A 60,909-nucleotide genomic window follows, 5' to 3' on the forward strand; every position below is an offset into this window, starting at 1 on the left:
GCCCTTCCCTAAAGATCAATCAAGATCACAGCCACAGGCCCTGTCCCAACCTGGGCCCTCCATCCCTCTCCAGCACATACATCCACCCTGCTCATTCTGTGCTCTACCACACTTTTGGTTTCTTTGGTGAGGCACACTCCCCAGCTGGATCTGGTCCACCTGCTGTACCCTCTCCCAGCACCAGTGCCTCTCCCAGGCAGCATTTATCGCAGGGTAAGCTCAGCATTTATATATGATCATTCAATTCATAGCCACTCCCCACTAGCTGGTAAAGTCGATAAGGTGGGGACAATGCCTGCTATGACTAGCACTGAACCCCCAATTCCTAACACAATGCCTGCCACAGTTGGTGGCCAACATATGTTTTTGGATGAAAGAACACTGGCATATGCAAAGAGAAACAGAGATGGTGCATCAGCCGGAGTTCTTTTATATTAGGAGATTTATTTTAAGGGCTTGGTCACATAATTGTGGAGGCTGGCAAGTCCAAAATCTGTAAGGCAGGCTGGCAACTCAGGTAGGATTTCTATGCTACAATCTTCAGGCAGAATTCCTTATTTTCCAGAAAACTTCAGGTTTTTTTCACTCTTAAGTTCTTCTGCCAGGCACAGTAGCTCACACCTGTAATCCCAGCACTTTGGGAGGCTGAGGCAGGAGGATTGCTTGAGCCCAAGAGTTTGAGGCCTGCCTGGGCAATGTGGTAAGACCCCATGTCTACAAAAAAAAATGTTTTTAATAAAAATTAGCCGAGTGTGGTGGCACACACCTGTAGTCTCAGCTACTTGGGAGGCTGAGGCAGCAGGATCGCTTGAGCATGAGAGGTCGAGGCAGCAGTGAACTATGATGGTGACACTGCATTGCAGCCTGGGCAACAGACTGAGACCTTGCCTCAAAAAAATAAATAAATAAATAAACAAATTTAAAAATTAAAAAAATAAATTTTTAAAAAGTTGTTCAACTGAATGGATGAGGCCCACCCAAATAACTGAAGGTAATCTCCTTTAAAGTCAACATCTTGTAGCTATTCTATTAGACGTCTAATAGACGTGATTAATAGCTACAAGTATATAATAGCTTCACAGCACTATCTAGGCTAGATTTTGACCAAACACCTGGACACTATAGCCTCACAAAATTGACACATAAAGTGTAACCATCACTGACTGCATCAACCCAAGAGGCTAACAGTGAAATAAGACCATGACAAGCTAATTTTCACATGTTGAAGGAAAGCCCAACAGACACTCTATAAAGTTAGAGGGGTGACTGAAGAGACCTCAACTCTGGTTCTTGGGGGCTCTGGTCCCTGGGGCCAGAGTGACTGAGCCAGGATTACAGTCTGAAGCATTAGAGGAGGGGTGGGGGTAGGCCCCCCATTGTGAGGTCCAGGCAGAATGCTCAACGCACACCGATCCCAGCCCTGGCTGACCTTCTTCCCCTTCCTCATTCCCACATTCTACCAGGAGTCTGTCCTCTGGCCTGTACCTGGACTTCGCTATCCTCTCCCTGCCCCAAAAAGAGGTTTGAGGGAGAACAGCCACGAGGACACGGCCTCACTCAGTACTCAAGGTCAGTACCATAGAGTTATCTGTAGATAGCTCTAAGAGAAGGGGAGCATCATGAGGACTGAGTCCTGAGTTCTTAGAACCAGGTGAGGGATGCAGTCTTGGGCTCCTGAAGGACTAAAGTCAGGAAAATTCAAGGAGCTGGGGAATAGAGATCCAAGTGCGGAGAAGGCAACGACGGGAGATTTGGAATAGGGAACGCTGAGTCACCAGAAATGGAAACTCCAAGTTATAGAGAGCTCCTGGACCAGCAGTAAGATAGACTCTGAGCACCTGGGTCAGAAGAAATCATGGGCGAGTGTCCAGGCCTTCAAGACACAGCAACCAGGAGAAGGCTGAGAGGCCAAACCCAGGCATGTTCAAGATCACCAAGAAAGGGCATCCTGGCCAGGAAGGTGGAGTGGTGGGTTTTCATTCAACAAATATTCACCGTTTACCTACAAACGTTGTGCCAAGCCCTTTGCTGGACACTGGGGTTTCCAGGAACGTGTTACAATCCCTGACCTCACTGTAAAGCCAGTGGACAGTGTTAAGGAGCTAGCACGGAACTGGAACCAGGGGAAGTGCTATGACACAGGACACATCTGCTGGGGAAACCCAGCGGGCAGCAATTAACTTGCGGTGGGGAAGAGGAAGTTTCACGGAAGAGGCACCATGAGGGTGAAGTTGGCCAGACAGAGAAAAGGTCAGGACCTTCCAGGCCGAGGCGAGGCCTGTGTACAGGCCTGGTGGCATGGAGAGCTGAGTGTGTTAGAGCAGAGAGGGCAAGGAAGAGGGCACAGCCTCTGACCTCACAATACCCAGGGCCCACTGGGCCAGCCTGGCAGACTCTGCACCCTCCTTCAGCCCGGGCAAGGCCCGGGGCCCTGGGCAGCCTCCAGGTGCAGTGCCCTCCCGTGGGCCGCACCCTTCCCACTGCCCCAGGGCATGTCTCTACTCACCAATTATGAAGGGCTTCGGCATCAGATAGAGAGGCTGGTGCGGGAAAATGAGGAACTGAAGAAGTTGGTGCGGCTCATTCGGGAGAATCACGAGCTCAAGTCAGCGATCAAGACTCAGGCAGGCGGGCTCGGCATCAGCGGGTTCACGAGTGGGCTTGGTGAGGCAACAGCAGGCGTTCCCTCACGCCAGAACAACGGTAAGAGGCCCCGCTCCCAAGAGAGTGAGGAGGGAAGTGGGGACTGCACCAGAGAGGAGAGACTCAGTGTGCTGAGGTCTCAGGAGGTCATGGAGGGAGTGCCCTTCTCCTTGCCCTCTCTGCTCTAACACACTCAGCTCACCAGACAATGTGCTTCCTGTCCTGGAGGAGGCTGCATTCCCTCCTGTCCAGGGTGGACCTCTCCACAGGTGCTCAGAGCCCACCCACCCCTGCAGTGACCTGCCTCCATCACAGGCCCTGTACCTTGCCCTCCTTACCTGGCCCTCTCCTCTGTCCACCATCAGGTATGAAATCTTCCTCCTTCCCTGAAAGGACACCTCTGCTCTTTCTGGTCTCTGCTTATTTAAGCCTCTACAGCTTGGCAACGAACCCTGACACCACTGCTCTAGAACGGTCACAAGTGCCTTCCTAGGTGCTGCATCCTTCTCCACCTCTGCATGGCATCTGAGATCGATAGCCCTTCTCCATGACCCTCTTTCTGAGTTCCCAAGCCATCTTGTCCATCCCTCTGGCTCATCTTAATTGAGGCTGCTCCCAGGCTCTGGGTCCAGGCCCTGTCCCTCCACCCTCAGCCAGCCTACCCACAGCGCAGCTTCAACTCTCCACTAGAACTCAAGATCCCCTCCAGATCCTGCAGGCTCAATGAGTCACTGGAACTTAGCTCACTCCAAACTAGACATGTTTCTGACTGATAACTTGGGTCTTTCCAGCAGCTAAAGCCCTTCAGGCTTGTGCTCACTCCCCTCCTGTCTTAATTCCCTGCTCCCTACCCACTGGGTTCCCTGCCATACAACCTGAAATGTGGCATAGGGCTGGTCTTCAGTTCTCCCTTACTGATCACGAGCACATAGACACCTCTAGCTTTAAGTGTTATACCTCTAATGACACAGAGACAACAGAGAGGGTAAAAAAAATAATACACATGGGGCCAGGTGCGGTGGCTCACACCTATAATCCCAGCACTTTGGGAAGCTGAGGCAAGCAGATGACCTGAGGTCAGGAGTTTGAGATCAACCTGGCCAACATGGCGAAACCCCATCTGTACTAAAAACACAAAAATCTTCTGGACATGGTGGTTCACGCCTATAATCCCAGCTACTCGGGAGGCTGAGGCAGGAGAATCACTTGAACCTGAGAGGTGGAGTTTGCAGTGAGCCAAGATCACACCACTGCACTCCAGCCTGGTCAACAGAGCGAGACTCCATCTCAAAAACCAATAATAGGCTGAGTGCAGTGGCTCAGCGCATAATCCCAGCACTTTGGGAGGCCAAGGTGGGTGGATCACCTGAGGTCAGGAGTTTGAGACCAGCCTGGCCAACATAGTGAAACCCCATCTCTACTAAAAATACAAAAAGTTAGCCAGGCGTGGTGGCACATGCCTGTGGTCCCAGCCACTTGGGAGGCTGAGACAGGAGAATCCCTTGAACTGGGAGGCAGAGGTTGCAGTGAGCCGAGGTTGCGCCATTGCACTGCAGCCTGGGCAAAAACAGCGAAATTTTGAAAGAGAAAGAAGGAAAGAAAGAAAGAGAGAGAGAGGAAGGAAGGAAGGATGGAAGGGAGGGAAAGAAAAAGAAAGAAAGAAAGAAAGAAAGAAAGAAAGAAAGGGAAAGGAAGGATGGAAAAGAGAGGAGGAGGAGGAGGAGAAGAAGAACAAGAAGAAGAAGGAGGAGGAGGAGGAGAGGAATAAAGAAGGAAAAAGAAGAAGAAGAAGAAAAGAAAAGAAAAGAAGAAGGAAGGAAGGAAGGAAATCTTCCTGTTTAAGAAGCTAGACTCTGGCTTCGTACTCCCAGGCTAACCAAGCAAGCCCTCTCCTCCCAGCTTTCATTCTTAAGGGAATCTTTGGACCACTTCAGATCTTCCAACTCCCAAAAGGTCCAGCTTTGAGGGTTAGGAAAGACTTCCTGGAGGAGGTGAGCCCAGCCAACTGGTTGTGAAGGGGAAAGGAGCGTGCCACAAGTAGAAGTGACTCATACAAGTATCTGGCCCCAGGGATTGCAGGAATGAGAAACAGATGTGCAATTAAAGCCCTGACCCGTGTGTGTCTCACGTGGGTGAAGGTGTGTGAATGCGCTATGAGAGTATGTGGCACACACTATGCACCACACGTACTCTGCAGTGTGAGTATGGAGTGTGTGGTGTGGGTGTGTGAATGAGTGTGTATGAATGTGTGTAGGGAAATGTGCATGATGCTGACTCTGGGCATACTGCCTAGGAGTTAGCGTTTCTCACAAGGAGCGGTGCTGTCAAAAGAAAATTAAATGTAATTTTTAAATATTTAAATTTTTTTTTTTTTTGAGAGACAGAGTCTTGCTCTGTCACCCAGGCTGGAGTGCAGTGGCACAATATCAGCTCACTGCAACCTCTGCTTCCTGGGTTAAAGTGATTCTCCTGCCTCAGCCTCCTGAGTAGCTGGGATTACAGGTGCATGCCAGTACTCCTGGCTAATTTTTTTTTGGTGTATTTTTAGTAGAGATGGAGTTTCACCATGCTGGCCACACTGCTCTCAAACTTCTGACCTCGGGTAATCTGTCCGCCTCAGCCTCACAAAGTGCTGAGATTACAGAAGTGAGCCACCACGCCCAGCACAGGGAGCAGTACTGTAAAAAGAAAATTAAATGTAATTTTTAAATATTTAAAATTTTTTTAAAATAAAACATATATATATATTTTTTAAAAAAGGAAAGAAAATGTGGGCCAGGTGCAGTGGCTCACGCCTATAATCCCAGCACTTTGGGAGGCTAAGGTGGGCGGATCACCTGAGGTCAGGAGTTCAAGATCAGCCTGGCCAACATGGTGAAACCCCATCTCTACTAAAAATACAAAAATCAGCCGGGTGTGGTGGCAGGCGCCTGTAATCCCAGCTACTCGGGAGGCTGAGGCAGGAGAATGGCTTGCGCCCGCAAGGCAGAGGTTGCAGTGAGCCAAGATCATGCCCTTCACTCCAGCCTGGGCGACTGAGTGAGACTCTGTCTCAAAAAAAAAAAAGAAAAGAAAAAAGAAAAAATAGGTTGGGCGTGGTGGCTCACGCCTGTAATCCCAGCACTTTGGGAGGCCGAGGTGGGGGATCATAAGGTCAGGAGACTAAGACCATCCTAGCTAACACAGTGAAACTCCATCTCTACTAAAAATACAAAAACAAAATTAGCCGGGCGTGGTGGGGGCGCCTGTAGTCCCAGCTACTTGGGAGGCTGAGGCGGGAGAATGGCGTGAACCCGGGAGGCAAAGCTTGCAGTGAGCAGAGATGGCGCCAGTGCACTCCAGCCTGGGCTGGAGACTTTTGAGACTCTGTCTCAAAAAAAAAAAAAGAAAAAAGAAAGAAAGAAAAGAAATTAGCTGGGCGTGGTGGCAGGTGCCTGTAATCCCAGCTACTTGGGAGGCTGAGGCAGGAGAATCGCTTGAACTTGGGAGGCAGAGGTTGCAGTGAGCCTAGACAATGCCATTGCACTCCAGCCTGCGCAACAAGAGCAAGACTTCATCTCAAAAAAACAGTGCATGTGTGTGTGAGAGGATATGGTGTATCTGCTTTGACAGTGTGTGATTTGTGAGTGAATGTGTGCATATGGCTCTGTGTGTGTGTGAGTTGCTGTGTGTGTGTGTGAATGTATGTGAGAGTGTATGTGGTATGTATGTGTTATGTGGGTGTTTAAGTGTATTTTGGCGTATGTCTGATTGTGTGAGTGTATATGGTGTGTGTGTGGTGTGTTCATGTGTGACAGGGGCCAGGGAGAGGTGAAAAATGCAGCTAGAGGCGTCAGATCACCAAGGACTGCGGATGACATGCTGAGGGGCTTGGACTTGCTCCTGAAGGCGCTAAGAAGACACTGATGGGTTTTTTTGTTTGTTTGTTTGTGTGTTTTTTTGTTTGTTTGTTTTTGAGACAGAGTGTCAAAGTTTCACTCTTGTTGCCCAGGCTGGAGTGCAATGGCGCGATCTCGGCTCACCACAACCTCCACCTCCCGAGTTCAAGTGATTCTCCTGCCTGAGCCTCCTGAGTAGCTGGGACTACGGGCATGCACCAGCACGCCCGGCTAATTTTGTATTTTGTTAGTAGAGACGAGGTTTCTCCATGTTGGTCTCAAGTCGGCCTCAAACTCCCGACTTCAGGTGATCCGCCCACCTTGGCCTCCCAAAGTGCTGGGAATACAGGCATGAGCCACCACGCCCGCCTGACACTGGTGGTTTGTAACAGAGAATAATCATGTTTGTGCTTCAGAAACGTTACCCCAGATGCTATGGGGGAAATGGATTGGAGGGAGAGTAGATTGAGACAGGGAGATGGATTAGACTGAGGCTGTTGCAGTCATCCCGGTGGGAGATGACAGCATAAGCCACAGGTAGAGAGAAATCCATTCACGTTATTTAATAAGAAAACAGAAACCCTAACTGCTTGGATGTGAGGGATGACAAAGAGAGCATCCAGAGTGTATCTGTCGTCCCAGCCAAGGCAGATCTCTATAGTTGCCTCAGAGAATCTTTCTCTGGCCACTTCCCCAACCTGCCTGTTCTCTTGGCCATTCCTTGTGACTGGCCTCCTTCATAGAGTCGGGTTCTTATTCTTGATTTGCCCTCATGAACTCGGGCCTTCGATTCCTCTTTCTGGGCCTACCCTTCTCCCTTATGCTCTGTGCACAGCCCTACCTCTGAAATCCCTCTGGTCCAGAGACCTGGCCCAACCCCATTTAGGAGGAACACAGGAGGAAACAGCTTGGGAGGTATGAGCAGGGCTTGGTCCGGTGGGCTGTGGATGTTTATAAGCATGTGTACCAGGCTCCTCTCAGTGCAGGACAGAGCTCAGATGGGAAGAGAAGGGGTGCAGAAGGGCAGGGCCAGGGGACCAGCTCTCTCCAATCTACCACATCCTGGCACAAAACTAGTACAAGAATTTCAAATTTAAATCTGACCTTCCAGGTTGTTACAAAGGTTTATTTGTCAGGGTAAGAAAATAGAAAGTAGTTTAACAGTTAGCCTGAGTGGTAACTTTTAACTACTCTGACACTTGGTAAATGGGCTTTCATTTATACTCTTGCCCACAGCCCTGCAAATGTTAGAGGTGAGCCTGGGAGAAGGAAAGGCAGTTTTGGAGCAAGAAAATGAGTTGTATTTTGGACAAAATTATTTTAAAATGTCCACACAACATCCACGTGGAGTGTCCAGAAGCAGTAGCACTATGAGCCTGAAGCTCGGAGAAGTCAGGTCTAGAGAGAAAAGATTCAAGAGTTACTGATAATTCAAGCTGAGGTAGGGGGCGAGGCCATCTGGGAAGAGAGTGCACAGTAAGAGGCTGAAGGACAGATCCTGACTGAGGACAGGTAGAGGAGTTGACAAAGGAGCATGCAGAGAGGCAAGGGAAACTTCAAAAGCAGAATGTCACAAAAGCCAAGAGACAGCTTCAAAGGGGACAGTGTCAGCAAGGTAAAGGCTACCAAGAGGTCAAGCAAGAAAAGTACTAAAAATATCCATAGCATTTAGTGGACAATTCATGACATTGGCATTCGTGACCTTGGTTAGAGTGATTTCAACCATCACAGGTGGAATGGCCGACCAGGGTGAGGTGAAAAGTCAGTGAGAAAATGGAGAGAAAAGATGATGGAGATACTTAATTCAAGAAGTTTGGCCTTGGGGTGAGGGGAGTGGACAGGGAGAGGGCAGTAGCTGGGAGGGCATGGGGTCCAGAGCTTCTTTTCAATGTGGCAGAGACCTGAGTTTGTTTATATGTGGAAAGAAGAGGCCAGGAGAGACTGCTGGAAAATACGCAAGATAAAAGAGGTACATTATGGGGTGGGGAGTGCCCTTGACTGAAGGAAGAGAGTCTCTTCCACTGTCCTGGAAGGGAAGGAGGAAGGAGAGCATGAGTGTGAATGCCAGGTGGTGGGAAGCTAAAGGAACTCCAGACCCGTGGCTTCAATTTTCTCTGTTCAAATGTTCTTCTCTGAGAGCAAGGATGGAGCGGGGAAGGTCTGAAATAGAGTAAAAATGGGGGGCCGGGCACGGTGGCTCACATCTGTAGTCCCAACATTTTGGAAGGCCGAGCCGGGCAGATGACCTGAGGTCAGGAGTTCGAGACCATCCTGGCCAACACGGTGAAACCCCTTCTCTACTAAAAATAAAAATAAATAAAAATAAATAAAAATAGCCAGGCATGGTGGCAGGCACCTGTGGTCCCAGCTACTCAGGAGGCTGAGGCAGGAGAATGGCATGAACCCGGGAGGCAGAGCTTGCAGTGAGCCGAGATCACGCCACTGTACTCCAGCCTGGGTGACAGAGCGAGACTCCGTCTCAAAAAAAAAAAAAAAAAAAAAAAAAAAGGGAGGGGGAAGGAACTGAGAGGAGAACTTGGAGGGTCTGTCTGGATGTATAGTGGGCTGAATGGTGCAACCATCTTTGGGATTTGCAAAGGCAGCAGCCATCAATCTCCTGCCTTCTCCAGCAGCATTTGGCAGCCTGAGGGCAGGCATGGGGGAGGCAAGCAGGCAGTGCCGAGGATGGCTCAGCAAGAGTTCAGGCACATCAAAGCTGCTCTGGCTGAGAGGGCAGCCAAAACCAGGAGTGCTGTCAGATGGAGAGAAAATAAAGAGGCCAGTGGACTGAGATCTGGAGAGGCTCAGAGACCAGGTGGCCAGAGTGATCTCTGCCCAAGACAGAAGGTACAACTGTGTGGTCAGAGTGGGTAATCTGAAGAGGCAGGAAATCAGAAAATGTTGGCCGTTGGCCGAATTAACTTCACCGGGACAGAACAGGCGCCAAGAGCTTCAGACTTGGCCCCGTGCACAGGGCAGGTGGGAGGTGCGGCATTCAGACTGCGGGGCGTCCTGCTCCTGAGGGCTCAGGGGCTTGCAGGGAGATAGGGCTGTTGGAGTAGCTGGGGAGACAAGAAATGAGGGCCAAGATGGGGGCTCAAGACACTAAAACAGTAACTGCACTGAAAACTGGCTCCTGCCCCCACTGGGCAGACCTGGCTCCTCCACACAGAGGTCAGGTGACAGGTGGGACAGCCGTCAGCACGGAACAGGCAGTCAAGAAAGGAGGACTGAGGGCCTGCTCTAGCCACCAGCATCCTCCTCATCCCAGCCCTCACCACCCCTCCCTCACCCGAGCCCACACACCTACCTGAGGTCCTCTCCCCTCAGGGCCACCTCGTCCTGCTCTCCCACGGCCTCCCCCAGGGGCTGCAGCAGGTCTCCTCCGGCAGGGGGCAGTCTTCCCTCAGTTCCGGAGGGCCTTCCCGCACGAACGCCCGCCCCCATGTCACAGTTTCCCTCACACGAGAACCTGCCTTGAATTCAGGACCTGCAAACCCCACAGATGCATCCGGCCCCTCAGGACCCGTCAATACCCCACAAGACTCTACCCCACAAGAAACACGTTCCCGCTCAAGATCTGTCCCTCCCTACTCAGGACACATCCCTCCCCTCTAAGGACCCTCCCCGCTCAGGACCCACTTCCCTCAGGACCATCTCCCCTCAGGAGGCTGTTCTCTCAGGACACTCTTCCCTGAGGACCCTCTCCGCTGAAGAACCTCTCGCCTCAGGACCCTCTTCCCTTGGAAACTTCTCCCCTCAGGACCTTCCCTCTCAGGACTCTCTCCCCTCAGAACCCTTTCCCCCGAGGACTACCTTCCCTCAGGACCCTCTTCCCTGATAACCCTCTCCCCTCAGTGCCCTCTCCCCTCAGAACGCTCTTCTCTCAGGACCACCTTCCCACAGGACACTCTTCCCTCAGGACTCTCTTCTCTGAGGAACCCCTCACATCAGGACCCTCTCCCCTCAAAACTCTCTTCCCTCAGACCCCTCTTCCCTCAGACCCCTCTTCCCTCAGGACCCTCTCCCCTCAGGACCCTCTCCCCTCAGGACCCTCTCCCCTCAGGACCCTATCCCCTCAGGACACCCTTCCCTCAGGACCCTCTCCCCTCAGGACCCTCTCCCCTCAGGACCCCTCTTCCCTCAGGACCCTCTCCCCTCAGGACCCTCTCCCCTCAGGACACCCTTCCCTCAGGACCCTCTCCCCTCAGGACCCTCTTCCCTCAGGACCCTCTCCCCTCAGGACCCCCTTCCCTCAGGACCCTCTCCCCTCAGGACACCCTTCCCTCAGGACCCTCTCCCCTCAGGAACCCCTCACCTTAAGTACCTCTACCCTCAGTACTTTCCCCCTCAAGACCCTCTCCCCTCAGGAACTTCTTCCCTGACAACCCCCTTCCCTGAAAACCTTCCCCCATCAGGACTCTCTTCCCTCAAGATCTTCTCCCCTGAGGACCTGCTGCCCCCAGGACCCCCTCTCCTCAGGACCCTCTTCCCTCAGGAGCCTCTCCCCTCAGGACCCTCTCCCCTCAGGACCCTCTCCCCTCAGAACCCTTTCCCCTCAGAACCCTCTCCCCTCAGAACCCTCTTCCTTCAGGAGCCCCTCCCCTCAGAGCCCTCTCCCCTCAGGACCCTCTTCCTTCAGGACCCTCTTCCCTGAGTATACTCTCCCTTCAGGACCCTCCCACCTCAGGTCTCTCTCCCCTTAAGGACCTTCTCTCCTCAGGACCTATCGTCTACCATCAGAACCCTGTCCTCTCAGGACCCTCTTCCCTCGGGACCCTCTTTCTGAGGAACCTCTTCCATGAGGACCATTTCCCCTCAGGACCCTCCCACCTCAGGTCCCTCTCCCCTAAGGACCCTCTCCCCTCAGGACCTTCCCCCTTAGGACCCTCTCCTCTCAGAACGCTCTTCCCTCAGGATCACCTTCCCTCAGGACATTCTTCCCTTAGGACTCTCTCCCCTCAGGACCCTCTTCCTTCAGGAACCCCTTCCCTCAGGACCCTCTTCCTTCGGTATCCTCTCCCCTCAGGACCTTCCCTTTCAGGACCTTCTCCCCTCACAGCCCTCTTCCCACACGACCATCTTCCCTCAGGACCCTCTTTTCTCAGGACCCTCTTCCCTCATAACCCTCTTCCCTCAAGACTGCCTTCTCTCAGACCTCTCTTCCCTCAAGACCCTCTCCCCTCAGGACACCCTTCCCTCAGGACCATCTCCCCTCAAAACTCTCTTCCCTCAGACCCCTCTTCCCTCAGGACTCTCTCCCCTCAGGACACCCTTCCCTCAGGACCCTCTTCCTTCAGGACCTTCTTCCCTCATAACCCTCTTCCCTCAGGACTGCCTTTTCTCAGACCCCTCTTCCCCCAGGACCCTCTCTTCTCAAAACTCTCTTCCCTCAGAACACTTTGCCTAAGGACCCCCTTCCCTCAGGACCCTCTCCCCTCAGAATCCTCTCCCCTCCCCTCAGGACCACCTTCTCTCAGGACCCCCTTCTCTGAGGACCCTGTACCCTCAGGACTCTCTCCCCTCCGAACCGTCTCTTCATAGGACCATATCTCCTCAGGACCCTCTCCCCTTAGGACCCTCTTCCCTCAGGGCCTTCTCCCCTCAGGACCCTTTCCCCTCTGGACCCTCTCCCCTCATAACCCACTTTCTCCCCTGAGGATTCTCTCCCTCAGGACCCTCTTCCTTCAGTATCCTCTCCCCTCAGGACCTTTCCCATCAGGACCCTCTCCCCTTAGAACCCTCTCCCCTCAAGACCGCCTTCCCTCAGGACCCTCTCCCCTCAGGACTCTCTTCCTTCAGGACCCTCTTCCCTCAGGTCCCTCTCCCCTCAGGACTCTTCCCTCAGGACCCTCTGCCCCAAAGAACCTCACCCCCCAGTACCTTCCCCCTCAAGACCCTCTCCCCTCAGGAAGCTCTTCTCTCAGGTCCCTCTCCCCTCAGGACTCTTCCCTCAGGACCCTCTGCCCCAAAGAACCTCACCCCCCAGTACCTTCCCCCTCAAGACCCTCTCCCCTCAGGAAGCTCTTCTCTCAGGACCCTCTTCCCTGAAAACTCTCCCCCTTCAGAAACCTCTTCCCTCAGGATCTTCTTCCCTGAGGACCCTCTTCCCTCAGGACCCTCTTTCCTGAGGAACCTCTTCCCTGAGGAGCCTCTCCCCTCAAGACCCTCCCACTTTAGGTTTCTCTCCCCTAAGGACCCTCTCCTCTCACGACCCTCTCTCCTCAGGACCGTCTTCCCTCAGGACTATCTTCCCTGAGGAACCTCTCCCCTCAGGATCCTCTCCCCTCAGGACCCTCTTCCCTCAGAACCCTTTCCCTAAGGACCCTCTTCCCTGAGGACCCTCTTCTCTGAAAACCCTCCCTCGTCAGGACCCTCTTTTCTAAGGACCTTCTTCCCTGAGGACCCTCTCTCCTCAGGACCATATCGCCTCAGTACCCTCCTCTCTCGTGACTGTCTCCCCTCGTGGCCCTCTTCTCTAAGGACACTCTCTATGCAGGACCCTTTCCCCTCATGACCTACCCTATTCCCTCAGGACACACTTCCCTGAAAACCCTCTTCCCTGAAAACCCTCTTCCCTCAGGACCCTCTCCCCTCATGACCCTCTCCCCTCATGACCCTCTCACCTCATGACCCACTTTCTCCCCTGAGAATTCTCTCCCTCAGGACTCTCTTCCTTCAGTATCCTCTCTCCTCGGGACCTTCCCCATCAGTACCCTCTCCCCTTAGAACCCTCTCCCCTCAAGACCGCCTTCTCTCAGGACCCTCTCCTCTCAGGACTGTCTTCCCTCAGGACCTCCTTCCCTCAGATCCCTCTCCCCTCAGGACCCTCTGCCCTCAAAACTCTCTTCCCTCAGAACTTTTTTTCTAAGGACCCTCTTACCTCAGAACCCTCTCACCTCAGGACCCTCTGTCCAGAAGAACCTCACACCCCAGGACCTTCCCCCTCAAGATCCTCCCCCCTCAGGACCCTGTTTCCTGAGGAACTTCTTCCCTGAGGAGCCTTTCCCCTCAAGACCCTCCCACTTCAGGTCTCTCTCCCCTCAGGACCTTCTCCTCTCACGACCCTCTCTCCTCAGGACTGCCTTCCCTCAGGACTATCTTCCCTGAGGAAACTCTCCCCTCAGGACCCTCTTCCCTTAGAACCCTTTCCCTAAGGGCCCTCTTCCCTGAGGACCCGCTTCTCTGAAAACCCTCCCCCATCAGGACCCTCTTTTCTAAGCACCTTCTTCCCTGAGGACCCTCTCTCCTCAGGACCATATCGCCTCAGTACCTTCCTCTCTTGTGACCGTCCCCCGCCATGGCCCTCTTCTCTAAGGACACTCTCTATGCAGGACCCTTTCCCCTCATGACCTACCCTATTCCCTCAGGACCCTCTTCCCTGAAAACCCTCTTCCCTCAGGACCCTCTTCCCTGAGGAACCTCGTCCCTCAGGACCCTCCCACCTCAGGTCCCTCTCCCCTAAGGACCCTCTCTCCTCAGGACCCTCTTGCCTCAGGACTCCTTTCCCTCAGGACCCTCTCCCCCCAGGACCCTCTTCCCTCAGGACCCCTTTCTCTCAGGACCCTCTTTCCTCAGGACCTACCCTCTCCCCTCAGGACCCTCTCCCCTCAGGACCTACCCTCTCCCCTCAGGACCTCTTCCGTGAGGAACTTCTCCCCTCAGGACCATCCCACCTCAGGACCCTCTCTCCTGAGGACCCTCCCCCTTAGGACCCTCTTCCCTTAAGACTCTCTTCCCTCTGGACCCTCTCCCCTCATGACCCACTCTCTCCCCTGTAGAACCTCTCCCCTCAGGACCTTCGCCCTCAGGACCCTCTCTCTTCAAGACCCTCTTCCCTCAGAAAGCTCTTCTCTCAGAACCCTCTTCCCTGAGGACCCTGTTCCCTAAAAACCTTCCCCCCTCAGGACCCTCTTCCCTCAGGACCTTCTACCTTAAGGACCCTCTCCCCTCAGGACCCTCTACCCTAAGGACCCTCTCCCCTCAGAACCCTCTCCTCTCCCCTCAGGACCACCTTCCCTCAGGACCCTCTTCTCTGAGGACCCTGTACCCTTAGGAGCCTCTCCCCTCCGGACCCTCTCTTCACAGGACCATCCTACCTCTAGACCATCTCTCCCCAGGACCCTCTCCCCTTAGGACCCTCTCCCCTCAGGACTCTCTTCCCTCAGGACCCTCTACCCTCAGGGTGCTCTCCCCTCCAGGCCCTCTCCCTCAAGACCCTCTTCCCTCATAACCTTCCTCCCCCAGGACCGCCTTCTTTCAGACCCCTCTTCTTTCAGGACCCTCTCCCCAAAGGACCCCCTTCCCTCAGGACCCTCTTCCTTCAGGACCCTATTCCCTTAGGATCCTCTTCCCTCTGGATCCTCTTCCCTTAGGACCCTCTCCCCTTGAAACTCCCCTCAGGACCCCCCTTGGGATCCTCTCCCCTCAAGACCCCCTTCCCTCAGGACCCTCTCCCCTCAAAACTCTCTTCTCTCAGAACCCTTTCCCTAAGGTCCCTCTTCCCTCAGAACCCTCTCTCCTGAAGAACCTGTCCCCTCAGGACCTTCCCCTTCATGACCCTCTCCTCTCAAGACCCTCTCTCCTCAGGAAACTTTTCTCTCAGGACCCTTTTCCCTGAAGACCCTCTTCCCTGACGACCCTCTTCCCTGAAAACCATCCTTCCCTCAGGACCCTCTCCCCTCAAGACCTACCCTCTCCCCTCAGCACCCTCTTCCCTGAGGACCCTCTTCCCTCAGGACCCTCTTTCCTGAGGAATCTCTTCCCTGAGGAACCTTTCCTTTCAGGACCCTCCCACCTCAGGTCCCTCTCCCTAAGGACCCTCTCCCCTCAGCACCCTCTTCCTTCAAGATCCTCTTCCCTCAGGACCCTCCACCCTCAGCAGCCTCCCCCCTCAGGACTCTTTTTCTTGAGGACCCTCTCCTCTCAGGACCATCTCACCTCAGGACCCTCTCCCCCTAGGACCATCTCCCCTCAGGACCTACCTTCTCCCCTAAGGAATCTCTTCCCTCAGGACCCTCTTCTTTGAGGATTCTTTTCCCTGAGGACCCTCTCCTCTCAGGACCCTTTCCCCTCAGGGCCCTCTCCCCTTAGCACCCTCTCCCTTCAGGACTGTCTTCCCACAGGGCCTTCTTCCCTCATACTTTCTCCCCTCACAATCCTCCCCTTGGTTTAAGTGATCCTCCCATCTTAGCCTCTCAATGTGCTGGGATTCCAGTCGTGAGGCCAGGTGTCTAGCTTTTACTTTTCTTTTTAACTTCAATTGTTTGATGTAACAAACCTTGCCGAGAGACCTAAATAATTAAATAATCATATAAACGCAGTGACTCTGAAGTCCTCTTCAGTGTTCTCTTCAAGTTCTTTTCAAGGTACTTGTACTGGAGCCTAAGATTTTCAACTCACAAATCTAAATAAATTAAACACAAATTATCAAAAGGTTAAGAAATCACTTGTACATATTGCCTTGGAATATCATGCGATGGGACTGAAATCTCTTAAACACAAGCTAACAGTGGGTGTCTGTTAGCTGAGGACTCTCCCTCCACCCGTGGTATCTTGCAGTCATGAACCCAAAGGCACCCTGTTTCCTGACCAGGGACCTCGGTAAGGCAGCAGCTGAGATCTCATCAGTGATTCTGATGGGTCGTAGATTGAGGCCATCCCAGTGTGAGCAGGGCATATACTCCTCATGGTCTGTGCCTGCAGAGCCTGTAATGCCTCCCAGGTGTGCACTAGCTTGGCCCCTGAACCATAAATGTGCCTTTTCTGCCACAATAAATGCCTGTGACCCCAGTGAATCTTTTTTAAATGACAGCTTCACTGAGACGTAATTCATATAACCATACAATTCACCCATTTAAAGTGCATAATTCAGTGGTTTTTAGTATAGTCACAGGTATGTACAAACATTACCACAATCAATTTTAGAACACTTTCATCACCCCAAAAAGAAACCTCATCCCCTTTAGCTATCACACCCCTACCCTCTCACCACCCCCTCCCCAGCTCTAAGCAACCACTAATCTACTTTCTGTTTGTATGAATTTGCCCATTCCCAACATTCCATAAGCACGGAATCACGTCTTTTGTGACTAACTTCTTTCACTAAGCATAATGTTTTCAAGGTTCTTCCATGCGGTAGCTCCTGGCTACAGTTAGGGTTTTTTGTTTTGTTTCGCTTTTATGGCTGAATACTATTCCAGTGTATGGCTATACTACATTTTGTTTATTCATTCATTGGTTGGTGGCCATTTGGGTTATTTCCTCCTTTGGGCTATTATGAATAATGCCGCTATGAACATTCATGTACAGATTTTGTGCAGACATGTTTCTATCTCTCTTGGAGATATCTAGGAGTAGAATTACTGGGTCATATGGTAACTCTATGTTCAACTGTTTAAGGAACTGCCAGATTGTTTTTCAAAGCCGCCACACCATTTCACATTCCCACCAGAAACGTATGAGGGTTCCAATTTCTCCAAATCCTTGCCAATATGTGTTATCATCTGATGTTTTAAAATCATAAACATCCTAGTGGGTGTGAAGTGATATTCCAATGCAGTTTTGATTTGTATTTCCCTGATGACTAATGATGCTGAGCTTCTTTAGGTGTGCTTATTGGCCATTTGTATATCTTTTGAGAAATATCTATTTAGATCCAATGCCCATTTTTATTTTTTTAATTTCTTTTTTTTTTTTTTTCTTGAGACGCAGTCTCGCTCTGTTGCCCAGGCTAGAGAGTGCAGTGGCGCGATCTGGGCTCACTGCAAGCTCCACCTCCCAGGTTCATGCCATTCTCCTACCTCAGCCTCCCGAATAGCTGAGACTACAGACGCCCACCACCACGCCCGGCTAATTTCTTTTTTTCTTTTTTTTTTTTTTTTTGTATTTTTAGTAGAGACGGGGTTTCACTACGTTAGCCAGGATGGTCTCGATCTCCTGGCCCCATGATCCACCTGCCTCGGCCTCCCAAACTGCTGGGATTACAGGCGTGAGCCACCACACCCAGCCTATTTTTTAATTTCTATATAAAAATAGAGACAAGGTCTCACTATGTTGCCCAGGTTTGTCTTAAACTCCCGGACTCAAGTGATCCTGCCACCTCGGCCTCCCAAAGTGGTGGGATTTTAGGCATGAGCCATCCTCCCTAGCCCATTGCTCATTTTTAAATTGGGCTGTCTTCTTATTGTTGACTTGTAAGATTCTTTATATACACTGGATATAGTCCCTCCTCAAATATATCACTTGCAAATATTTTCTCCAATTGTTTGGGTTGTCTTTTCACTTTCTTAATAATGTCTTTTGAAACATAGAAGCTTTTGATTTTGATGAAGTCCAGTTTATCTATTGTTTCGCTTGTTGTTTGTGCCTTAGGTGTTATAGCTCAGAATCCACTGCCAAATCCAAGGTCATGCAGATTCACCCCAAGTTTTATTCTAAGAGTTCTATGGTTTTAGCTCTTCATTTAGGCCTTTACTCCATTCTGATTTAACTTTTGTATATGGTGTGAAGTAGGGGTCTAACATCATTCTTTTGTAACATGGATATCCAGTTATACCAGCACCATTTGTTAAAAAGATTATTTTCTCAGGCTGGGCACAGTAGCTCATGCCTGTAATCCCAGAAATTTGGGAGGCCAAGACAGGTGGATCACTTGAGGTCAGGAGTTTGAGACCAGCCTGGCCAACATGGTGAAATCCCATCTCTACTAAAAATACAAAAATTAACCGGGCGTGGTGGTGCACACCTATAATCCCAGCTACTCGGGAGGCTGAGGCAGGAGAATCACTTGAACCTGGGAGGCAGAGTTTGCAGTGAGCCAAGATGGTGGCACGGCACTCCAGCCTGGGTGACAGAGCGAGACTCTATCAAAAAAAAAAAAGATTATTTTATCAATTGAAACTGGACCCCTTAAACCTTACACAAAAATTAACTCAAGATGGATTAAATACTTAAATGTAAAACCCCAAACAATAAAAACTCTAGAAGAAAATCTAGGCAATACCATTCGAGACATAGGCACAGGCAAAAGATTTCATGACAGAAACTTCAAAAGCAATTGCAACAAAAGCAAAAATTGACACATGAGAGCTAACTAAACTAAAGAGCTTCTGCACAGCAAAAGAAACTATCATCAGAGCAAACAGACAACCTATAGAATGGGAGAAAATGTTTGCAACCTATCCATCTGACAAAGGTCTAATATCCAGAGTCTACAAGGAACTCAAACAAATTTACAAGAAAAAAAAACCCATTAAAAAGTGAGCAAAGGACATGAACAGGCGCTTCTCAAAAGAAGACATTTAAGCAGCCAACGAACATATGAAAAAAAGCTCATCATCACTGGTTGTTAGAGAAATGCAAATCAAAACCACAGTGAGATACCATCTCACACCAGTCACAATGGCAATTATTAAAAAGTCAAGAAACAACAGATGCTGACGAGGCTGTGGAGAAATAAGAATATTTTTACACTGTTGGTGGGAATGTAAACTAGTTCAACTATTGTGGAAGGGAGTGTGGCAATTCATCAAAGACCTAGAACCAGAAATACCATTTGACCCAGCAATCCCATTACTGGGTATATACCCAAAGGAATATAAATCATTCTATTATGAAGAATTCATGCACGTGTATATTCATTGCAGCACTATTCACAATAGCAGAGACATGCAATCAACCAAAATGCCCACCAATGATAGACTGGATAAAGAAAATGTGGTACATATATACCATGGAATATTATGCCATAAAAAGGGATCATGTCCTTTGCAGGGACATGGATGGAGCTAGAAGCCATTATCCTCAGCAAACTAACCCAGGAACAGGAAAGCCAAACACTGCATGTTCTCACTCACAAATGGGAGCTCAACAATGAGAACACATGGACACAGGGAGGAGAGCAACACACACTGTGGCCTGTCGGAGGGGTTGGGGGAGGGAGAGCATCAGGAAAAATAGCTAATGTATGCTGGGCTTAATACTTAGGTGATGTGTTGATAGGTACAGCAAACCACTGTGGCACACATTTACCTATGTAACAAACCTGCACATCCTACACATGTACCCCAGAACTAAAAAAAAAAAAAAAAAAAAAAAGATTTTCTCCCATTGAATTGTCTTTGCACACTTGCCAAAAATCAGTTGGTACAGGGCCAGGCGCGGTAGCTCACGCCTGTAATCCCAGCACTTTGGGAGGCTGAGTTGGGCAGATCATGTGAGGTCAGGAGTTCTGAGACCAGCCTGGGCAACATGTTGAAACCCCATCTCTACTAAAAATACAAAAATCTGACAAGTGTGGTGTGTGCCTGTAATCCCAGCTACTCGGGAGGCTGAGGCAGGAGAATCACTTGAACCTGGGAGGTGTAGGTTGCAGTGAGGCGAGAGCGCACCACTGCACTCCAGCCTGGGTGACAAGAGCAAAACTCTGTCTCAAAAATAATACAAATAAAAATAAAGAGTGTGTTGTTTCATTTCCACAGTTGTGAATTTTACAGATTTCCATCTGTTATTGATTTCTAGTCTCATTCTTATGGTCAGAGAAGATACTTTATATGATTTCAATATTTTAAAACTTAGAGACCTTTTTTTGTGATCCATCCTGGAGAATGTTTCATGTTCCCTTGAGAATAATGTATATTCTACTGTTGTTGGAGGGAAGTGTTTTGTATATGTCCATTAGAGCTAGTTGGTTTATAGAAAGGTTTGAGTTTTCTATATCCTTACTGATCTTCTGTCCGGTTCTGTCCACTACCGAAAGTGGGGTCTCCAACTATTATTGTAGAACGGTCTATTTCTGACTTTGATTCTGTCCATTTCTGCTTTATATATTTTCCGGATCTGTTATTAAGTGCATGAATGTTAATCATTGTTACATTTTATTGTACTGAAACTTTTATTAATATATAATGTTCTTCTTTGCCTTTTGTAACAATTTTTGATTTAAAGTCTATTTTGTCTGATATCAGTACAGCCACCCAGCTCTCTTTTGATTACTATTTGCATGGAATATCTTTTTTTACCCCTTCACTTTCAACCTATGTGTGTCTTTCGATCTAAAGTGAGTCTCTTTCAGGCAGCATATAATAGGAACATGGGAGTGTTTTTTGGTTGACTGTTTTATCCATTCTGCCAATCTCTTACCTTTTGACTGCCTATTTTACTCTATTTAAAGGAATTCCTGATAAGAAAGCACTATTTCTGCCACATTGCTGTGTATGTATGTATGTATGTATGTATGTATCTATTGAGACAGGGTCTCACTCTTTCACCCAGGCTGGAGTGCAGTGGCACGTCTCAGCTCACTGCAGCCTCCGCCTCCTGGGTTCAAGCAATTCTCCTGCTTCAGCCTCCTGAGTAGTTGGGATTACAGGCATCAGCCACCACACCCGGCTAATATTTCTATTTTTGGTAGAGACTGGATTTCACCATGTTGGCCAGGCTGGTCTTGAACTCCTGACACCAGGTGATCCACCTGCCTCAGCCTCCCAAAGTGCTGTGATTACAGGCATGAGCCACCATGCCTGGCCTGCTGTTTATTTTCTGCATGTCTTATGTCTTTTTTCCCCTCAGTGTATCTTTTGTTGTCTTCTGTGTTTAATTAATTTTTTCTAGTATACCATTTTGATTCCTTCTCCTACTTTTTTTTTCCTGTACATTTTAAAGTTATTTTCTTAGTGGTTACCCTGGGGGTCACAATAAACATCTTAAATTTATAACAGTCTAGTTCAAATTAATAGCAACTTAGCTTTAATAGTATGCAAAATATACATACAGTATATAAATAATATATAACTCTGTCCTCCCCCTTTATGTTATTATTGTCACAAGTTACCTCTTTATACAGTATGTGTACATTAGCATATATTTATAATCATTGTTTTATACATTTGTCTTTTAAGTCATATAGGAAAAATGGGAGATACAAACCAAAAATACAATAATACTGACTTTGACATCAGCATATGTAGTTACCTCCATTGGTGTTATTTTTTCATATGGCTTCTAGTTACTGTCTAGTTTCCTTTCATTTCAGCCTAAAGGACTCCCTTTAGCATTTCTTGTGGGCAGGTCTACTGGCAATAAATCCCCTCAGCTTTTGTTTATCTGGGAATGTCTTAATTCCTCATTCATCTTTGAAGGATAGTTTTATGGAATATAGAATTCTTCTTTGATCTTTTTACTTTCAGCAGCTTAAATATGTCAAACCACTACCTTCTGGCCTTCATAGTTTCTGATGAAAATTTTGCTGTTAATCTTATAGAGGATCCCTTGTACATGATGAGTCACTTCTCTCTTGCTGCTGTCAAGATTTTTTTTTCTTTCTTTCTTTTTTTTTTTTTAGAGAGATAGGGTCTCACTACGTTGCCCTGGCTGGTCTTGAACTCCTGGCCTCAAGCGATCCTCTGGCCTCAAAGATTCTGTCTTTCAACTGTCTGATTGTAATGTATCTCAGTGAAAATCTCTATGAGTTTATTCTACTTGGAGTTCACTGAGTTTCTTTGATATGTGGATCCATATCTTTCACTAAATTTAGAAAATTTTCAGACATTATTTCTTCAACTATTTTTTCTTTTTCTTTTCTTTTTTTTTTTTCTGAAGACAGGGTCTCACTCTGTCACCCATCATGTAGCAGCATGATCTTGGCTCACTGCAGCCTCCACCTCCCAGGCTCAAGCAATTCTCCCACCTCAGCTTCCTGAGTAGCTAGGACCACAGGCATGTGCCATCACGTCCGGCTAATTTTTTGTATTTTTTGGTAGAGACAGGTTTTGGCCATGTTGCCCAGACTGGTCTTGAACTCCTGGGCTCAAGCGATCTGCCCACCTTGGCCTTCCAAAGTGCTGGGATTACAGGTGTAAGCCACCATGCCTGGTCGATTTCTACAAATATATTTTTTTTCTGCTCCTTTCTCTTTATCCTCTCTCTTTCTCCTTCCAGGACTTCTATTAGAGTATGTTGCTATGCTTGATGGTGTCCCAGAGGTCTCTTAGGCTTTATTCATTTTTCTTTCTATTCCTGAAACTGGATAATCTCCATGGATTTAGTTTCAAGTTTGTTGATTCATTCTTCTGCCTGCCCAGATCGGTTGAATCCCTCTCATGAATTTTTCAATTTAGTTATGGTATTTTTTATTATTTTATTTTATTTTTGAGATGGAGTCTCGCTCTGTCACCCAGGCTGGAGTGCAGTGGCACCATCTTGGCTCACTGCAATCTCCGCCTTTCGGGTTCACGCCATTCTCCTGCCTCAGCCTCCCGAGTTGCTGGGACTAAAGGTGCCCGCCACCATGCCCAGCTAATTTTTGTATTCTTAGTAGAGACAGGGTTTCACCATGTTAGCCAGGATGGTCTCGATCTCTTGACCTCATGATCCGCCCACCTCAGCCTCCCAAAGTGCTGGGATTACAGACCTGAGCCACCCCACCTGGCATTTTGAATGCTTTTTAGCTTTTTGAAAACTGGACATTTTAAATATTATAATGTGGTGACTCTGGAAATAAGATTATTCCTCCCTCCCCAGGGTTTATTGCTGCTTGTTATAGGTCATACTTGTTTGTTTAGTGACTTTTCTAAACTGTTTTCTGCAAAATATTGTAATTTTTGTCCATATTGCTCCCCCTCATGCCAGCAAGCCACACCAGGAAGGCAGACCACCAACATTATGGCCATCACTGATGCACAGAGTGGGAGATATTAGGTGTCTGTGAGGATAGTGACTTCTGTGTGTCATATGCACAGATAGGGATTTCCACGAGCACACACAACAAAGAATACGGTCTTTATAAAAGTAGTTTAGAAAAGTCACTAAGCAACGACCAACTACAACCCACAACAAGCAGCAAGAGCAAAGCCTGGGGAGGAGGTGAATCTCATTTCCAGGGTTACCAAACTATAATATTTCAAATGTCCAGTTTTCAACAAACAGCCAAAAAAAAAAAAAAAAAAAAAAAAAATTACACGGCATGAAACAAAAGTTAGGCTGGGCACAGTGGCTCACGCCTGTTATCCCAGCACTTTGAGAGACCATGGCAGGTGGATCACCTGAGGTCAGGAGTTCGAGACCAGCCTGGCCAACATGGTGAAACTCTGTCTCTACTAAAAATACAAAAAAGTTAGCTGGGCATGGTGGCACGCACCTGTAATCCCAGCTATTTGGGAGGCTGAGACTGGAGAATCGTTTGAACCCGGGAGGAGAAGGTTGCAGTGAGCTGAGATAGTGCTATTGCACTCTAGCCTGGGGCAACAAGAGCGAGACTCCGTCTCAAAAAAAAAACAAGAAAGAAAGAAAAGTTAAAATCCCTATATTTTCCTCCCAAAATTTAGTAGCTTCTTCATTAAGCATTCCCCTGGTTATTGTAAGATTTTTATCAGATTCTGGAGACCCAAAAAAAGTTTACTCTGATCATTTTTGCCAGCTTAATTGTAGCTTTGGTGGAGGGCTGAAATTGTGGAGCTCTCTAATCCTCCATTTTCAGTTGCTACCTGTCTGGCTAGTTTGAGTCCAAAGGGAAAGACAAATGCAGCACACACATCCTTACCCATGGGCAGTGAAAGCAGATGTGACTGGCCCTGCAGACTGGTGTGGGTGGCATGCACTGGCCTCAGTGACTTTGTGTCTCCAGAGCCTCATGTGGGGTTTGGTTTTATGCTAACATTGGCTTTTCTCAGTCCATGCTGAAATATGTTGGGAATCACCACCAGCAGAGGCACAGGGACTTGGGAAAGGGACCACATCACTATTCAGCACTGGCAGGCAAATCCCACCTGAAAAGGAAGGAGAGGGCAAGGAATCCTGATGGGGAGATAGTCCTTGGGCTCCCTGCTCTACCTGAAAGAGCTGAGGTTGCATTTGTGCTGGCGGGATGCAGCCAGGCCACTTGGGTTTGAAAATCTCTTATTTTTCAGGGCCTAACCTTTACTTCTATCAATCTGAGTTCTTCCCCTCCCTCTTCTGCAGTTGGCCTGTTTACAGGGCCCTGCCCAGTTGACCACAAAGGCCCAGCATTGGCCAGGGAAGGCAGGAGGGCTCCTGGGGAGGCGCATGTTGTAGAGGGAGTGCTGGAGGACAGGGAAGCCAAAGGTGCCACCAAGAGGACTGGGCATGCACGGGCCTCCATAGCACAGGCTGGGAAGGAAGCACAGATCCCTCTCCACATGAGGCTGGGCCACCCCTGGACCAGCCTTGCCCGTAAGGGCCTGGCTTTGTTTGCTAAGTGTGAGCAGGGCTGTGGCCCCTCCTGGTCTCAAGACAAAACCAGGCAGAAATGCATTTTTTTTTTTTTTTTAGAAAACATTTTTCTTCATAAAGTTTGTTTTTTAAAATACATACTCATATTGTGAAAAATTTGGAATGTACATGAAAATATAAAGAAGAAAAAAAATTAACTTGACATTTACATACACCCCTTAAAGGTCACCACCAGACACATGGGGAGTATTTACCCACCTCTTTTTCAGAGTGGAGAATGCAACTCTCAGCTTTTTTTTATTTATTTATTTATTTATTTATTTATTTATTTATTTATATTTTTAGATGGAGCCTCACTCTGTCACCAGGCTGGAGTGGAATGCCACACTCTCGGCTCACTGCAACCTCCGAGTCCAGGGTTCAAGCGATTCTCCTGCCCCAGGTTCCCGAGTACCTGGGACTACAGGCACACACCACCACACCTGGCTAATTTTTTGTATTTTTAGTAGAGACGGGGTTTCACCATGTTGGCCAAGCTGGTCTCGATCTCCTGACCTCGTGATCCGCCTGCCTCGGCCTCCCAAAGTGCTGGGATTACAGGCGTGAAACACCGCGCCTGGCAACTCTCAGCTTTTGATCCACATTCCTACACTTGATGTAACAATTTTAATATTTACTATAAGCATTTCATTGTGTTCTCATATTTTCTTTACAAATAGTACTGTAAACGATTTCACATCAAGCTATTATACATTTGAACATTTCATGATTTGCTGAACAATTTTTCCGTGGTTTGTTGTGCCAGGTTTTATCATTAACAGACAAACAGGATGGGTCTTTCTGAAGCCTGGCATCTGCCCCCTGCTCTCACAGGCCCTCCTCCCCAGGCCCGCCTGCCCTCCCCCATCAACTCTGTCCACATGCTTCTGTCTCTGATCTGTACTTGGCCTTCCCTGGAGCCCTCGTTCCTGGCAGGATGAGGGCAGCATGGGAAGAAAGTGGGTAGCACTTACTGTATTGGGTGAGGGGTAGAGGGTACCAATAGCACCCAGCTCACGGCAGCCACACCACCCTCTCAGTGTGCAGCAGCACATCAGACAGTAGACTGGCTTTGTAATCCCACCATCTGTGTCGGCGCCATTGTTCCTTCTGTCCTGGACCTTGACAAAGCTACCACTCCAGCGCCTCCTGAGAGTCCCCGTGGCTTCTGCTTTATACATTTTGGTGTTAGACTTTCTGTGAATTGCTCCCTCAGTTACCTTCTGTGTGCTACGTGATGGTTCTGCCTGGAATCCAACTTGGTCGAAAAACAGACTGGGCCATTTCCCTCTGGGGACGAGGCCACGGCCTGTCCAGTGCTGTGCTCCCTCTCAGCCCTGACCGGCTGGCCTCTCCACAGCGGTCATTTTCCCAGAGTAGGCGGCAAGAGGAAACATTTGTCCTGTCTTCTCGCCTGACCTGGCTGCTTCAAACATCAGGACCACCGGCGCTCCTTAGGCTGCCCTGGCTGTGCGGGGACAGTGGCCCCTGACTGCCTCTCCCCAGTCATTCTGGAGATGTTGCCCCCAAGTGGTCCTTTCCCACATCACCCAGACCCTGGGCTCTCCTAAGGAAATGGAGGCCAAGCAGGACAGACAGCCGCACTCTGAGCTCCATCCTCCACCTCAGCACATGCAGCCCATCCCTCTGTCTGCCCCACTCTGTGCTCCCTCTCCTTCACGTCTGTCCTCTCCATGGACTGCTTGCCTTTGGCCCACAAGCTTTATTGTCTCCTGGGTCCTAAAACAAAACTTTCTAAAAAGTCAGAACAAGAAATTATAAAAGACTAGGCTGGGAGTGGTGGCTCACAACTATAATCCCATCATTTTAGGAAGCTGAGGCAGGAGGATTGCTTGAGGAGTTTGAGACCAGCTTGGGCGACAGAGTTAGATTCCCATCTCTAAAACTAAAAATAAATACATAAGTAAAAGAGCAGTTGACTGGATTGTGCAATTTTGATTTACTTGTTTGGAAAGCGGAACTTAGAAGGTTTTGGGTTTTTATGAGACAGGATCTCATGCCGTCACTCAGACTGGAGTGCAGTAGCATTATCACGGCTCACCACAGCCCCAACCTCCTGGGATCAGGTGATCCTCCCACCTCAGCCTCCCAAGTAGCTGGGACTACAGGTGCACACCACCATACCCGGCTAATTTTTGGATTTTTTGTAGAGACGGAGTTTCACCATGTTGCCCAGGCTGGTCTCGAACTCCTGAGCTCAAGCAATCTGCCCATCTCAGCCTCCCAAAGTGCTGGGATTACAGGCATGAACCACCACACCCGGCCCAGAACTTAGAATTCAAAAGGCAAATAAAGTGGCAGAACATCTCACCACACATCACAGAGGATTAGCTCTGAAGAGATAGAAGTAGTGCACCCAGAGACTTCCTGGGGAACATCAGAACACTTCCAAGGGAGCCTGTAAAATGTCTATTTCCAGGAAAAAAATCAATCATCAAGACTTACGTAATAGGGTGTTTGTCATCGGGGAACACGGGAATCGATTGAAATGCCCATCCACTGAGATAGGCTCATTAAAAAAATAGCACGTCCGTAAGATGAGGCCTCCGCAGCTACAATAGCACCATTTGCAAAGAATCATGATGCCGGAGCTGCTATGGTGTGTGTCCCGTGAGAAGAGGCAAGGTACAAAAGGACATGTGATCTATGCCACCACCACCTTTGTACACAGCCTGTTAAGAATGAATTTTGGCCGGGCGCGGTGGCCACGCCTGTAATCCCAGCACTTTGGGAGGCCAAGGCGGGCAGATCATGAGGTCAGGAGATCGAGACCATCCTGGCTAACACAGTGAAACCCTGTCTCTCCTAAAAATACAAAAAATTAGCCGGGCGAGGTGGCGGGCGCCTGTAATCCCAGCTACACGAGGCTGAGGCAGGAGAATGGCGTGAACCCCGGGGGGCGGAGCCTGCAGTGAGCCGAGATCGCACCACTGCACTCCAGCCTGGGCGACAGTGAGACTCTGTCTCAAAAAAAAAAAAAAAAAATTGATTTTTACGGCCAGGTGCGGTGGCTCATGCCTGTAATCCCAGTACTTTGGGAGGCCAAGGCAAGCAGATCATGAGGTCAAGAGATCAAAACCATCCTGGTCAACATGGTGAAACCCTGTCTCTACTAAAAATACAAAAATTAGCTGGGCCTGGTGGCACACACCTGTAGTCCCAGCTACTCAGGAGGCTGGGGCAGGAGAATCGCTTGAACCCGGGAGGCAGAGGTTGCAGTGAGCCGAGATTGTGCCACTGCACTCCAGCCTGGGCAACAGAGCGAGACTCTGTCTCAAAAAAAAAAAAAAAAACCACATGAATTTTACTTCTTTAAAATTATTATTTTGAGATGGGGTCTCACTCTGTCGCCCAGGCTGGAGTGCAGTGGCACGATCACAGTGCAATCATAGCTCACTGCAGCCTCAACCTCCCGGGCTCAAATGATCCTCCCACCTCAGCCTCCCGAGTAGCTGGGGCTACAGGTTCATGCCACCATGCCTGGCTAATTTTTGTGTTTTTTGTAGAGACACGGTCTCTCCATATTGAGCAGGCCGGTCTGGAACTCCTGGGCTCAGGCGGTTGAATTTTACATTTTTAAATGGTTAAAAGAAGACTACTATTACATGACCCATGAAATCCAAAATGTCGTATTCATCCATAAAGGTTTGTTGCCATACACCCTCCCTCATTCACCTCCGGGTTGCCCGTGGCTGCCTTCTGAAGGCAACGGCAGGCTTGAGCGGTTGCAACAGAGACCATATAGCTGGCAAAGGTGGAAGTATTTACCTCCAGACCTTCACAGAAAATGCTTGCCAACTCCTGAGCTATATACGCACGGTAGAGAAGGTCTCCAAGGCAACACGCAGCTCCTCAATAGAGACTAACTGTGGGATGATGGAACTATCTGTGGCTTTTCATCTTTTTTTTCTGTATTTCCATTCTTTCTCTATAATAAGCATGTACTGCATTTATAACAACAAAAGTGGAAGTTTTCAATGAAATTGCATACTCACAAAAACCTTCTCTGCACTCCCACCACTTCTGCCAGCAGCTGCATCCCCGGGGATCAGGGGGCTTCTCCCCCAAACAGTGGCCAGAAAAAGGAGCACTCCTCCAGGACCAAGGAAAGCAGGCTCTCAGGGGCAGGGAGAGAGCATAAAGCAGTGTCTGGGACCAGGGTGTGTGACCGGCTCTGACCTGCATCCCTGTTTAGGCCACGGCAAGCCCCACAGGGCAGGGACCATGCAAGGGTGCCGGGCCACGTGAGGCTCTGCCCATTGCAGCACGGACCCCCTGAGGAGCCCCCACCACAAAGACAGTGATCAGGAGGCCTGGGCCCTCTTCTCTCCACCGAAGAACAGAGGGGCCAACTTGGTGACCTGAGAATCCAGCTGCTTGGAGACCCTCTGCTGGGCAAGGGGTGGGCACGGTTGAGGAAAGGGCAGTGGGACGTCCCCATGGCTGGGGGCAGTGGGCAAGTGGTCAGAGAAGTGAGCCTGGGAGAACTGACCCAAAAATCAGGGCTGGAGATGAGGCCTTGGGGAGCCACTCCCAGGCTCCTCTGAGCAGACACAGACTCCCCACAGAGGCAGAGACGCCACCACCCTGGCCTGCCTAAGAAGTGAGGCTCAGAGACCAGGTCCGACCAGTCAGCTCATCGGGGACAGATGGGCACTATGGCCAGGCCCTACCATAGTGACAGAGCCTGTGACCACCCTCGCCGTGGTCTGGAGGGGCTCCCCTGGGGTCTCAGTGCTTTCTCTGTGTTCCCAGGTGTCTTCCTGCCCCCGTCCCCAGCAGTGGCAAACGAACGAGTCCTGGAAGAAGTGGGGATCATGGCCTTGGCACCCCTGGCCGAGATGCTAACCAGCTTGCAGCCCAGCGCCACACCGGGCTCACTCATGAGCCCCCTGACAGGCACTCTCAGCACACTGATGTCTGGCCCAGCACCCACGTCACAGAGCAGCCCCCTCACCAGCTTCCTGACCAGTCCCATTGCGGGACCCCTAACAGGCACACTGGCCAGTTCCCTGGGCCTGCCCTCCACTGGCACCCTGACTCCCAACAGCCCCCTGGCAGGCCCTGTGGCCATGTCCCAGAGCAGCCCCCTGATAGCCCCTGTGACGGGCACGGTGGCTGTCTCTCTGAGCAGCCCCCTCCTCAGCTCCACTGCCACCCCACTAGGGGTCTCTCAGAACCTGCTGGCCAACCCCATGAGCAACCTGGTCCTGCCAGAGGCCCCAAGGCTGCGGCTGGCTGAGCCACTCCGCGGAGGCCCCTCTGGGCCCCAGTCCCCAGCTTGCGTGGTACCCACTGCCACCACCAAAGGTAACAGGTGTGGTGGGTGGTGGGTGGCAGAGTGGGGGGGGGCAGAGCCCTCCCACCTCACTCTAATCCCCCTTTATTCATTTCTGTTCCCTCCACATCACTAGTCCCACTCTCCACTGAGCCCCCCCAGTCGACCCAGGACCCAGAGCCTCTCAGCATGGCGTTTGCAGGCGCACCCCTCCAGTCCTCCACCCCTATCAGAACCATGGGCACACCTGCTCCCGAGACGGCCTTCTCCTTCAACACTTCGGACACACAGGCCCAGCCCAGTGCCGCCCAGGAACAAGTGGTCCCTGCATCTGTCCCCACCTCCCCTACGGTCACCATCCTTGCCTCTGCCCCCGCCCTTGCCCCCCAGGTTGCCACCAGCTACACACCCTCAAGCACCACCCACATCGCCCAGGGTGCCCCCCATCCCCCTTCCCGAATGCATAATTCCCCAACCCGGAACCTGCCTGTCCCCCGCTGTCCTCCACACAACGCCCACTGCCCACCTCGTACCTCATCCTCCCCGGCTTCAGTCAATGACTCTCGAGGTCCACGCACCACAGAACCGTCGACGAAGAGCATGATGGAGGTGGAACGGAAGCTGGCCCACCGCAAGACCAGCAAGTTCCCCGAGAACCCCCGAGGTCAGTGACACTGCGGGCTCCACGCGGGTCGGGCCCCCAGGCCCTCTCCCTGCCGCCTGCCTGGGCTGCTGAGCCCAGCTCCTCTCACCCTCTCACCTGGGCTGACGAGACCCTGTGTCCCCAGAGTCGAAGCAGCTGGCCTGGGAGAGGCTGGTGGGTGAGATTGCCTTCCAGCTGGACCGCAGGATCCTGTCCAGCATCTTCCCAGAGCGCGTGCGGCTCTACGGCTTCACTGTCTCCAACATCCCAGAGAAGATCATCCAGGTGTGCGGCCAGGGGTCCTGCAGGGACAGGGGGCAGGTTGGCCCATGAGGGGCCGTGGGGACCCTGCACTCTGGCCAGGCCAAACTTGCCAGGACCTGAGGAGTCCCTGGGATAGAGGAAGCTGACTGCTCAGTGCCAACGGCCAGCAGGTGTTGGGGCATCTGGCAGTGGGAGCCCACGGTCTCCTCAGAGGAAGGTGAGGTGGGGGTTTTCAGCATGGCCGGGCGGCTCTCCCCCTTTGCCACCAGGATGGCCTCCTCTGTGGACGCACGTGGAGGATGATGCTTTGCCAACATGCCGGAGTGTGCGTCTGTGCCATGCGTGTGGCAGGCTGTAGAAGGCACGGGGAAGCTGGGTTGGGGGTGTGCGGCTGCTGGGCAGGGAGGGCGGCTGCATCCCTACTTACCACTTGGGCTTCTCTTGAGAAAACAGCCCAGCTGCATTCCCGGCTGCTTTTTCTCTCCAGCTGTGTTTATCTGTGGATTGCAGGCCTGTGTGTAGCCTAAGCGGGAGCTACTGTGAGCTGCGTGGGTCCAGGTTGGAGCTTTGCCTCTGGTTAAAGCATCCTTGGGTTAGTTTTGTGTGTGGGGGATTTTGTTTGTTTGTTTTCAGATGGACTCTCGCTCTGTCACCTGCCCAGGGTGAGCTGAGATTGAGCCATTACACTCCAGCCTGGGCAACAAACCAAGACTCCACCTGAAAAAAAAAAAAGAGTACACAACAGTGTATGTACCCAGCTCACTGCAACCTCTGCCTCTCAATTCAAATGATTCTGCTGCCCCAGCCTCTTTTTTTGACACAGCCCAGGCTGGAGTACAGTGGCGTGATCCTAGCTCACTGCAACCATGAAACTCCTGGGGGTTCAAGCCTGTCAAGTAGCTGGGACCACAGGTTTACGCCACCACGCCCAGCTAATATATATATATATATATATATATATATATATATATATATATATTTTTTTTTTTTTTTTTTTTTTTTTTTTTGAGATGGTGTTTTGCTCTTGTCACCCAGGCTGGAGTGCAATGGTGCGATCTCGGATCACCACAACCTCTGCCTCCTGGGTTCAAGAAATTCTCCTGCCTCAGCCTCCCAAGTAGCTGGGATTACAGGCATGAACCACCATGCCCGGCTAACTTTTTGGTATTTTTAGTAGAGACGGGGTTTCTCCATGTTGGCCAGGCTGGTCTCAAACTCCCAACCTCAGGTGATCCGTCCGCCTCAGCCTCCGAAAGTGCGGGGATGACAGGCGTGAGCCACCGCGCCCGGCCCCGAAAGGGAAGCTTTTAAAGACACAGGCGTCCATGTAGGCTGTCTTGAAACCAAGTTTAGAGGTCACAGAAGCTCACTGCAGTGGCCTTGTTCATTGGTGAAGGCCACTGCTAGGCGAGTGGCCCTCAGCAAGCAGTGTCTTGGAATCCTGCACTCTTGAGGACGTTTTTGTGATAAATCCTGTTACAGGCCTGTGTGCGAGAGGACTTCTTCACGGCCTTTCCCTATTGCAATTTTTTTTAAGATGGGGTCACACTCTGTCGCCCAGGCTGGAGTGTAGTGGCATAATCATGGTTCACTCCAGTGGCCCTCCCATCTCAGCCTCCCTGCTAACTGGGACTACAGGCATGCACCAACACACCTGGCTAATTTTTTTTTTTTTTGAGACAGAGTCTTGCTCTTGTCACCCAGGCTGGAGTGCAGTGGTACAATCTCAGCTCACTGCAGCCTCCGCCTCCTGGGTTCAAGCAATTCTACTGCCTCAGCCTCTCGAGTAGCTGGGATTACAGGCACCCGCCACCACACCCGGCTAATTTTTGTATTTTTTTGGTAGAGATGGGGTTTTGCCATGTTGGCCAGGCTGGTCTCAAACTCTCTGCCTCAAGTGATCTGCCTGCCTCTGCCTCCAAAAGTGCTGGGATTACAGGCGTGAGCCACGGTGCCCAGCCTTAAATTTTTTTTTTTTTTTTTTTTTTTTTTTTTTTTTTTTTTTTTTTTTGCTCTGTCACCCAGGCTAGAGTGCAGAGGCCAGATCTTGGCTCACTGCAACCTCCGTCTTCCCAAGTTCAAGCGATTCTCCTGCCTCAGCCTCCCAAGTAGTTGGAATTACAGGCACACACCACCAGGCCCGGCTAATTTTTGTATTTTTAGGAGAGATGGGGTTTCATCATGTTGGTCAGGCTGGTGTCGAACTCCTGACCTTGTGATCCGCCTGCCTTGGCCTCGCCCAGCTTTAAATTTTTTATAGAGATGAATTCTCACTGTGTTGCCCAGACTAACCTTGAACTCCTGGGCTCAAGTGATCCACCTGCCTCGGTCTCCCAAAGTGCTGGGATTCCAGGTACGAGCCACAGCACTGGCCTACGGACTACTTTTTTTTTTTTTTTTTTTTACATAAGTGACTATTTTGATACCAGCAACTTTCACAGGGGTTTTTGGCTGTCTTGGGATTGATTTGTAATGCGCCCACCCTGTGTTCAGACAGAGATTCTCTGACACCTGCTGCCACTCCCTTGCCGTGGAGCCCGTCCGTGGCAGTGTCCCGGGTGCTGCATAGGAAAGGCCTGGGTGCTGAGCACAGGCACACGCCTCGGAGGACGGTGTGGACACGGTCATGTGTGCACTCCTCCACATCCCATTGACACTGGGTCCTACAGACTCTCCTGCTGCTCACTTCTCTCATCCTTCACACCTTCCGCTGGTCCACACTGCTGTCACCTGCTCCCTGGTCCACAGCCGCCTTCCCCCTGCACTCACTCACTCCTGACTAGTATCGAGCCAGGTGTACACCAGGCAGTCCTGAGTCAATCCACTCTCCTGGGGAGGCATTCAGTAAATGCGTAAAGTAATACATCGATAATAGAGGTGATGCATGCTCTGGGAACAGGGGAGCAGAGAGAAGGTGGTACTGCCTTGCAATCTCCCCACCCAGACCTTGGCCTCATAGTTGAGCATCTTGGATGCCCTGCCTTCCCTATTCCTTGAAGGAATTTTTTTTTTTTTTTTTTTTTTTTTTTTTGAGATGGAGTCTCGCTCTGTCGCCCGGGCTGGAGTGCATTGGCGCGATCTTGGCTCACTGCAAGCTCCACGCCACGGGTTCATGGCATTCTCCTGCCTCAGCCTCCCAAGTAGCTGGGACTACAGGCGCCCGCCACCACGCCCAGCTAATTTTTTTTTTTGTATTTTTAGTAAAGACAGGGTTTCACAGTGTTCGCCAGGATGGTCTCGATCTCCTGACCTCATGATCCGCCTGCCTCAGCCTCCCAAAGTGCTGGAATTACAGGCGTGAGCCACCAAGCCCGGCCCTTGAAGGAATATTTTTAAGACAGGGTGATATTTGTAAGACACAACTGACACACCTCAGCCGGGCATGGTGGCTCACGCCTGTCATCCCAGCACTGTGGGAGGCCGAGGTGGGCAGATCACCTGAGGTCAGGAGTTTGAGACCAGCCTGGCCAACGTGATGAAACCCCGTCTCTACTAAAAATACAAAAACATTAGCCGGGCGTGGAGGCATACGCCTGTAATCCCAGCTACTTGGGAGGCTGAGGCAGAAGAATTGCTTGAACCCGGGAGGCGGAGGTTGCAGTGAGCTGAGATCGAACCACTGCACTCCACCCTGGGCAACATAGCGAGACTCCGTCTCAAAACAACAACAAAAAGACACAACTCGCTGCATTGAGATGTGAGTGCACTGCCATCCCCCAAGGTGGGGGCCCCTGCGTGCCCTGGTGCTCAGTGCTCACTGGGGCCGCTGCCTGTAACCCCCAGTACACTCCTGCAGGAGGCACTGTGATTTCCTTCCCATCCCAGCAGGGAAACTGAGGCTCAGTCCCAGTGTGATGCAGAAGCAGCCGTTGAGCACGGCTGTCCACGGGCCCTCACTCCTGCGCTGAACCTCGATGGTGTCTTCCTGCCCCCCACAACTGTGCATATTACTCGTTTGCCTAGAAGGCTCAGGGGCCAAGAATCTCCAGCTGGGGAGAGACAGGCGCATCCCAGGCACGTCCCAGGCAACAGGGGTGCTGAGCGCAGGCTCTGGGAGCACTTAGCAGAGGTTGGCGTCACATTAACCGGGCCCGGTCCTGAGTCCAGCCCCAAGCCTGGTACCCTGCGCACATGACCGGCCTATAGCCTTCCCCGAGGGGTGGTGCCTGAACAGCTTGTCTGGGCAAGGAGTAGGGAAGAGTATTCCCTGCAGGTTGGGGACCACCACGTCAGCCATCTGGGACACAGTAGGACATAGCTGGAAGAGGGGTGCAGGGACAGATGGGGGGACACTGGAGGGTGGCCCTCCCCCAAGTGTTGGAGCAGCGGAAACTGCAGGAGGAGCTCGGGCAGGGGATAGCCCACCCAACTCCACTTCAGACCCGTGGCTCTGTGGGCCTGTGCAGAGAGCGGGCAGGGCCAAGCCTGGAGGCAGGGGCAGCTGCACCTGAGACAGGCTGCAAGATTGGCAGGACCCAGTGCAAAATGAAAATAATTCAAAACTTAGAACTTCAGGATGGTGCCAACAGCGCATTCAGCTGAGCACTGGGCTTCCCACAACTGCCCAGGTCACACATCCAGGGGGCAGCGGCAGGCTGAGTGGGAGGGGCTGCCTTCATGATTACATGCCTTAGGGTGGGAGCCAGTCACTGCCTGGCTGGTGGGAGGACACAGGGCATGAGGAAGTGAGTGGAAACTGACCCGGATGTGCTGGTTCCCAGGCCCTGGCCCTGGCCCCAGGCCCAGGAGGACGCAGATGGAGACAGGCCCCTCAGCGCTGGGGCCAACACTTGCCTGGGGTTGTCAGTTCAGTGATGGGGGAGGAAAGGGAGTCCCCTAGGGGGTGTACAGGCTAGAGGGTGCTGAGGATGGAGGCCAGGGTAAGGAAGGGGGTGGCCTTCAGACGCTGAAAGGAAGCAGAGCAGGGAGCCAGGAGGAGGCCTGGGAAAGACCCCAGACTCCTGGGTCAGGGGACCCTGTGCACCTCCAGATGCCTAGCCACGCCCCCTGTCCTCAGTCCCTGGAGGCCTCAGCCCAGTTGCACTCCCTGGTGGTGGGTGGAGCAGACGACAGGGTTGGGGCATCCTCTTCCACCCTGTGGCTGAGGCCCTACTGGGGAGCTTTGAGAGCCACCTGCCCTGCCCGGATCAGGCCTTGGAGACCTGTCAGGCTCTGCCCACTGGGTTCCCCTGTCCTAGACCCTTGAGGTCTCTCGCAGAACCTCCCCACCGCACACCCCTCAGATCCTGGCCATCTCACAGCCTCACCTGCCCCTCGGTCTTCCCCTTACCTGCCTGTGTGTGGAGGTGTGGCAAGGGAGGGTCCCTGATGGCCGCTGTCCCCACAGGCTTCCCTGAACCCCAGTGACCACAAGCTGGATGAGAAGCTGTGCCAGAGGCTCACACAGCGCTATGTGAGCGTCATGAACAGGCTGCAGAGTCTGGGCTACAACGGGCGGGTGCACCCTGCGCTGACCGAGCAGCTGGTGAACGCCTATGGCATCCTGCGAGAGCGCCCGGAGCTGGCAGCGTCCGAGGGCGGCCCCTACACCGTGGACTTCCTGCAGCGTGTGCTGGTGGAGACCGTGCACCCCGGCATGCTCGCCGACGCGCTGCTGCTGCTCTCCTGCCTCAGCCAGCTGGCGCACGATGACGGCAAGCCCATGTTCATCTGGTGACGCTGGAGCTGGGAGGTCCAGGCTCGCTCGGCCCCACAGCCCTGTGCACGGCCATTAAAGCTTCCCACAGACACTGGTCGCTGGGCCTGTGCCAGCGCTCCTGGGTGGTGCTGCCTCCTCTGGGGTGGCTCACCGGGCCCCGGCACCGTGCCCCTTCAGCCCTGCCTGCCCTGGAGGTCAATGCCCATACCGGACCCTCTTCAAGAGCCCGAGAGGCCAAGGCTCAGCAGTGGTCTGCGAGGGGTTGGTCTGAAGGCCCCCAGGCTCCCCTCCCACGGCACTGAGAGCAGTGGGAGCTCCTGGGACTGGGATGGGGAAGGGTAGGAACCAGGAAGGGGTGGAGCAGGGAGGAAAGGGCCGTGGCTCTGTGCCTGCCGCAGTGGTGAGGGGCACGGAGTTGGCAGAGGTGGGAGGAGACAAGGATGTAGGTGTGGGATCCCTGCCCCCATACTAGGCCGGGGCTGGGTGAGGGGCGGGGAGGGGGGACGGTCTTCCAGGCCTTGAGGACAAGAGGACATTCAAGGGAGAAGAGCCGGGAGAAAGCAGTCTCACCCCAACCTGGGCATGGGGCAGCCCAGCGCAGTGCTGGCCCCTTCCCAAGACACCCAAGGCCATCCCACACGTCCTGGAGACTTTGAGAGGGATTGAGAGCTGGCAAGGGCAGACCCCACCTGCTGCAAGAGCTGAGGAGCACAAGCAGGATTTGGGGGCAGGCCAGGGGCCTCCCACAGTGCACTGAGGGCAGATGGGGTGCTGGGAAGGGCTTGTGGAGAGTGCAGGAAGCTGAGGGGGCCGGCCAGGATAGGAAGTCCCTGGGGAGGAAGACATGGGAAGGGAGAAGTGCAGTGTGGGAAAGCCCAGAGGGGCGGCGGCCACAGGGTGAGACAGGAGCAAGCCTGCATGCAGGAAGGCAACGAGGCCGGCTGTGATGGGAGGGGATTAGAACCCCAACTGAGGAGGCTCCTGGAGCACCAGTGCTTGCCAGCCAAAGAGGATGGCAGGAGGCAACAGTGGACCCACAGGGTCTGAGTTCCAATAGGAATCTTTCAGCAACCAGCAAGGAGTCCGGGGCTGGAGAGGGTATGCAAGGTGTGCCCGGCCCTCCGGGGATGCCTGGGCTGCTGAGCTTCCTGCCTCTGCCCTCCCCACTCCCAGACCTCCAGGGAATCCAGCCAGACACCAGCCTCTTAGTCCCTGGGAAGGGCAGGGAAGAGCTCCTGCCAGAAGCCCCTCCACCTCCCTGCCAGCCAGCAGGAAGGGCAGCCCTGACCCAAACTCCCAGAGCTATTTAAGAGACGCTTGCACCCAGCTGATGGCGGGAGTGTGTGGTAGTTCACAGGCCCAGTTAGAAAGATGGGAGGCCAGCAGAGCCTGGGAGCTACCGGCCGCCCTGTCCTGGGAGCTCCTGAGGGGATGCCAGAGGGCTCCACGAATGGGGAAACGCTTCTGTCGCGTGCCCCGGCAGAGTTGCGCGCAGGGCAGAACCAAAGGTCCCTCCCCCTAGATTGGAAGCTCCATGGGGTAGGGCCACAGGGCCGTCACCACTGCGGGCTGGCCTTCTGGGGGACTTTGCGGGGCGCTGGGCGGGAGTCCATCCCTCCTCAGGTGTCAGGTCTTTGAACTCAGGCGCCCGACACCGCGGGGCCGCAGAGCCACAGAGAGACGCCTAGGGGGTGGGGTGGATTCTGCCGCCCGGGCAGCTGGAGTGCGCGGCCTATTCCATGCTGACCTGCGTGGGGGCGGGTACAGGGGAGCCGGAGGCAGCGCACACTGTTCGCTCCTCACCAGCGCTGCGCCGCCCGCACTCAAGGAAGGTCGTCCTCCACGTGCCGCTGGCTGCATCCCGATCCCGCTTGCGTCGGGCGGGGCTCAGAGGTTCCCGGTGCGACCTTCGCGGGTGGATGGGGCGGGACAAGGAGGATCCAGGGTGGGGATTTGAGATCAGGTCCCTTTCGGGTTTTCTTTTTGAAGCGCCCCTCTGCCTCCGCCCGCGCCTCCGCCAGGCTCGCTGCGTCAGCACCTCACCGGCTTTGCACACAGGCTGTGCCACGCGGCCTTCACCCCTGTGACTCCCCGCAGCTCGCGCGGATGCACCGACGAGTCAGCTTGTCCTCTGGAAGCCAATGAGTCTCCCCGGCGCCCCGTGGCCGAAGAGCTAGGTGTACCATGCAATCCCCGCCCGGCTGGCCCCCGGCGACCGACGCCCCGCGGCCCTCGCCCTTCCCGCCCCCGGCGCTGCCCGCCCTCCACGGCTTGGCCCGCGCGCTGCTGTTCCCGGCCTACTGGGCCCTGGACCAGCTGCAGGGTGGCTGAGGAGGGCGGCGGGCGGCGGCGCGGCGCTGCTGCTGCTGCTGCTGGTCGGCCCGCCCCTGGCGCTGCCCGGCCTGCCGCTCTGGCTGGTGCCGCAGGTTTGGCGCCGCCCCTTCTGCTACCGCTCCCCTCCGCTGTGCTGGGCGCCGCCCGCGCTCTGGCGCCCGCCTGCCGAACCCAGGCGCTGCTTCGTCTTCCTCACCGCCAATCTGTGCCTGCTCCCCGACGGGCAAGCGCGCTTCGGCAACCTACCGCACAGCCAGCGACCGGCCGAGGCCATTGGCGCCGCGCTGCTGGGCGGCGCGCGGCCCGCGCTCTACAGGGCTACGGACTGCAGCCAGCCGTGGCCCAGGGCGCTGCGCGGGACGCTGGTGGCCTCGCTGCCCGTGGGTCTGGACTTTGTGTGCCTGCAGGAGGTATTCGATCTGCGCAGGGCTCGTCGCTTGGTGAATCGCCTGGCGCCCAACCTGGGCCCGTTGCTGTACGACGTGGGCACGCTCGGGCGGCACCTCAAGCTGCTGGACAGCGGGCTGCTGCTGGCCTCGCGCTACCCGCTGCTGCGCGCCACCTTCCGTTGCTTCCCCCACGCACGTGGCGAGGACGCGCTGGCCTCCAAGGGACTACCGTCCGCACAGGTACTGGCCTATCCGGTGCAGCCCGCAGAGGGGGCGGGGGTTCGGCCGAGAAGGCGGAGAAAGCTGGAGCCGTCCGTGGTGTTGCAGGCGAGGCTGGGCAGCCTGGACGGGCGCCGCATCGTGGGATTCCTGCACTGCACGCATTTGCAAGCACTGGCTGGTGAGCCCTGCGGATGGGTCCTCGGAACAGGTCCCGCCTCTCCATAGCGGCTGCTGATCCCTACATTCGCTTGCACCCCGCCCCCCACCTCCCACCCTTTGTTCACTGCCCCCGGCACCGGAATTCCTGAGAAGTGCCTGTCGGGGCTCACAGATCAGGAACTGCGGAGACGGGAGCTGACTGTCCAGGATGCGGTTCCGAATCTGGAGCCAAGCCCACCCCACCCCCCCTCCCCCACGCAGAGGACGGGCCCTTGCGCAGCAAACAGCTGACGCCGCTGCTGGACTGGGCCGAGAAGTTTGGGGCCGAGAAGTTTGAGGCCGACAGAGAACAAAGTGGAGAGGTCGTGGCTTTCAGCGTGCTCCTGGGCGACCTGAACTTCGATAACTGCTCGAAAGGTCCAGCAGGAGAGGAGGGCGAGGAGGGGCGGAGCCAGGAGGCCCGGCCCCGCCCACCGCGCGCCCGCCTCTCTCTGCAGACCACCGGCTGGAGCAGGAGCACGAGCTTTTCCGCTGTTTCCAGGATCCCTGCCGGCTGGGCACGCGCCAAAAGCAGCCCTGGGCCCTGGGTATCGCGCTTGAGGGGAGGGTACCCCCGCCGGCTGGGCACCCGCCAAGAGCAGCCCTGGGCCCTGGGTATCGTGCTTAGGGGGAGGGTACCGGAGCGGGAAGTGGACCTGGGGAGCGCCGTCGGCCGAGGCTCTGGCTGATGCCGCCCTCCCCCGGATCCCCCAGGGACCGCGCTGAGCACCTCCGTGCTCCACCAGTCCGTGGCCTCCTCCCCCAAGATGCCGAGGAGGTGAGTGGCGACCTGGATGTAGGCACTGCCCGCCCGAAGCGCGCAGAGGGGCCCTGGCCTTGATGACACCGTCCCCCTACCAGGGCCCTGGAGCAGGAGAAAGGGCGCCACCTCTACCTGGCCGGCCTTCCCGGCAGAAGCCGCCGAGCTAAGCCCTGGAGAGGTCGGCGCCTGGACTACATCACGTACCGCGGAGTTCCCGGGTGGCTGGGCCTGCGGCACTGGGACGACCCTCAACCTGACTCCCGCCCCCAGGAGGTGGAGCAGGTGACGTTCAGTACCGCCCTGGAGGGGCTCACGGACCACCTGGCAGTGGGCCTGCAGCTCCGAGTTTCAGTGTCCTCCTAAGGCAAGCACAGATGAGGGGCGCGCGGCTGGCGCGCACAGACACGACTCGGAGCACGAACTAGGCGCGGTAGCCGCGTCCCCAGAACCGGGAGACTTAAGGCATCTTTATTGCGGGATCCTCACACGGCCTCCTGGGCCCGGCGATACTCATAGACGCTGCCGTGCTCGGGAAAGGCCAGTGCTTGCGAGGGCGACCCCGGCGATGGGGCGGGGTCCTCCGGGTCCCCATAGCCACCGCCGCCGGGTGTGTGGAGACAGAACACATCCTGTTGGCGCGGGGGGGGGGGGGGAGGCGGGCTCAGTGCAGGCGTGGCCCCTCCCTGTCACCTGCGCAGTCCCCTCCCCACCGGGCAGCGTCCATCACCCGCCCCCATGGACCACGGAGGCCCGGTACGCGCCCCCTTTCCTTCCGGGGCCAAATTAAACTCGGCCTCTGGTCAGGTCTGCAACTGTTCCCCCTCTGTGGGATGGGGCCGGGAGGGGAGGGGAGGGGAGGGGGACAGGACGGGCCGCGGCCCTTACCCCGGGGTACACGGTCACCGACGTCTTGCCGCCCAGATTCACCGTCCGGCCGTTTTTGCGGATCAGCAGGTTTAGGCCGCGGGCGCCAGGCTCGCCCCCTGCGGAGGGAGGCGAGGAGTCCAGAGAGACCAGGGGCGGGGGTGGGGGTGGGGGCGGGGAGGGCCGCGAGGGCTGGGGAACCGCGCACCGTGGAGCCCGTATGGCCGGAAGGCGCGGCGCTCGGTCAGCACTGACAGCAGCGCCTCCTCACGAAAGAGCAGCTCGCGGGTGACGCCGTCGCCGCCTCGGAAGCGGCCTCTGCCCCCCGAGCCCCGCCGCAGCTCGAAGCGGCGCAGGATGACCGGGTACCTGCGAGGGCGAGGGCGAGGACGAGGGCAAAGACTCAGCGTGGCCCGAGCCCCGGCTCCCACCCGGCCGTGCCCCCAGCCTCCGCGCACGCCGCTCACCGGCTCTCCAGGATCTCAGGGTCGGTGATGCGTGTGTTGGTCATGTGGCTGTGCACACCGCTGCGCCCGTGCCAGCTGGGACCCGCGCCCGCGCCGCCCGCCACCGTCTCGTAGTAGCCCATGTGGGCGTTGCCCAGGGTCACGTTGTTCATGCAGCCCTGGTGAGGGCACCTGGTCGCTGCGCTGGGCTGGGGCAGGGCGTCCCCACCTCGCCCTCCCGCTCCTACTCCAGCCTGCCCACCCAGTCCGCCCCCGAGCTGCGCCCACCCCGCCCCCGCACCTGGGAGGCGGCGCAGGCCCCAAAGGCCCCCAGGATGACATCCACCACGCGCTGCGACGTGAGCACGTTGCCGCCCACCACCGCCGCTTCGGGCGACGGGTCCAGGATGGAGCCTCGGGGAATTACCACGCGCACTGGCGCCAGGCAGCCCTGTGCGGGGCGGGCGGCTCTCAGGGGCTCTTGGGGTGGGCTCCAGGAGAAACAGCACCCCACCCCCCGCCCCAGCACCCGTGGGGTCAGACCGTGGCTGGGCCCAGGAGGCGCACTCAGGGTGACCTCGGGCTGGGGCCCCCCCTCGCGCACACACCCCTGCGAACCTGGTTGAGTGGGATGTCGCGGCCCACCAGACAGCGCAGGCAGTAGATGAGGGCGGACAGGGTTATGGCCCGCGGTGCGTTGAGATTACCAAACACCTCCGGCCCAGTGCCGCTGAAGTCAAACACAGCGCTGCCCTGCGCGCCCCGAGGGAAGGGAGAGGCTGTCAGCGGCCGCACCGTGCCCCTGCCGCCTAGAGGCGCTCTCCCCACGGCCCACCTGACTCAGGCTGATCTGCACACGGAGGCGGATGGGGGAACCGTCGTCCATGTGGTCTTCCGAGGACACCTCCAGGGGCAGGCCCCGGGCCTGCCGGGAGGTTCCAAAGGCACGCAACATGTCTCGCACCGCCAGCTCAGCGTTTGCCTGGCAGGGAGCAGGATCAGTGGCGGCCAGGTCATCTGCAGGATGGCCCTGCCGCCCACACTCCTGTGCCCAGGCCCACCTGAATATGGCCCATGTAGGCCTGCACCACGTCCAGGCCGTACTGCCCAATGAGCTCCCCCACCAGCTGGATGCCCTTCTGGTTGGCTGCCACCTGGGCACGGAGGTCCGACAGGTTGTCGTGCAGGTTTCTGGTTCCGCTGCAGTTGGGGACCTTGCCTGGCGCCCGCAGGGCCTCCGTCACCGCTGGATGGACAGTGTCATCACTAAGCCCCTGGCCAACCCTGTCTGCACCCCCAACCCAGGTTTCCCAGATCCAGACAAGGTCTCTGGCCCCTAGAAAGCACCGAGGCCTGGCCTGGGACTGCTCAGCACCTCAGGAAAGCCCCTCTCCTTGAGCCTGGCTCAGGGTCCCCTCTGAGGCAGCCACAAGGCCCTCTGCAGTGTGCCTGTGCATGTCCCTCTGTGGTCCACAACCCCTGCCCCAGCTCACATTGACCAAGGGAGCAGCCAGCAATAGGCCACCCTATCTGTGTCCTCAACACCCAGAACAGCCTGTGGTTCCATTACACCCACCCTCTGCCACCACCCTCCACCCTGGCCACGCCACTTCCCCTGGGCTCCCAGACCTGCAGCCTCAGACCAGGGCTGTTTTTCCCTGTCTCTCCTACCCCCACCCCCACCACAGGCACCCCTGCAGCCTCCATCCCACCTTCCCTGCAGCTGCTCAGTGCCAGGGCCTCCACCTCCAGCTGCCCAAACTTGACCCCTGGCCCCCTCTCCCAAATCCCTCCAAATACCCACCTCCACCTCTAAAACTGTCCCCCACCCCCCACCCTCGCTCTCCACTCAGCCCAAGACATCAGCATCATCCAGGGCAACTGCAGCTTCCCCCCACCTTGCCCCCCAGCCTCCAGGCCACTCTCAAGACCCCGAATCCTCTCTGCACGTGGGCACAGCGGGAGCTCAGCGCAGGCCCAGCTGAAAGCCCTTCACGGCCACGCACCACCCAGTGACTCAGACCTAGGCCCAGAAAACTCTACAGGGGCCTTTGGGCCCTGCCCCTGCCCTGCTGTTTCTCTGCGGACCCCACCCAGTATGACTGCACACGCCACAAGCAGCCACCCACCTTCAAACAGGCTTCTCTCTCCAGCACCCTGACCCTCCACGTCTTGGCTAACTCTCCACCCCCAAAACCACCCCTCGGGAGGCCTTCCTGGGCCCAGGCTGAATTCATCTCAGCTCCTGGGATCCAATCTGCAGCTGCCCTTTGGGGTAACCACCTATCTCCTCCCAGCCTCAAGGCAGGCCTGGGCCTATGGGCTGCATCCCACGGTCCAGCCAGGCCTGCTTGCCAGCAGTGGCCATGTGTCCCAGCCTACAGAAGGCCTGCCCCACCCCACTCCCACTCACCCTCCTCCTGGAAGACGCCCCCCCGGACGAGTTTGAAGGACAGAAAGACGGCACCCTCCTGTTGCAGCACGGTGGAGTGGGGGGGCATGGAGCCTGGTGTGATGCCCCCGATGTCTGCGTGGTGCCCTCGGCTGGCCACATAGAACACAGGCCGCGTCTGACCCGGCCAAAACACCTAGCAGGTAGAGAGCCATGGTCAGCTGCATTGGCCACCCCTGCCCCAGCAGAGGCAGGCGGGCAGCACCCCTCACCGGTGTGATAACAGTCAGGTCTGGCAGGTGGCTGCCCCCGGCACTGGGATGGTTGCTCAGTAGCACGTCGCCAGGGTGGAGATCGGCCCCCAGGTGCTGAATCTGAAACCAGGAGATGGGTGCAGAGTGGGCACAGGGGAGCAGGGGCCAGAGCGGGGGGGGGGGGGGGGGGTGGAGCGTGAGGGAGGGGGATGGAAGGGTGAGGCGGGGGAAGGGCCACCTGGAACTGCACCGTCTCCTGCATGGCACCCAGGTGCACAGGGATGTGGGGGGCATTGGACACCAGCCCCCCATCGGGCCCAAAGAGGGCACAGGAGAAGTCCAGGCGCTCCTTGATGTTGGTGGAGATGGCTGTGCGCTGCAGGATGCGGCCCATCTGCTCTAGGAGCACAAAGTGACCAGGCCCGCTGGCCCCACCCACCCACAGCCTGGCCCCGGGAAAGGGAGGAACAGGACCCACCCACCCACAGCCTGGCCCCAGGAAAGGGAGGAACAGGACCCACCAGGGCTCAAACCCAGGACCCAGGAAAAACCCAGCAGCTTTTTCCTGGGGAAGACCAAGGTGACGGTGTGCCCACTTGGCCACGTCTTAGCCTATGTAAAGGACACCACCTTCCCCAGCCCCGCCTGGAGCCCCCAGCAAGAACCCGGTGCCACCCCTCGACCCTCCCACCCTGCCTGGCACAGCAAGAACCTGGTTCCTAGGCTCTTGATCTCTGGGCTCCCAGCAAGCTGCTGGCCTGACCCTGCACAGATGGGTTCCCTGTGCTGTCCTCAGTATCCCTTCCTTAGCTAGGAGGGCACTCCCCGGATCACATGGCTGCAGGTAAGGGGGGAAGGTGTCCTCCCTGCCCAAGGTTTATTCTCATGGCCAACTGCACCACACCAGTGCTGCGGCCACACTGCCCGCCCCGTCACCAGGGGGTCCTGCTTCTGCCTCTCCCTTTGGGCACAGCCCTGCCAGCCACCCCATGACACAGCCGGCGCCTCATCCCACAGGGAGCCTGGCGGCGGCCACTCACCAGCAATGCTCATGAAGCGGTGTGAGAAGATGGACAGCTGGATAGGGTCCAGCTGGGGGCCCACTGTGCCGGGGACTTCGGCCCCCACGGAGATGCAGATGTCCCCTGTCTTGGTCACCTCTGCCTGGCAACCTGGCTCCACCAGGATGGTGCTAGGGAGCAGAGGGCACAGAGGGGCTGCATGGGGCCAGGCGACACCCCTCCAACCAGAGATGCCACGGCCCCAGGCCAGGGGCCACCCCAACGATGGTGGGATACAGAGTCCTGCAGGCCCCTGCAGCCTTGGGCCAGAGAACCCTGCACCAGGGGCCCCGCAGTGGACCCGTCCACATCCTCCACCCTGGCCGGACCTCAGCCCACCTGTTACTGTCGATGATGAGGCAGGGCCCATGGAGCTTGTGCCCATAGCCCAGCTCTGCCAGCAGGTACACAGGGGTCTCCTGGTAGCCCCCCTCAAAGTAGCACTGGGTCATCTGCAGAGGGTGCGGGTGAGTACAGCGCCCGGGCCCAGCACCCTCCCCGATGCCTCTCACAGGGCTTGGTCCCCATCCCGGTGCCCCATGGGTGCTGTCAGGCTGGCACAGGCAGGACCACCAACCTTGTCCACCCGGGGAGGCCCGGTCTGGGCTTTGGGGGCATCCTCGAGGCGAAGACCACTGCGGCCGGTGCCCCGCACTCGCACATCGTCCACGACCACCGGCCGCTCAGGGATGACAAAGCCAAACTCCCTCATGTACCTGCACTCCCCACGGGGACCCAAGGAGTGGTCAGAGTGAGGCGGCCAGACAGGAGGGCCCCTTGCCAGGGATCCGGAGTCAGGAAGCCACGTACCGCTCCACGAAGGCTGCCCCGAAGTCCCCCGCACGGGGCGAGCGGGCTGTGGCTGGGTGCTGGTGGGCAGACACCATCAGAGCACAGTCCGTGCCCCGGTAGCGCAGGTGCAGGAAGCTCTCAGTGCTGATCTGGGACCTGCAGCCGGTGGTTGGGGGCACTCACACCAAACCCCCTGCCCTGACCCCACCCCACCCAGCGCCCGGCAAGGACACCTGTTCTGCTTCTCGCGCACCCCGGGACCACCTGGGAAGTCATCAGGCAGAACACCCACCAAGGGCGTGGTGAGGACAACGTAAGCCCTCTGTCCAGGGCACCCTGGGAGCCCACCTGGGGAAGCCCTGGGCCTGCAGAGCATCCACACACTGCTCCTCCAGGCGGCTCAGCCTCTGGTCCAGCTGCACGAAGGTCTCAGGCGCGTAGAGCAGGGAGCAGGGTTCCTGTGCCTCATGCACCACGTCAGCCAGGGCCAGCCCCAGGGCCGACAGCAGCCCACTGTGCCTGCAGGGATGGGCAGCATGGCAATGGGAGGTCACCTCCCAAGCCCGGCGCAGATCACACCACCTCCGTGCACCCACACCCAGGCCCACCTGTGGATGTGCACCGTGTCCATGCCCAGGGCCCGGGCGATGGCACATGCATGCTGCCCACCAGCTCCCCCAAAGCAGGCCAGCACATGGGCTGAGGGGTCATGGCCTCTTGCCTAGGGAGACAGAAGGGGTCAGTGGGCTCTCCTACTCTACCCCATCCAGCCCCCGGCCTGAGCAGGAGGCGTGGGGCAGGGAGCAGGGCTGGGGGCAGGACAGGCGGGAGAGCAGAGGTGGACGTACCTGCGTGAGTGCACGGATGGGCCGGCACATGGCCTCGTTGGCCACGCGCACGAACCCCATGGCCACCTCCTCCAGGCTCAGCGGGGAGGCCGGGCAGGGCCCTTTGGTCAGGAAGCTGTTGACCTCAGTGGCCACAGCCTCCAGGGCTTTGCGGGAGGCCTCAGGGGAAAGTGGTTGGTCCTCTCCCGGCCCAAAAATGCAGGGGAAGGAGGCAGGCAGCAGGCGACCCAGGACCAGATTAGCATCCGTCACTGTCACAGGGCCCCCTGGGAGGTGGACAGGGTGTGGGGCTTGGGGGCTGGAGGCAGGGAAGCAGGAGTAGGCAGCAGGGATAGGGCTGACAGGAGGTGCTGGGCCTGGGGCGGCAAGCGGAGGGCAGGGCCAGGCCGGACAGATCCTGACTCTTACCTTTGCGGTAGCAGGCAGGTCCTGGGTGGGCTCCTGCTGACTCGGGCCCAACCACAAAGAGGCCAGACCTAGGGGAAGGAAGGGCTGGGGTTGGAGTTGGACATGAGGAGGGAGACAGGGCTGGGGTCCCAGCCTGGGAAGCAGGACAGCTGACCTGAAGAAGAGGCGGGAACCCCCTCCTGCTGCCACGGTGTTGATGTCCAGCTGCGGGGCCTGGAGGGTGACGCCAGCTGTGCTGGCCTCGAAGACGTGCTCGAATTCCCCAGCATAGCGGCTCACATCCGTGGACGTGCCTGGCAGGGGTGGGGTGCTGGTGGGTCACTTGAAGACCCAGGGGCCCAGCAGCTGAGCCTCCCCGAGACCCCAGCCCTCGGCCCTCATACCTCCCATGTCAAAGCCGATGACAGGCTGGCCACCCTCCTGCTGGTAGGTGGTGGCTGAGTAGCCCACCACGCCGCCGGCCGGGCCCGAGAGCACAGCACGGGAGCCACTGAAGGCGTCCATGGGCGCCAGGCCGCCATCGGAGCGCATGAACAACACCTGCACATCCTGCGAGCGGGCAGCAGGCGGGCCATGAGGGGCAGGCCAAGGCCCAGGCCCAGGCCCAGGAGTGGGCAGTGGAGGGGCCTCACAGCCTCACCTTGAGTTGGCCCTGGAAGCCACGGCAGAAGCCCTGCACGTAGCGTTGGATGGCGGGCGTGAGGTAGGCGTCGGCACAGGCCGTGTGCCCCCGAGGGACGATGCGCACCATGGGCATGGCCTCCGAGGACAGTGACACGTGCGTGAAGCCCAGCTCCCGGGCCAGCACACCCACCTGCTGCTCATGCTGGGCCCACCTATGACAAAAACCCAGCGGCGCCTCGTCTCCCACCAGGCCCGGCACCTGCTCCCGCGGCCCACAGCCCCACCTCACTCACGTGTACGAGTGCATGAGCACCACGGCCAGGCTGCGGATGCCTCGAGATAGCAGCCCCTCCAGCTTCCCACGCAGGGCCCCCAGGTCCACAGGCTGCTGCACTTCCAGCAGGTCCCCCGTGCGGCCTTCCAGAAAAGCCCAGGAGGCCCCGTTAAAGGCCAGCAGGACCCTCCGGCCCCAGATCCCACAGCAGCGGCGGCACACACACCTTTCACAGGCGTCCCGGTGCCCGCCTCTCCACGGTGCAGCACCACGCGTTCGTCCACCTCCAGCACCTCTTCATACAGCACCTCAGGCATGGGCACGGCCTGGGGGCGGGCAGAGACTCAGAAGAGGCCCAGGCCTGAGGGTCCATGCCGGGGTCCTGTGTGAGTGGGTGGTACAGGTGAGTGGCTGTGTCCCAACAGGCCGGTCGGCAGGCCCAGGAGAGTCATACCTGGCAGCCCCAGCAAGGCTCACCAAGGGGGCAGCTCTCCACCCCCTAGGCAGCTGAGTGCAGCCAACTGCTCCACCCCCACGAAGGCAGCTTCTTCCGGAAACGCAGCAGTAGGTGCGGGGTTCCACCCCTCCTCTGCCTGAACAGGGCTAGCTTGGGTGGCCCCACACCAGCGTCCAGGGTGGGCATGGCGGCAGGCAGGAACAGGGCATCCTGTGCCCACTCCGAGGGCTAGGAGAACTTGGGGTCCCACTGGGAATTCGGGAGCTTCCTCTTTCTTTGTCGGCTGGTGCCCATGAGCCATCTCTAATCCAACAAGTGCTCTCCCCACAGAGTCAAGGCATCCCTGGGGGGCGTACACCACACAGCCTGGTCCCCAGCCAACATGGAGCTCACCAGGTCAAAGAGGTCCCCACGGGCTTGGGTGCCAATGTGCAGCAGGTCTCGGAAGCCACGTGTCACCAGCAGCGCCACCCGCTCCCCCTTCCGCTCCAGCAGTGCGTTGGTGGCCACTGTGGTGCCCATGCGGATGCTGGCGATATGACTGGAGTCCAGCGGCTGGTCCCGGGGCAGGAGCATGCCGGCCTCCTGGGGACCACGTGGTCAGTGTGGGGCTTCTGGCCGTGGGGTCCCTGTCCACCCGCTCCGCCCTGGCCCACCTGCTCCAGGATGCGGCGGATCCCTTCGGTTGGCGCGTCTGCATAGTTGGCAGGGTCCTCTGAGAGCAGCTTTAAGACCCGCACGTGCCCCCCTGGGCACTGGGCAAAGACGTCTGTGAAGGTACCCCCACGGTCGATGGCAAAGTGGAAGCGGCCCTCGGGGCTGCCCATGGTGGTGGGGCTGGGGTCCCACAGGAGCTCTTCAGCTGGTAGCCCTGGAAAAACTGGGCAGAGGCGGGGTCAGCCCGGGCTCACCTGCAAGTGGGACTAGAGGCTCCCCAGCCCTGCGCATGCGGGGGGTTCCTGAGGGAGAGACCCACGGGCACGACTCTGGGCAGAGCCAGAGCCGCAGGCCCAGCTCCGAGGGCAGCCTGGGCCCGAGCGAGAGCCTGGCCGGCGGTCAGCGGCCTGATGCCCCCATGCCCCGCATCGCGCTTCTCCGGGCCCTGGCCTGGGCCGAAACCCAGGCAGTGGAGCAGGCACGGGAGGTGGGGACGCCGCTGGACCCTGCAGCCCTCGGGCGGGGTCCCTCAGCACGAAAGAGGCACGGGAGTGCGGGGAGGGGGTTTGGGGCGAGCTGGCCGGGGGACCCCACTTCCCGCTTTGCTCGACCTTCGACCCAAACCTGGCGGGCCCCGGGACAGGACGGAGCCTGAGCACCGACGGGGCGACCCGAGGCGGGGACGCGTGAGGAGCGGCCCGGGAGGCAGCGGGGAAGGGGCCGCGGAGGGGAGGCCGCCCGGCGCAGGCCCCACCTGGCGCTCGGCTCCGGCTCGGTCGCTCGCGGTCGGCTCTGCCTGCGCTCCCGGCGGCCCTGCCCGCACCAGCCTCGCCTCGGGGAGGAGCCTACAGGGCCCGCCCCCCGCGCCACTGGTCCCGGCACTCGCGGTTACATCAGGCCGGGCCCGCCCCCCGCGCCTCCGTCCTCGCCCTGCGCTTCCCCGGGCCGCGGGCGCAGGATCAAGGGCACCTTGGCTCTGCGGCCCTCGGGTCTCCAGCCCCGGGCCTGCGCTCGCCTAGCGTGGGCGCCCCGGGATCCCACCTCCAGGTGTCCTGGGCAAGGGGAGCTGGCAGCCCAGGCCACAACAGGGCTTCCCACTGGCGGACGCCCTTCCCCGTGGAGGGGGCGTTGAAGGACAGAGAGGAGAGGGGAGGCCCTGCGGCCTTCTCTACCAGCCCCGGCTCCCGGCCCCGTGGGCCTCTCCTGTGCGGTATCTCTGGCCTTCTTCACCGGGTCTCCCTCATCTCCAGCCCTCCTTGTGTCAGAGGCGTGTGAACCAGAGCAACTCCATCTTGAATAGCAGCTGGCTAAAAAGAGGCCGAAACCTACTGGGCTGCACTCCCGGACGATTAATGCATTCTAAGTCACAGGATGAGATAGGAGGTCAGCACAAGACACAGGTCATAAAAACCTGCATCTCCCAGCCTGGCCAACATGGTTGAAACCCCCTCTCTACTAAAAATACAAAAATTAGTCAGGCATGTGGCACGCGCCTGTAATCTCAGCTACTGGGAGGCTGAGGCAGGAGAATCGCTGGAACCCGGGAGGCGGAGGCTGCAGTGAGCAGAGATCGTGTCACTGCACTCCAGCCCAGGCCACAGAGCGAGACTCCGTCTCAAAAAAAAAAAAAAACAAAAAAAACCCCTGTATCTGATAAAACAGGTTGCAGTAAAGAAGCTGGCCAAACCTACCAAAACCATCGTCCTACACTCCCCGCAGCGCCATGGCGGTTTACCAGGGCCACAGCAACGGCAGGAAGTTACCCTATATGGTCTAGAAAGGGGAGGCATTAATAATCCACCCCTCGTTTAGCATATCGTCAGAAATAACCATAAAAATGGGCAACCGGCCTGGCACGGTGGCTCACGCCTGTAATCCCAGCACTTTGGGAGACCGAGGCGTGTGGATCATGAGGTCAAGAGATCAAGACCATCCTGGCCAACATGGTGAAACCTGTCTCTACTAAAAATACAAAAATTAGCTGGGTGTGGTGGCACACACTTGTAGTCCCAGCTACTTGGGAGGCTGAGGCAGGAGAATCGCTTGAACCCAGGAGGCGGAGCTTGCAGTGAGATGAGATCGCACCACTGCACTCCAGCTTGGCGACAGAGTGAGACTCTGTCTCAAAAAAAAAAAAAAAAAAAAAAAAAGGGCAACCAGCAGCCCTCGGGGTGTTCTGTCTATGGGGTAACCATTCTTTATTCCTCTACTTTCTTAATAAACGTGCTTTCACTTTAGGCACTCGCCCTGAATTCTTTCTTTCAAGAAATCCAAGAACCCTCTCTTGGGGTCTGGATTGGGACCACTTTCCTGTAACATTTGTGCCAAGGGCAGTGGACTCCAGCTCCCCATAGACAGGGATGGGGCCCAGGATCAGGCACTTAGGAACCCCTCCCCATGGATGGGCTGCTGCTCATGTCCAGATGACTGCCCTCTAAGTGGCACGTGCCCGCTGTGATGCCACCCCCAGACTCCATGCCCATGGACCTCCTAGTGCCTTCCCATCCTGAGGCCCAGCTGAGGCCCCAGATGATCATGCCACGCCCACATGCAGGAGCCCCACCTGCCTGCTCTGAGCAGTCTGTGGGAAGCAGCTCTGGTCAGCAACCCCACATCAGCCCAGGACCTTCCCCACCAGCCATACAGCCTCTGCCCGGCCAGCCCACACTCCTGCGGGACTGCCCTGCCTTCTGGTTTCCACCCATTCCCAGCACAGCCTCTTGGTCCTGCCTGTCAGCCCAGGATCTATCAGGAGAGATTCCCACACCCCACCCACCCACACCCCCACCATCTGCTGCCCTGTATGCACTCAGGCTGCCCGCCAGGCCTGTGCTGTAGACCCCAAACTCTCTCACTGCCCTCCACCATCCCCAGCCACCCCCTCGCCTCTCTGTTCACTCCAGGGGCCTGTGCTATCCACTCACAGACGAAACCTCTAAGGGCCTGTCCCCACGCTCCCTAGCGGCACCCCACTGCCGTGCACCTCCAGGTGTCCACCTCCCACCTCCGCCTGCCTCCTGGGCTCTCCTGACCCCACTCCACTGCGCGTCTCGGGGGCAGACCAACAAAAGCCAACTCCCACCCACCCAGGCTCAGGCCTCCCCTGGCTGCCCCACCTGCCTCCTACCCCACTGGGCCTTTATCTCTGTCCCTCCATGTTGCTGGGTGCCAGCTTCCCCTTGGCAATGCCACGCAGCCCCTCCACAGCAACCAGAGGCAGCTCCAGGCCTGCGGGATGGCCCGGCCCCTACTCTCTAGTGGCGCCTCTGACTGCATGGCCAGACACGTCCCAAAACCAAGCCCCAGGCCACCTACCAGTGGCCCACTCCAGCAGCAGCTCCCCCACCCAGCGAGCTGCCCCAGCCCCATTCTCATCCCCACACCCAATCTGCCAGAAGTCCTGTTACTTTCACCTTCAGAACACAGAGCTGCTACTTCTCACACCTCCACCCCGGCCAGGCTTCCATCACGTTCCCCCAGGGATGTGGCTGTCCCCACCGCCAGAGAGCGCAGGGCTGGGAGGACAGAGTCTGCCGTTGCAGTGACTCTGACAGCTTCAGGCACAGACAACTTGCACCCACCTCAGGGCCTGGCACAGGCTGTTCCCTGGGCCTGGAAAGCCGCGCCCCAGCCTGGCAGCTCCCTCGCCCGCTCAGGCTCTGCTCAGAGGTCACTTTCCCAGACCTGGCACCTTCTCCCCGCCGCACGTCCTGGAAGAGCCCCAGGGCCCTGGCTTTGCTCCAGAGGCACCGCAGCACCCAGCGGGTTTGCCCATCTCCACAGAGTCTTGGGGCCCCGGTACGGCTCACCTCTCTCAGCATTCTTGAATTTGATCGTTCTCCGCCTGGGCAGCCGGGGACTGGCAGCCACCTCAGCCAGGAACCCGGAGCTGCAGAAGCCCAGGCTGCTGCCGCGGTTCCTGAGCACCAGCTTCAGCTCCTGGTTCTCCTGGATGAGCTGCACCAGCCGCCGCAGCTCTTCGTTCTCCTGTGCCAGCCGCTGGATCTCCTGCCGCAGGCCCTCATAGCTGCTGAGGAGGGACATGCCTGGCAGCCAGCGGCGGCAGCTGGCGGGGGCCAGCGGGCCGGCCAGGGACAGCAGACCCTGCTATTGTGAGGTCAGCAGCTGCCCCTGCCCCCGCGCCTCAGCCGCATTCCGGGCCTTCAGGGTCAGGACCCAGCTGTTCCAACCACCCCCGTGGCAGAGGTGGCCTGACCTCTGACCTCCAGCCCCCTGAGGGCCAAATGACCAGTGGGTGCCCAGAACTGTCCCAGGTCTCTGGCTCACTCCAGGAATCCTCCTCCTAGAAGATGGAAGCTTCTTTGACCCGGCCAAGCCCAGGTGTGTCGTGGGGGAAGGGATATGGGATGCAGGCCTCCGCACCCACCCATCTGACAGCCCACTGGCCACCAGCCACAGCCTCCAGGACTGGCCATGCCAGGACATAGTTTTAGGCAACCAGGTGTGGTATGTCGGCAGTCACGGTTGGCACAGCTTCTGAAGGGATCAGGAAGGGTGGGTGCGTGGCTGCCCTGCAAGATGGGGCCCAGCAACAGCAGGAGCTGGACAGCAGCAACCAGGGCAGGCCAGGGCTACAGGGGCAGAGCCAGCCGAGAGCACGCTAGGAGAGCACGGGAGGGGGCTGCAGGCCAAGGGATGCACCAGGCAGTGCTAGAGCCACCACAAGGGAGGCTGGGCCTGTTTCTGGGGGCACAGGGCCTTGGCATTGTCACATGGAGGTTGCAGCGAGCAGGCAGGTGCCCTGGAAGAGGCACCACATCTGGGCCATAACCTCAAGGAAGGGGATGGGCCAGGCGGCCCACCAGAGGCTGAGGACCAGGACCTAAAGACACACCTCCCCAGGGACAGGAGAGCCACCCTCACCCTCAATGGTGACAGTGGTTTGCATTTTAGATCACATAAAGGACTTTCTTCTTCTATCCAATCTGTCTTTTTTTTTTTTTTTTTTTTTTTTGAGACGGAGTCTCCCTCTGTCGCCCAGGCTGGAGTGCAGTGGCGCCATCTGGGCTCACTGCAAGCTCCGCCTCCCAGGTTCACGCCATTCTCCTGCCTCAGCCTGCCAAGTAGCTGGGACTACAAGTGCCCGCAACCACGCCTGGCTAATTTTTTTGTATTTTTTTTAGTAGAGTCGGGGTTTCACTGTGTTAGCCAGGATGGTCTCGATTTCCTGACCTCGTTCGTGATCCGCCCACCTCGGCCTCCCAAAGTGCTGGGATTACAGGCGTGAGCCACCGCGCCCAGCCTCCAATCTGTCTTTAAAGGGACACTTCTGCACAGTTACTTTGGTTTTCTGGCTTTTTCTTACATTATGATTATTATGTATTTTACATCATTTTTCTCTTTTGCTTGTTTGATGGTCTAGTTTCCACCTGCTGATTTGTAGACTGTCCTGGGATTCTCAAACTCCTTTCCCTGGCTACTCGAGTGGAGCCATCGCAGGGCCCCTCACCTGTGCGAGTGGGGGCAGTGCTCCTGAGACTAGTCCTCCAGGAGACTGGGGGCAACTGTACTGAATCCCAACAGAAATTGTGACAATTTAAGTAATTCTCGGCCGGGTGCGGGGGCTCACGCCTGTAATCCCAGCACTTTGGGAGGTTGAGGCGGGCAGATCACCTGAGGTCAGGAGTTCGAGACCAACCTGGCCAACATGGTGAAACCCCGTCTCTACTAAAAAAAAAATACAAAAATTAGCTGGCCGCGATGGCAGGCACCTGTAATCTCAGCTACTCAGGAGGCTGAGGCTGGAGAATCACTTGAACCTGGGAGGCAGAGGTTGCAGTGAGCTGAGATCGTGCCACTGCACTCCAGCCTGGGCAACAGAATAAGACTCTGTCTCAACTACAATAAAATAATTCCTATAATTAGGAAAAAAATGGAGTAGAGTATTTTTATTTTATTTTATTTTATTTACTTTTTTTTTTGAGATGGGGTCTCACTCTGTCACCCAGGCTGGAGTGCAGTGGTGCAATCATAGCTCATCGAAGCCTTGACCTCCCAGGCTCAAGGGATCCTCCTACCTCAGCCTCCCAAGTAGCTGGGACCACAGATGCATGCACCACCATGCCTGGCTAGTTTTTTTTTTTTTTTTTTTTGGTAGAAACAGGGTCTCGCTATGTTTTGTTTTGTTTTTTGAGATGGAATCTTGCTGTCACCCAGGCTGGAGTGCAGTGGCGTGATCTCAGCTCACTGCAAGCTCTGCCTCCCGGATTCACGCCATTCTCCTGCCTCAGCCTCCCGAGTAGCTGGGACTACAGGTGCCTGCCACCACACCTGGCTGATTTTTTTTTGTATTTTTAGTAGAGACAGGGTTTCACCGTGTTAGCCAGGATGGTCTCTATCTCCTGACCTCGTGATCCCTCCGCCTTGGCCTCCCAAAATGCTGGGATTACAGGCATGAACCACTGCACCTGGCCCGGGGTCTCACTATGTTGCCCAGGCTGGCCTTAAACTCCTGGCCTCCTGCCTTGTTCTCCCAAAGTGCTGGGATTACAGGTGTGAGCCACCACACCTGGCCGAAGTAGAGTTTTTCTCTTTTTTTTTTTTTTTTTTTTTTGAGACAGAGTCTCACTCTGTCACCCAGGCTGGAGTGCAATGGCACCATCTCAGCTCACTGCAACCTCTGACTCCTGGGTTCAAGCAATTCTCCTGCCTCAGCCTCCCAAGTAGCTGGGACTACAGGTGTGTGCCACCATGCCTGGCTAATTTTTTTGTATTTTTAGTAGAGACAGGATTTCACCCTGTTGGCCAGGCTGTTTTCAAACTCCTGACCTCAGGTGATCCACCCACCTTGGCCTCCCAAAGTGCTGGGATTAGGGATTACAAGTGTGAGCCACCAAGCCTGGCCTGGAGTAGAGTATTTCTGATAGTTGGAGAGATTTTACCCCAAAAGAATGAGAGACTCGGCCAGGCGAGGTGGCTCATGCCTGTAATCCCAGCACTTTGGGAAGCCGAGGCAGGCGGATCACCTGAGGTCGGGAGTTTGAGGCCAGCCGGACCAACGTGGAGAAACCCCGTCTCTATTAAAAATACAAAATTAGCCAGGCGTGGTGGTGCATGCCTGTAATCCCAGCTACTCGGGAGGCTGAGGCAGAAGAATCGCTTGAACCTGGGAGGCAGAGGTTGTGGAGAGCCGAGATCACACCATTGCACACCAGCCTGGGCAACAAGAGTGAGACTCTGTCTCAAAAAAAAAAAAACAAAAAAAAGAATGAGAGGCTCAGTCAGTCAACTTTCAACTCACACACTCCGAAAGCCAGAGGGTAGAGCGTGATAGGCAGAATTCTCAGAAGGCTTCCAGGATTTCCTGCTGTACGTGCCGTGCATAATCCCCAGGACTGTGAATAAGATGGACTTTACTCCCACGATTAGGTTATGTTTTTTGACACTGCTGGGGGATAAAGGAGATGGTCTTGGGTGAGCCTAACCTAATCACGTGATCCTTCCAAAGGATGGGTCTCTTTCCAGTGGAAAGAACTCAAAGCATGAAAGAGATTCCACACAGGGGAGAGTCTCCACTGCTGGAGGAGTCTGAGAGCAAGGAATGTGGGCAGCTTCCAGGAGTTGACATATCATGGTAAAAATACTGGAAAGCAAAGACAAAGAGAAAGCTTTGAAAGTTAACAAGATAAAAAAATGATTCATCACATATAAGAGAACCCCAAATAAGATGAACACCTGACTCCTCAGAAGAAGCAGTGGAGACCAGAAGACTCAAAGTCAGAAAAACACTGTCAAGCAAGAATCCGATATTTAGGAAAACCACTTTTGAAAATGAAGGTGAAATAAAGACAGTTCAAGATGAACAAAGATAGAAAATGTGTTGGCCGGGCACAGTGGCACACGCCTGTCATCCCGGCACTTTGGGAGGCTGAGGCGGATGGATCACCTGAGGTCAGGAGTTCGAGACCAGCCTGACTAACATGGTGAAACCGCATCTCTACTAAATACATAAATTAGCCAGGCATGGTGGCAGATGCCTGTAATCCCAGCTACTTGGGAGGCTGAGGCCGGAGAATCGCTTGAACCCAAGAGGCGGAGGTTCAACCTGCCGAAACAACCTGCCGGCCTGCATTCCTTCCTGATAGAGACCACTGGCCACAGAGTGGCTCTACGGCTATGGAGGAAGCACAGGGAGGGGTTTTGTGTCCTCTGCTGCACCATTTGACGCTGGAAGCCTGAAAACCCCACCCTCAGATCACGATAATGCCACCATTTTTTGAACATGAGTCCCATGGGGAGGCATGAAGCTAAATTGTGCGTTTGTGTGCTCCCCTTTCATAAATATTCATGACTCCTCTTATAGCTCATTGAATATGTATATTTGGCCACTCCCTTCAGCATAAATTCCTGTTCCCCTTGCCCCTCCCATGAAGTGTCTGTTTTTGACTTCTGACTGGAGGCTACGCTTCCCTGCCTGTCAGAATGGCCGCCCTGCAGACTGCAACCCTTTATGAGAAATAAAGCTCTCCTTTCCAAATGTATAAACCTCGCCATTCTTCAGTTGACACCACCACCATGGCTGCCACTTTAGACGAACACGCTGCCCTGGCCCTTGGGAGGCAAGTCCAGTTCTCATGCTGTGGAATCTGACTGGCCTGTGCGGGAAGAGTGTGGGGAAGTGATGCTCTGTGTTCTCCGGGCCTCCACCTGAGACCCCACACAGGGCAGGACGCCCAGTGGGCTGTGCGGCCCTCTCACTTTGGAAATTGACCAAGGGGCATACAGCAAAGCAAGAAGCATTTATTCAAGAAGATCTACTAAGTCTTGATCAGAACAGGGGGAATCTGTGGTGCTTGAGCTCAGCCTGCTTCCCCCGGTCCCTGGCTCCATCACAAAAGTTCTACTCCAGGAGGTGCAGCTGAGGACACGGGTTCCTTCCTCCCAGCTCCTGGCTGCAAGGCAGAGGCACCACACAGGGAGGGACACGCCGAGAAGACGAGGCCTCCCATCCCCCAACACCTGCCGCAGCACAGGGGTCTCACTCCGGGAGAAGCAGGCCACCACGCCCACCCCCAGGTCCACAGATGCTGCCCCAGTGCGACGCGGTGGCAGGGCTGGCTGCTGCATGGGGCTGCCTTCCTTAGGAAGCACAGTGTGGGAAAGTCACGCCTAAGGTGCGTGGCAGGCTGTGGGAAGCTCAGTGGAGAGCAATTAGGAAAAAGCGGACAGCTGTGTGAAACTGATAGCAGCAAATGAAATGGCAGGCCAGCCTGGAGTGTAGCTGAAAACCAGGGACAGAGACGACAAAGAAAGGACCCTGCAGATACTGCATCCACCCCTGGGAGTCCAGAAGCCTCTGCACCGGTGCCAGGCTGCACCCAGGCTGAGTGGTTGGGTGTGCTGGCTGTCTATTGCTGCCCTCACAAATCACCACAGACTTGCAGGTTTAAAACAACAGAAACTTACTATCTTACAGTCCCGGAGACCAAAAGTCCAAGATGAGTCTTATGCGGCTAAAATCAAGGCTTTTACAGGGATGGTTCCTTCTGGAGGTTCCAGAGGAAAGCAGGTGCCCTGCCTCTTCCAGCTCCTGGTGTGTGCCAGGACTGCTTGGCTTGCAGCCGCATCACTCTGATCTCTACCCAGGTGGTCCCACAGCCTTCTCTTCTCCTGTAGTCAAATCTCCCTCCATTTCCCTCCTAAAGGACGCTTGGAATGACATTCAGGGCCCACCGGGTCACCCGGGATCGCCTCCCCGCCTCAGCCTCCTTAACTGCATCTCATCTGCAAAGTCTTTTTTGCCAAATGAGGTACATTCATAGGCTTCAGTGATTCGGGCCTGAGTATCTTTGGGGTTGTTATTTAGCCACCACGCTTGCTGAATGCGGAGCCGATTGGAAAGCTTTCCAACCACACACACATCCATCAGCAAAGGATGGAGCTGCTTTATCCCACCAAACCCCAGGCTGGAATCACCCCAAAAACAGCAGCATGGGGGTTCCCCCAAGGGAGTGCCCCAAACTGTCACAAGATTGAGCCTATTGGGATTCCAAAGAAAGAAGCACTAAACGCCAGGGTGACTAGTCCAGAGCATTAATTAGGGGAGCTCAGGAACAGAGAGCTGCAGCAGTCCTTGAAACAAGGAGAAAAAAGGGCTGTTCTGCCCGGGTGTGCCCAAAGCAAGGTGGCCGGGGAACGGAGTTTATGTGTGGGTTTAAGGCATTTGGCTCAGGGCCGGGCCAGTTTCTTTCTAGTAAACCTTTATTAGTGCCTGGGAAAGTTCAAGGTCCCGGTGTGGGTTCAAACCTGCTGGAAAAAAACTGCGGCTGGTGAGTCACAGAATGGTCAAGGCCCTCTGATTTTTGGTCAGGACACAGAAGGAAACTGGGAGAAGCTTGGGGGGCGTGGCTCACGCCTGTAATCTCAGCACTTTGAGAGGCTGAGGTGGGTGGATCACGAGGTCAGGAGTTCAAGACCAGCCTGGTCAACATGGAGAAACCCTGTCTCTACTAAAAATACAAAATTGAGCTGGGTGTGGTGGCGGGTGCCTGTAATCCCAGCTACTTGGGAGGCTGAGGCAGGAGAACCGCTTGAACCCAGGAGGTGGAGGTTGCAGTGAGCCGAGATCACACCACTGCACTCCAGCCTGGGCAACAGAGCAAGACTCCATCTCAAAAAAAAAAAAAAAAAAAAAATTGGGGCTGGGCGTGGTGGCTCATGCCTGTAATCCCAGCACTTTGGGAGGCCGAGGCAGGTGGATCACCTGAGGTCAGGAGTTCAAGACCAGCCTGACCAAAATGATGAAACCCCTTCTCTATTAAAAATACAAAACATTAGCCGGGCATGGTGGTGCACGCCTGCAATCCCAGCTATTCAGGAGGCTGAGGCAGGAGAATCCCTTGAACCCAGGAGGCAGAAGTTGCAGTGAGCCAAGTTCGCACCATCCCACTCCAGCCTGGGCAACAACAGCAAAACTCCGTCTTGAAAAAAAAAATTTTTTTTTTCAGAGAAATTGAGGGACGTACGGGAGCCTCGTTGGCTTGGGGAGGTTAAATACAACCTTTGACCAATTGGTGGTGAGCGCTAAACTAGGCTGACCCAGGCCTGATTTCTAGGAAGCCAGGAGTTCTTAAAAATAAGGAGGAGGGAGGAGCAGAGCAGAGACATTAGAAGCTACACACTGTGGGGCAAACAGACACATGGAATTGGCCCAGGCAAACCACTAAACAACATGAAAAAACAGCAGCAAAATCACAAGGGCCATCGGCCAATCCTAACCCAAAGTTGATGTGATATATGCTCTAAAGTGTCCAGTTTTCTTTCTCCCTTCCCTCCCCTCTCCCCCTCCCCTC

At 55.5% G+C, this 60,909-nt stretch overlaps 3 protein-coding genes and 1 long non-coding RNA gene across 9 annotated transcripts; 2 read left to right on the forward strand and 2 right to left on the reverse strand.

The window, feature by feature from the left end:
* Positions 1 to 582: 582 nt before the first annotated feature.
* Positions 583 to 10,342, reverse strand: LOC129398482 (uncharacterized). The gene is made up of 3 exons (XR_008626266.2): positions 9,832 to 10,342; positions 2,507 to 2,746; positions 583 to 714 (listed from the first exon to the last, which is right to left on the reverse strand). It is a non-coding gene; the product is annotated as an uncharacterized LOC129398482 (long non-coding RNA).
* On the forward strand, positions 697 to 36,708 carry SPATC1 (spermatogenesis and centriole associated 1). Of its 3 annotated transcripts, XM_055116064.2 has the most exons (6): positions 697 to 2,703; positions 29,526 to 30,080; positions 30,185 to 30,712; positions 30,837 to 30,976; positions 31,443 to 31,547; positions 36,303 to 36,708. In XM_055116064.2, exons 1-6 carry the CDS (start codon positions 2,493 to 2,495, stop codon positions 36,630 to 36,632), a joined length of 1,869 nt encoding a protein of 622 aa, XP_054972039.1. In that variant the 5' UTR covers positions 697 to 2,492; the 3' UTR covers positions 36,633 to 36,708. The 3 variants fall into 3 exon arrangements, with proteins under 3 accessions (XP_054972039.1, XP_054972040.1, XP_054972041.1); XM_055116065.2 differs by lacking the exon at positions 31,443 to 31,547; XM_055116066.2 differs by lacking the exon at positions 31,443 to 31,547 and having other exon boundaries at positions 34,781 to 36,431.
* Positions 36,709 to 38,353: 1,645 nt separating this feature from the next.
* On the forward strand, positions 38,354 to 41,327 carry LOC129398478 (sphingomyelin phosphodiesterase 5-like). Its single transcript, XM_063606536.1, has 5 exons — positions 38,354 to 38,489; positions 38,636 to 38,697; positions 38,792 to 39,737; positions 40,472 to 40,535; positions 40,619 to 41,327. Exons 1-5 carry the CDS (start codon positions 38,354 to 38,356, stop codon positions 40,881 to 40,883), a joined length of 1,473 nt encoding a protein of 490 aa, XP_063462606.1. The 3' UTR covers positions 40,884 to 41,327.
* On the reverse strand, positions 40,943 to 53,842 carry OPLAH (5-oxoprolinase, ATP-hydrolysing). 4 transcript variants are annotated; one of them, XM_055116058.2, is made up of 27 exons: positions 53,407 to 53,842; positions 49,597 to 49,820; positions 49,334 to 49,525; positions 48,710 to 48,809; positions 48,503 to 48,626; positions 48,226 to 48,421; positions 47,969 to 48,134; positions 47,740 to 47,878; positions 47,586 to 47,653; positions 47,178 to 47,443; positions 46,938 to 47,050; positions 46,678 to 46,848; positions 46,348 to 46,485; positions 46,115 to 46,253; positions 45,877 to 45,989; positions 45,517 to 45,668; positions 44,715 to 44,875; positions 44,495 to 44,596; positions 44,244 to 44,418; positions 42,892 to 43,076; positions 42,666 to 42,812; positions 42,449 to 42,583; positions 42,132 to 42,281; positions 41,852 to 42,009; positions 41,593 to 41,753; positions 41,406 to 41,503; positions 40,943 to 41,149 (listed from the first exon to the last, which is right to left on the reverse strand). In XM_055116058.2, the coding sequence occupies exons 1-27, from the start codon at positions 53,639 to 53,641 to the stop codon at positions 41,003 to 41,005; spliced, it is 4,155 nt and encodes a 1,384-aa protein (XP_054972033.2). In that variant the 5' UTR covers positions 53,642 to 53,842; the 3' UTR covers positions 40,943 to 41,002. The 4 variants fall into 4 exon arrangements, with proteins under 4 accessions (XP_054972033.2, XP_054972034.2, XP_054972036.2 ...); XM_055116059.2 differs by having other exon boundaries at positions 49,597 to 49,811; positions 53,407 to 53,738; XM_055116061.2 differs by lacking the exon at positions 53,407 to 53,842 and adding an exon at positions 50,352 to 51,570 and having other exon boundaries at positions 49,597 to 49,811.
* Between the last annotated feature and the right edge of the window lie 7,067 nt (positions 53,843 to 60,909).

The sequence above is a fragment of the Pan paniscus genome, chromosome 7 (genome assembly GCF_029289425.2).
Source record: "Pan paniscus chromosome 7, NHGRI_mPanPan1-v2.0_pri, whole genome shotgun sequence".
Classification (NCBI taxonomy): domain Eukaryota; kingdom Metazoa; phylum Chordata; class Mammalia; order Primates; family Hominidae; genus Pan; species Pan paniscus.

What these genes read in the sequence shown, in the direction of transcription:
- SPATC1 (XM_055116064.2), top strand. Translation starts at nt 2,493, where the DNA reads ATGTCTCTACTCACCAATTATGAAGGGCTTCGGCATCAGATAGAGAGG. An exon ending in ACCCACTGCCACCACCAAAG is followed by an intron (nt 30,081 to 30,184) that starts GTAACAGGTGTG and finishes CCACATCACTAG; the next exon opens with TCCCACTCTCCACTGAGCCC. An exon ending in TCTGGTTAAAGCATCCTTGG is followed by an intron (nt 31,548 to 36,302) that starts GTTAGTTTTGTG and finishes CTGTCCCCACAG; the next exon opens with GCTTCCCTGAACCCCAGTGA.
- LOC129398478 (XM_063606536.1), top strand. Translation starts at nt 38,354, where the DNA reads ATGCTGACCTGCGTGGGGGCGGGTACAGGGGAGCCGGAGGCAGCGCAC. An exon ending in GCCACGCGGCCTTCACCCCT is followed by an intron (nt 38,698 to 38,791) that starts GTGACTCCCCGC and finishes CCGAAGAGCTAG; the next exon opens with GTGTACCATGCAATCCCCGC. An exon ending in GCATTTGCAAGCACTGGCTG is followed by an intron (nt 39,738 to 40,471) that starts GTGAGCCCTGCG and finishes CGGATCCCCCAG; the next exon opens with GGACCGCGCTGAGCACCTCC.
- OPLAH (XM_055116058.2), bottom strand. Translation starts at nt 53,641, where the DNA reads ATGTCCCTCCTCAGCAGCTATGAGGGCCTGCGGCAGGAGATCCAGCGG. An exon ending in ATTCAAGAATGCTGAGAGAG is followed by an intron (nt 49,821 to 53,406) that starts GTGAGCCGTACC and finishes GCCTCTGCCCAG; the next exon opens with TTTTTCCAGGGCTACCAGCT. An exon ending in CGGTGACCGTGTACCCCGGG is followed by an intron (nt 41,150 to 41,405) that starts GTAAGGGCCGCG and finishes CCGCGCCAACAG; the next exon opens with GATGTGTTCTGTCTCCACAC.